Genomic DNA, 72089 nt, shown 5'->3' with positions numbered 1-72089 from the left:
TTCATATATAAAATCCCAAACACTCAGTGATCAGTCAGAAAGGAGCTCTACGTCTGACTGTTTGCCAAGAGAGGAAGAGGAAAGAAAAAAAAGTGATATGGGAACATGCACAGCAGTGTTGGTGAGGTGCTGACTGGTGCAGATTACTGGCAGAAACAAAAAATGAAGGGAGGTGACAGAGTAGGAGTTTGTGTGACCTTGAACAAGGTGGTGGTTTGACGTTTTACCTCACTCCAAACTGAAGTAGTTTCATACTTTCTCCAAATGGTGTCAAAGTCACAGTGTGATAAAAATATTTTTTTTGTTGTTTTTGTTTCTTTATTTTTTTTAAACTCCTTTTAAAACCAATAAGGAAAATGCAAAGTAAGCGTAATGGTGGCGTATGGGGTAGTGGCAGGCTGAAGAACAGGCAGCAGGAGAGCAGTTATAATGGGCAAACAAGTCCAATTGGCAAAGCAGGTCAGGGACAGACAGATGGTCAAAACACAGGCAGCAGATCATGGACAGATTTACAGAACAGGGGCTGGGACAGGATACAGGCAGACAGGTATAGTTCAGGTATAGGGAGGATGTGGAATGCAATGGCAAACAACATCCATGAAGTATAGCCTTAGTTCAGGCAGAGGACTGAAATTGTGCTTTTTGCCAAATCCAACCATATAACCATTTACCATAAATGGTAGGTTCCTTGATGTAAGTATCTCTGACTGAACTGCCAATCTGACAGAGGACTGGTGTAAGTGGGCAGGTATAAATGTTGGGTGGCTAATTAGTGGAATGGGGAATAAACTGAGGCTCTGAGATGTTACTAGTATACAATCACAGAGGGGTCAGTGGGTGCACGCTTATATTGCATGGGTAGCACCTTAAACACCATAAAAGCCTCTTTAGGCACGCAAACCAAATCTTGGCGTATTCACAAATCTGAAAGTCAGCTCCAGTTTTCTCACAGATCAGTCACAATGGGAGGCTGATGGGTTGAAGCAAGTTGTCCTGCTGGAACAGAATGTCCCCGAGGCAGAGCATCTGAGGGAGGCCTTTAAGAGGACATTCACACAGTGGGAGCTTCTGGTCAGTGACTGCTGGCACTGCAGCTGGAGATGTGGATTCATGCCATTTGAGGTTAGATGCGGGGGCTTTGCTGTTCACTTCTCTGCAGCCTTGAGCGGTCTTCAGTATGTTGGGGAAGAGGAAAAGAAAAACCAACTGAGGCATTAAGAGAAGCACAGCCTGAAGAGAAGTTAGCCACCTGGACACAAGCTGAGGCCTGATAAATCCTCGGCTGGTTCACCTCAGGGAGGATTTTCTTAAGAGGAAAGATTACAAGCAGGACCACCTCTAGAGATGTCCTCTTCTGCAAATATGTAAGAATGCATTAAAGGTCTAATCATTAATACACTGTCCTGTATGTGCTTTATGTGGAGGAGTGGACACATGTATAGAACACATGTACCAAAGCATAAATATGTGGAGGAGTTTGCCCTCTGCTCGCTACTCTTCTCCTCATCCCACTTGCTGTCAAATGCAGGAATATAAACTGGAATGAAGCTACATTATGTGAAGGTATGGAAATCTGTGCAGCTGCGTGAGGCCATTTGTTCTCTTCTTTCCCAACTCTCCAGACATCTGTGCTGCTGTACAGTGAGCATGGAAATGAGGCAGCTCCCTCTCTTCACCCGACATCCCCAGGCCCCAGGCCTGTCAGAACTGTGAGACGGGGACAGCCACCAAGTTCTCCACTACACCTCTCGCACAGCAGCTTCCATTACTACACATTCACTGATATCAATAAAACACAGAAGTTACATGTCAGTTTCAAGTGTTACATTGAACACATGCTAATGGGTTTCCCTAAGAAATATTTAAATCAAGTAGTTTCCATTTTATGACCATCTAAGTGAAGTTAATGTGACTGGTTCAGACTGCTGAAAGAGACAGCAGTAGCAGGTTGTCAGAATGATGTTTACTGCTTGCATTTCGTGCTATCAAACTTGACAGTATTTGCATGAAGACATGTTTGAGTGGACATGTTTCCAAAGCACATCCTTCATTCAAGGAATATGGGAAAATAACAGTGATAACTCTTTCTTGTTGAGGAGGCGAAAAGTGACAGCAATCACAGCCGTCACCGACCCTGGATGTTATGTTTAATATAAACAAGAATGGCATCGTTCAGTTGTTGTGAACTTCTGGTTGTCAAACCAGAAGGACGTCAGCAGGAGCCATCATCATGTTGAGCCTTAAGACAGCACCAGTCAAGACTGGGGAAGACTGCAGCTCAAATAACATGTTTTATAATTCATCTAGTGTCTGTACCCTTCACCCTGTACAGCTTAATAATACATAAATTTTTTCCCACCCCAGTTTCATCATGAAAAAACTAAAATAAACTCACAGTACCAGCACCTCAGAGCTGTCAAGTAAAAGATATGTAAATATATGTTAAGAGTGGGAATGTGGCAAGAGGGTAGCTTTCTGTCATTTTTGGTCACATCATCTATGAAACACATGAACCGACACCATTTTTCAATCAAAATCACAGGAAACAACCTGAGAAAGGCTACAGAATATCTACGGCAGAGTGAGCTCTCTTGACCAAAAAGATTATCTTTATTAATTTGACTTTTTATTTGTTGCTTTAGAAATAGCAACGAAAGTCAGTTGGTCAGTCAGTGACTTAGGACCCGACTGAAATATTTCAACAATTATTGGATGGATTGCCATGAAATTTGGTCCTGATATCCCAGAGGCACAGAGGATAAATGACCTAATGACTTTAGTGATCTCCTGGCTTTTCCTTTACTTTTCCTTTCCTATGAAATGTCTCGACAGCTGCCGTGAAACATGGAGCAGATATTCATCTTCCCTCAGGATGAATTCTAATAACTTTGGTGATTCTTTAAATTTCCCTTTGTTGCCACCCTGAGGTCAAAAGTTCAATTTATCCATTACTTTTGTTTATGACTGAGTACTTGCAAAATTAATGGCATTTCCATCACTGTCAGCTGTACTGTGTTTAGTGCTACTTAGAAATGTTTGCATGCTAACAAGCAAAACTAAGATGGTAAACATTATACCTGTGTCACCACACGAGGGTTGTATTTGTGAGCATCTTAACATGATGAAATTAGCATTTAGCACAAAGCACTCTGCCTAACTACAGCATGATTTGAGTTATGATATGTGTTTTATTCGGTTATGCCAGAACTGGAAGCATTAACAGCTTTTCATTTTACTTGCTTTAAGAGAGGGAGCCATTTGCTGCCAACTGATAAAGACAGGAAATGAAGAGACAGGTGCAGACAAACTGAAATCTCTTCTCTGTGCACACTATAATCTTGCATTTACTTGGCTGAGTGACTATTTTTTTTCTCCTACGAATGGTACTTTTCAAAACGCGAGGTGGCGTAGCAGAATGTGAAGCCAAACAGCATGCCTGAACCACATTAGCACCCAAGGTGACCACAGATTCATTTAACAGGTTCAAGCACAAAATGAGGCACTGCACTGTGATGTTATCTGCGTGAGAAAGGAAAGATTATGCAATATAAAAAGTGAAGAATGATTTTGGCCTCCCACACATATTGCCACCATGTGCAAGATTGCCCCACCAGGTCACTCCTAAGCCTAAGACAAACATTTCTTTCATGTACTGCAGCTCAGATGAACTGATATGAATTTCAGTCAGTTTGCTAAACAGCTATTGGTGGTGACAATGGTGCAGTTTAGAGTGGGACAATATTCAGTGTAAGAATTCAAATCAAGCGTGGTGTTCACTTGGCTCATGACAGTCCAACCACAACTGTCGATGCTCAGACATTGAATCAGAGAGCGGAGGTGCTGTGATGTCTCACTGTTTGAAAGCAGCTCCTCTGGTGTCAAACAAAGGTTTCACTTCATGAGCTTAGACCTGAAGACCTGAATTTGGGACCTATTTGATGATGTTTTTTTTTAAATTTAATTATTTATTTTGGAGATGTCATACTGCATAATTCCCTCTGTGCGCTGCAGATTATGTTGATTTATCATAATAGGTGACTCTGTAACTGATGGCAGTTTATTACTCTAGGCGCACTAAGAGGTTTGGGTAACTGAGCTCTCAGGACTTAATCCTCACACTCCTGTACTGACTGATTTAAGACCACTGTGCTATATCTCCAGCCTGAGGAAGAAAAACCTCAAACAAACCCTAAAGATGCATGTGAACACCTCCAGGCTGCCCATCCTGCGAATCCGCTAATCCAGTGAGATATGAGTCCACAAACATGATGACGGCTGAGATTTTCTGTTAGAAGAGAAAAAGGGACACATACTGTAGTTTTATTTCCTTTTGATTTGTGCAGCTGTCTTTGGTTCTTTGAAGTGCCAAGGTGACTTTAAAGCTGCGGTAATCAACATTTTAATTTTAGCGATGGATCAAATGATAAATGTGTAATGTGTAAGGAGTCACTCGTAGTGACAGAATTATCATCCGACTCTGCAGTCTCTCTCAGCTCTATGGAGAGTTGTGGCATCTTTCAGCTCTTTGTTTTGGTTTTATGGCCCAGTTGCTCTCTCTAACTCCAGAAGGAAAAGCTCAGCAATACAGCAGGCACCTTTGGAGTCTGTATCTGTGGTAGCTGAGCTAGCAGCTCGACTGCAAAAGGCTCTCCTTGTGTGTATCTTTGGGAAGTGCCTGTACATAACTGCAGCCGTGCAGGTTATGGTGGTTAATGTTACAGTTCATCAGCCCTTATTATGTTGTTAAGCTCTGAATCCAGCACAGTTATAGGCAAGCCCGTGTGTAGTGTACGAGGAACAGATCTCTTGCTCATGAATGACGTCTCATGTGAAGCAAGCCAGTAAGGTGACCTTGACGGAGACTATGGCAACTGCTGTTTCCGAGGTCAAGGCTGTGATTTACTTCTTCTACTGTAGATATTTCAGAGCAGCATTCAAAGAAGGTTCAGATGTAACTGGGTCACAAGTTTTCCCACTCAAAGGAGAGTGCACCACTTTATGTTACCAGCACAACCAAATTAGAGTGTCCATCTATAAATAAAACTCTCTAGACACCTGTAAAACCCATTTAAGTCTTCTGCTTTTTCTTCAGTATATATTTATCCGAAGGTAGAGACAAGCACATCAGCACTGCACCCAAATCAAAAACACCTTGAGGTAATTCCACCACACACACTGACACTCAAGATGAAGTCATTGCTCTAATAGAGGTTACCAAGTTACCTGCAAGTCAGGCACACAAGCTGAGGAGATGGTTTTCGATCCTGGAATCAGGTCTGAGGACACTTGAATTAAAAAGGACTTTACAGGGCAGGAGGTTTCCAGCCTTGGTGGATTAGCTTCACAGATGAAGCACTTACACTAATTTACACTTGAATGTGGTGATGAAAGAGGCTATTTGCTTATACAAAGCTATTTTCTAGGGGTAGTCTGCATCATAGGTGTGATTTGCATAAATTTCATGGTGAATAAGATAACAGCACTTTTAGTTTGAAAACATGAACAACAAACATGTGCAAATTGTCCCTACAGAGAAAATTTACACAGGCTGAGTGGCTGACAACATAAGTGGTTAATAAAATAAAATGAAATAAAATATTGTTAAAGGTGGCGTTGGGTGGGTTAAAACAGCACAGAGAGCAATTTAACCAACAACATAATTTAGACGATGGTCCCTAAATAAACAGCTTGTGATAAATGTGAAATATAATTAGAGGTTATCTAATAGCTTCTGGCAGACCTACTGTATACACCACCTCCAGTCTTTTTCCAGACCTCTCTTTGATCATTATTAGAGGCTTACTGTAATTGCTGCTCAGTCAACTGTTAACATTCAATTACTGATAATGATTTTAGCTGTTTCTCTCCCATCATCGCTGAAAGAGCTCGGTTGGCCGATTGGTTATTTGTCAAACTAAGAAAATGCTGAAAGGGCCATTGGTCTCCGCTAACCACAATAAATGAATGTATACCGCAGTTCAATAAAGAATACAGCTTAAAATGAGAGCTGCATGATAGCAGCCGAAATAATCTGCATGGATTTTCCTTTTTTTTTTGGACTTCACCATTTGTAACCCACGAAATCAATAAACATGTACCATGATCCACAAATATTTCACACTACATAAACATGTATTTTTTTGTTTGTGAAAAATTAAATCCACAAAAATATGGAGTGATTTTAAAAGACACATAACATACTCTGTAAGTATTTATGCATCAGTGGATCCATTTGTACGTGTATTGTATGTGAAATGGTGCATTTGTGCACTTTGTGTTTTGCTTCCTATCAGTTTGTGGTAATGTTGCATTTGCCACTTCCTTCCTGTTTGTTTGCAGATTTTTGTTCCAGTTCGTGTACTCTGAATGAGGAGGGCATTTCCATTTCCATTTGTAGGCCACTCAAGTGGGTGTCAATGCAGATTGTCTCTAACGGAGTGCAACAATAGTGTTATAACTTAGCATGAGTAGAATCATAGTAGTGTAAAAGTGATGGTGGTTTCTAGGGTAGTAATAGCAGTACTAGAGGTCACAGTAACTCGACCATGGTTTCAAAAGAGGTGACTCAATTGATCATAGTTTAATGCACATGGGGAGCAAATACTGCAGTTTTGGAAGACCAGAAGCTCTGACCACATCTAAAATCAAATAAAATTTTACAGTTTCTTGAGAGCCGATGAGTGGATGGGCTCTTATGTGAGTTCAGGGTCAGTCTTTTGATCTTGAAGTGACTCTCCGATACAGCTTACTATCGACATTCCTCAGTGGCTCCCAGCAGGGACTTAGACAGCAGAAACCATCGACCTCTTCATAAGGCTGACAAAGGCAGGAACAAGGTCACAGGGTTACTCTGCAATTGTGTGAATTCTCCTGAAAGCTGGAAGATTTTCAGAAAGATTGCTTAAAAGGAACAAGAGTCTTGGTTTTGACAAGTACAGCTGAGATGTCTGCCGTGTATCTACTGTGTATCCTGGCTCTGAGTCTGGTTAAGAATAAATATGAGGCTTGGACTTGCAAAGATATTGTCTCTCAGTGTAAAAAAAAAATGGTCAGGCAGAGTGGTAATGTGGCTTCTTAAAAACCTTCCCAATACATGACTATTCTGTTAGTCTGAATCTGATTCATTTTTTTATTTTGTTAATCTGAAAATCATCTGGGTTGTTTACAAAACTACAAAAAAACACATTTGGGGATGATATTAATCATGACTAAAAACCCTAACCAAGTACCTTTCCACTCTTAAACATAGATCCATACAACAGTTGTTTGTAAAAACAAGTGACTGAAAATCACTTTCTTAAGCAAAAGGCCAGGTGTGTTCAAGAGTTAGACAAGGTTTGAGTTTGTCTCTCACACTTTCACTTTCTGACACTTTGTGATGAATTTGCTTGTTCTTTCTTGTTCTTCAGACATGGTCTGAAGACAGGTTCTATGACCTAACTTGTTTGAAGCAGACTGAATCCTTAATTCCTGTCAAACAAAAACTGTGTTTATCTGATTTTCAAAGAAATTCAGCATGAGAACGTATGTTAAACTGCAGAGATGTTGTGCAGCATGATGTTTATCATGTGAAGCACATTGCTCTACTACTTCATATCAGTAACTGCAGCAACACACCTTCAGATCTTGTACTGTTCACACATGGGCTGTCATCAAGGCAGCGTGTCAAAACGAGCAGCTGTCAGAACAGCAACACAAGTGTGTTTTCTGTTGAACGACTGGTGCAGGAGAGAAAGATGCTGCTTGTTTGTTAGGGAGAGAAAAGTTTACTCATCACAACCTGCATCTTAACATTATTTAAACAGACTGGCTGCAGCTTCAGTTTCCCATTCAAAGCGTTCAGTAGCTTGTCTCAGCTACCCTTGCAGCTCAGACTGGGAATAAATTCACTCCGGTTTAATATTTTATCATTGCTGCAATGTTAACAATATGTTCGACAGTGTGCTGAAAGCCAGCTGTCAGTGACAGTATGTGCTGCTGGGATGGAGTAGCTTCTTGGAGTGAGAGACAGCAGACCTCTGCTCAAGTGTTATAAGCTGCATCGTGGACAGCGACAGTAAGAAGACATTGAATCTGGAGCGACTAATATTTCAGACTTTGATGAGCAAAAGCTGATATTGTGAAACATGAGTTGATCTTTTGCTTGCTTTTCCTCTAGTGTGTAAGTCATGGGAGGACTTGAAGTGATTCTTGAGGCGATGGGTAGAGTCAGTAGTATCCTCTTGTCTTCTTTTTCATTTTTTGTGAACTCGACGGGTGGTTTTACGGATAAAAGTTGACAGTTTGTTTGGAGAGTAAGTGAGAAGATCCTCGCCTTAAAGGCTGAGAAATTTCAGGGGTGATTTCACCCAAATTAGACTCTGTTCGGTCTATTACGGCTTGCAATTCGTTGATAACCTCAGCAGCTGTAGTTGGAGTGAGTATACTGTAAGGTGGGTATCAGCTGCGGAGTCAGCTATTTTGGATTGCTTTGTGAAATGAGGCTCAGCCCTATTTTGTTTCAGACTGACTATGTAAAAGAAAAAAAAGCAACTTGCCTTTCACACATTCATAAATTTGTAACTTTTGTAGGGTTTAAAACAAATTACAGGAGCCTGAATATCAGTCGGTGTAATAAACTGATTTAAATATTCTATTACATCTATTGCCCTTTTAAAATCTTGTTTCTAATTTCATTATAATAATCTACTTTGTTGTTGTCAGCTTCACCTCTGGGGCTCAGTCACACTCTTGTGATCATACTGGGGACATGAATCAGGGGCCATTATGCCTCCTGTGTTGCGCCAGCAGTGATCTCAAGCTCCCTCACGTCGTCCTGTCACCGAAGGAGGCAAGCCGTCTTCCCCGCCCTCAGCCACAGCTCAGGAGCTCTGTCACACTCCTGCTCTAGCTCTGTCCTGAGGGGACAGAGGTGCTCAAGAAGACGAAAGAGGAGGGAAGAGGAGAGGAGATAGGAGACCTCCAGGCTTCCTTTTTTCTCATACCAAGAAGGCCTCAGTAAAATAAACTTAAAGGACTGTTTGATCAACAAAGAGCTGGAAGTCGTGACATTTCCTCAAAGAAATATGTCTCATACCTGACAATATCATGGTAAAGAAAATCATGTTGTCATTTTCTTCCTAAACGATAAAAGAAAAGATTCAGATAACTGTTTTCTGACCTGCACTAACATCAGAGGAACATTGCTGTCATGGTTAAAAGGCGCAAACATTGTCTGTAGGTTGTCTCTTGGTAGAAAAAAGATAAACAACCCAACATCCATTCTAACCTAACTCCCTTTAAGATTTTGTGGCTCCAGAACAACGTTCCACTGCTTCCACCTTTGGGAAATAATATGTTGAAATAAATATGAATGCAAAACCTGAGTATTTGGTTTGGAAATCAGACTTATTATTGCATGCTAATGATTGCTGAAAATTAAAATATCAATTCAGTAGATATCTCATTAAAGTTTCTCAAGTTTTCTGACTAAGTTATTTGCATTGATTACTTTGGTTTTCTCTTGCTTTTTTTTTTAAAGTAATTTTTCAAATCACACATCTTTATGTCAATTTCTCGCACAGCAAACCTTACGTTTGGTGCAAGCTTGTCCGTAATGTCTGCAAGAGGTTCATGAGCATTGTAGTGTCTTGAGCCATGAACCATGCCAAAATGAAATACAAAAAATATTTCTCAGAAGTGAACTTAAAATAATTAAAACTGGTTTATAACATAAACCTGTGGAGTCGTTACACAATCACAAATCACTCCTGTTTTTCTATGGCAAGTAAAGTTGAGGATTTCATTGAAAGACACATTTGAAATGGGACTACAGTGAGGGGAAAAACACTGCTGTAACAAGCTGCTCCTTCTACTTTCTACTTGCGACTCCAGTGTTACTGTTCTACGGGGGCTGTAGTTTGTGGCACTTTTCATTTGTATTGCATTACAATGAAAGATATTTGTCCACCCAATTTACAAGATAAAACTGAATCTCATAGCCCTCATGAACACGGATTGGAGGTCTGTTGTGTTAGATTGAATTTGTTTGAGCAAGGTGTACACGATAAATTGGCAATTGCTGCTTTGGATTGCACACTCCCTTTTTTTTGCTTTGTTTTGATAGAGTTAGAGTCTAGTTTAAGAATAACTGTGTTTACTTTGTGTGCAGTTGAACTTTTGCTACCACCATGATTCACAAGCTGCTCCATCTGGCACAGATGCCTGCAAACACCTGCAGTCACAGTGAGTATTTATTGGTATTTGCCTATAAAGCAGTAGTTAACTTGGATTTTGTGATTTCAAAATGTGAAATATCCTGAAGCCTGTAAATGTCAATACCTGCAGTATGAGTAAATGTGGGTGGTGAGGTGGTGTAAATTGTGGTTGAACTATGGCTGCAAACAAACCTATTTACCTGAAAAGAATAATTAGCCATAGTTGCAGGGATGGGTGAAAGGCTGAAACTGATCAACAATGACAGGAATCAAAGCCTCTCCAGCTCTGCCTGCTGGCCTGATGTGCCGCCGCTGACAAGCAGAGGGTGTCATTGTTATAAATGGGCCCTGAGTGGGTAACCTTTGATCTCACTGAATTAGTGATCAGGCTTGCAGAGTGAGCGCATACCTGCCTGTGGCGGAGGACTCTGCCTCCCACAACCACTCTCACTGATAACTGGATGCATCGAGGAACGGAGGAAGAGGGTGAGAACAGAAGGTGATAAATGTGTTGGGGGGGCGGGGGGTGAAGGGAGAGGAAGGGAGGAGAGGTGTAGATAGTGAAATACACTGAATATAAGTTGGAATTAGTGCATTACAATAATAACAGCAAATAATAAGCAACACTTTCTGTACTCTCTGAGATTTAAAATAATTTCCATCTCAGCATGGAGATGGAAATTATCAGATTGCTTGAAAGACAGCCACTAAATCCAGTAATCTGTGTTGTATGACACCATATCAGAAGTTTTATTACCATCTCATGTCATGTAAAGGAGACAATCTGACGGCGAAACTGAATTAATTTAGCTGTGTTGTGATTCTCGTGGCACTAAGTTCTACCTTCGGGACTGCACTGCCGATGGCCGAGTGTTAGAAACATACTTATCCCCGACATGTGGACCATGACTGAGCTGATGTGACGTGACACTTCGAGCCTGCTCCAGGGAGCCTCAGTGAGCAGGTACAGAGATAAAGATGTAGAGTGATCTAACAAATACCAAAGATAAGAAGAAACAGTAAGAATGGGTCAACTCTATGCATGTAAGCGTGTATCGAAGGAGAAAGAAGACAGATAACACAAACAGTAAAAACTAAAGAGGGTGGCAGATGAAATAGATAAACCTCCTGATGAAACTGAGCAGTGACCTTTTCTCTTTTCCTCCGTCTGATAGTCAAATGTCAGCTGTGACATGAGGGACTGACAATTCACAGTAATGACACTTTCAGAAACACTGTTTTTGAGCCTGATCTGATCCTGCTTGATCATCATAAGATGACATTTGGGTGGTGACGAAGACATATCCTCCTCAGTAGGGGAGGATAAAACAGCCTGTCTGTTTCTGGTTTGCATTTCTTCTGTGCTTTCTTTTTACTTGCAAATCTATTATTATTGGGCCAGCCAAGGACTGGGGAAGGTTGGAGGAGGGTTGCTCCTGTACTTTATCCCCTGGCTCCCTGGGTTGGCTCAGATTGAGTTCAAGACCTTGATGCCAGCCTACAGAGCCACAGCACTAACAAATGTCAGTGTTCAGACTATGGTGAAACCATGGCCCTTGGTCCACTCAAGCATGATAGAGAAACTGCTTACACTTGCTACCTCTTCTCAAGCAGAGTAAAATAACTTCAAAGTCATGTGGCTTTTTCATGCCAGAACATGATTTGGACCTTGCAGTCTTGCACCAGCACCACAATTTTGTGGAATCTGACACGTCCTCTGTCACTAATAAAATCTGTGAATTCCTTTTCTAAAAATATAATTCTGCTTTCTGGTTTCCAAATAAAGCACCGACTGACTAATTTCGTGGCTAGCCTGTGTGGTAACCAGCCAGCTAAGAGTTTTATTTTACTGACTTTACTGCTGACAGCTGTGAAATGGAAGCTTAAATCTAAAATAATCACTAGTCCTATTTTTTCCTGCAGTATGGGACATCTGAAAGGGAAATGTAAATGTAAACATAAATGTAAATTTATGTAAATGTAATAACTCTCTAGTCACAAACAATATCTAGAGGTGCTAAGAAAAGACTGTTTGGTAAAATAGAAGCTCACTAACTGAGGCTAAATACCTCAATTTGCGTGAAGTCAGTGAGACCTTACAGCAGGTGCTGGAATACATTAAAAACAAACTGTTCATAATCAGTATGGTTGAAACTGTCATACAGTTCCAGTTCTATATGACTGCTTCAATGGTCATGTGGAATTGTATAAACAGGGATTTGCCTGTTTATACAATTTCCATGTATCTTTCCATTTCACATGTGCATGCACAGATTATTGCAAGTCCTGATCCTGATCTGACATTTAAAATTTTGTTCTTCTGCTTCCCCTACATATCTAAAAGGTAGCAATGCTTTTGTGTTCAAAAATGTTCACATTGTGACAGGCAAGAGGTTACTGGACAATTATGAGGGGCTTACTACTTTACATCTAACAGAGTGCTTATCAGTTAGCTTTAAAGATGCCAGTAGGCCAACCTTCTGTCTTTGTACAAAACCAGGCTAGCTGCTTCTCCCTGTTTCCAGTCTTTGCACTTAGCTAAGCTAATCAACTGCTGCCAACAGCTTCGTATTTGCCATGCAGACAAGAGGTGGGTATTGATTTTCTCATCTAACTCTGAGCCACAATGTGAATGTGTGAATTCCAAAAAAATGTAAGGTGGTGCAAAGTGCTGGAGTAAGTTTACAGGTTTTAAAACAACTTGGAGCAAACCTTAGGTGTGTGAAGATCATCATTGCAATAATACACTGGTAAAATGTGCAGCAATTCAAATGTTCTCACTTGTTTTCTTTTAATTTCAATTTTCATTCTATTGCTTTCAACTGCTTTTACTCTGAGGCTCTGAAGCGTAGTGCTCCCTGATGAAAAATGCTGTTTGCTGTTTCTTAATGCCATCCATCAATCTATTACTTACTGACGCATTTTATCTTTCTAAGGCTTTCACCCTCTCTCTGTCTTTCTGCTGATTGTAAGATCAGATAGAATAAACCAAAGAAGCATATGCTGATTTATTCGCCCACTCCTGCTGTTAGCTGCATGCTGAGCCCACAGCACATTACCAGAGAATGACAGTATACGGTAATTACTCATTCGCATTCATAAAATTCAAATCTCTCTCTCTCTCTATGAGTTTACATCTTATTTTGTTTGGTGTGTGTGAAAATTTGAATTCTTCTTAAAACACAAATAACATCACAGTGAAGGTCCCAACGTTTCACACTGTCTTTATCTGAACATATCGTTTAAATGCTGAAATTTTAAAACAGCTCTGCTGCCCAGATGATAAAGCCCTAGCTAGGTTTCAGAATATCAGACATGATATTATATCTCTGAACATACCCAATACCAGACCTTCATTGTCATAGTTACACACAATTAAGTGTAACGGATGGTCACAGTTTAGGTTAGGTTTAGAGAAAGATTGTGGTTTGGGATATATAAGCACTTCATTCGCCTTTGTCGTCATGGTTTCAATAATATACAGGCAGTTCCTAACTATGAGTCATAAAAAGTTGCTTTCACCAATGACCTACTAGGGGTGATTGATTTTTTGGCCTAAGATAGAAGGGGATGAGTTGCACAGCTCTCTTTACATGCATGTGTTGTTCAACTCTTTGAGTGATTATGCAGAAAGCTTGAAGTTAATATCTTTTGTGGTATTTCTGTTTCAAGTAATTGAAAATTGCAAGTAAGCACTTTGTGAGAAAATGGACAGCGTCAGCCTTTGTGCAGTCTGCTGCTACCTTGAACTCCAGGGTTCATCAACCAAGGAGGTCCTTGGGTCAGGTCAAATCATGTCAAATCTGCCCTAACTTGACCTGATTCGGCACCCTCAGACTACACACTCTTCCCCAAGATGAAGGAGCTCAGTTGCCATTTTGACAGTGATGATGATGTCATTACTGCTGTGAACCACTTTCTGGAGGTCCAATTCTCTAACTTGTACAAGAAGAGATCCATATGCTCCATGACCGCTGGACTAAGAGTGTAAATGTAGGAGGGGACTGTTTTGAAAAATAAATGTACTAGGTTTTCTAAACTTGACATCGCCTACCTACCCTACTTATCAATCTAGGGTTGGACAGTCTCCACAGACCATTTAACAGCTAAGTTACTTTTCAACCTAACCCTGAACCCAAAACAAAGCAGGAGAAACTTCAGCCTCCTCTGCATTGAACAGGGACAGAGAAACAGTGTCTGGGTGAGGGTCAGTGCTCCGCTGTGACAATCTGTCTTGTGTTTATCAAACCCCAGCTGACATCTTTAAATGTGCATATTACACCTGTCTTCATTCATCTCCCGAGCTGCAGCATCTCCCCTTGAACTTAGAGTCCAGTCACACACCGACAAGTTTCACGCTGCTATATATTTGCACACAAGCTGCACAACAAGCACAACCATCGATCCCTGAAGCGTTCCACTTTTTTTCTTCTTCTAAATCTACATCACTTGGAATCATCAGTACTAAGGTTTTCTATATATGATGCCTGGAGTGTTTGCATATTTGCTTCTGTCTGGGTTTTATTCTCATAATGGTAGCCTTATTGATTATGGGAATAGAGATTCAGGAAAGTTTTTCCACAAATCAGTTCAAACATTTGTCTCTGAATCCAAACAAAAGTTTAAGAAAACTAAGAAGTTCAGTGGTTAGTTAAGTAACGGACTATTACGAGGACGATTTGAAGACGATCAGCATCACACTGCTGTAAAGTTTCTCTGGCTTCATAACGTCCCCTTTGTTGCCCCTCAAGTAAAAATTATTGTACTCTTATTAAACTGGCCCTCAAATGAAATTTTAATCATGCAGCCTACGCACACACATACAGATTATCTAACACTGTGACTTGTTTTATTTTCCCACTGTGTCCAGTTTAACTCTTATTGCAGCCTAATATCTCATGCTGACTGTGTAATAGCACTGACACTCCTAAGAATTTGATGAGTGGAAAAAACTGAGAAAGAAAAGTGTTCCAGGCCATTAACGTTAAGATGGGGCCGGAAATTTCACCTTGATGAGATTGAATGGAAAAATGACCCTTGCTATTTACTCTTCCGATCTCCCTCAGAACCAGTCTGAGGTTATTATGAGAGAGGATATTTTTGCCAAAAGAAGACATGTTAACCAGCCTTCGCTTCCTACAAAGGCTATTAAAGGGTTAATACTTGGGTGAACCAAATGAATCCACAACTACAAATAGTCACCAACAAATGCAGTATTTACTACTGTCAGTGTTTCATTTACAGTGTCTACAGCTGTATTTTTATTATAAATTAAGATTTTTTTTAAATTTTGAAATGAAACTGTACGTTTGTTTCCATCCACAACCATGATGCAAACATTAGGACCTGGTTCACTGAGATAATGAGGTTGGTTGCGCTAATTGTCCAGTTGGGTGCCATTATCTCACAGTCTCTGGACCACAGCATTCATTCAGCTTCCCTTGTGGATATAAATGGGGGCAGCCGTGGCGCAGCAAGTTAAGAGTGCGGCTTTGGACTTTGTACCGGCCTGAGATTGGAGGGTCGAGGATCCCTCCCTTGCACTTTGGATTTTACTTTAATTAATTTGGTGACAATAACAAAAGTAAATAATATTTTCAGATTTAACCTTTAATTTTAGAAGAAACCCTGCATCTATGCAACATGTTCCTCAAAATACAGCTTTAAATGCTCACCTAAAAATAATGTGAATGATACGCTGTTGATGTCTGTCTATGTGCAATGCTGCTGACACAATGAACTGATTTTCATTACCGAGCTGTATCTAAAACAAATTCACAAACTTAAATGACGTGAAATGAAGTGAGTGAAGTGATGGTTAGGGAATTCAGCATGTCAGTGAGCATCCTGAGGCATTTGAAACAGCCTGAGCATTACCACTGATTTGTGCACTTAGTAATCCCAGGAACACACACACACACTCACACACACACACACACACACACACACACACACACACACACACACACACACACACATTTCTGTTGCTCTTTAACAGCCTGCAGTGAACATTATAGCAACTGCTGAACAATTACAATAACACCGCAGCAGGAAAAGCGCAGTGTGGTTTTGCATGGATTCCACAAATATGCCAAAACTCATTAAAGCATTTTTATCTCACAGGGAAGAGGTGAAGTGAAAATTAAGAAACACTATTAGCTGTATTAATTTGAACTCGCACTCAGTCAGAGGTTGTGAGGTGGGTCTGCTAATGAAAACACGAGGGCAAGCCTTTTTAATTTGGCTAATCTCGTTTTGCTGACATGAACATTTGTACAGGCTGTTAATACAACCTTAACTAAAGTGAAAAACACAAGGATGAAAAGAGAATTCATAAAAAAAAAGCCTACATGCTGACCGTATACTGTATTAAACCCAACTCTGCCTTTCATATTATTTTGTAACCAACAGATTTTCTCCACTCGGTGTGGACTTTTGCCTTGTAATATCATCTTATCTCGTGTGTAAACGATAAGAAGTACTTTTTCAGAGTTAATCAGATGTTTTGGCGGCAGGGACATCCCCGGGGGAGATTATTGACTTTTCCAGCTACAGTAAGTGGTGAAACACTTAGAGTGCACTGAACTCTGAGCAGAGGATGATTCATTTAAGAGGGAGTTAGAGTACAATAAGGTTCAAGGCAATGCTGATACAGTAGTGAATCCTCATTTATGTTCCTTTATACCAAAATGACAAACAGTAAAATAATATTTATTCTGACAAGTGGAAACACTGATTTATTGACTCCTATATATAAAATGACTGCCTGGGTAGGTGGTTCAATCCCCAGCATAAAAAGCTATGACAAATCAAATATACAGAGAGTGATCCACTGAGGTGACCCATAACAGGAGCAGCTGAAAGACAACAGCAACAACTATATATAAAATGGTTGGGATCAAGTAAAATAATTGTCTTTGTACTTTTACATACAGTGCATCAATCAGGTGTAACGTAACACTGCTTTGTTAAGGGGAGATTAGCGTAGCCATTCTCAACACTGATTATCATAATAAACATATTATAAAGTGTCTACAGCTGCAGAAACAGCTGTCATTTGTTGAGATGTACAGTAGTTCAGCTCTGATCTGCTGCTTAGTGAAACTATATTGTTTTCATGACCCAACATGTCATCCCACATCGGTTTCCTGATTACTAATACATATTAAAACCGGGAACAGGGAACACTGCTGTGAAATACAACGGTCGCTGCTGACTAATAATTAGGAAGGTGAATGAGGAAAATGGTTTAGTTAGGCTACAGCATGTTTCAGTGGAGAGAGCATTTGATTGCATTTAGATGAGCATGTTTGGAGTAAGAGGCATGATACTGAAAACAAAGTCATGAGTAAATGTCCCTCACTTTTTGTGTTTTTTGTGAACTTTTGTCTTATTTACTTTTTGGAACTGACAGTTTTGACCAAATAAATGAAACATCATATATGCAAAGACTGATTTCTTTGTAAAATGAATTTTAAATGTTCTTGACATTTGCCTTCCTGGAAACCCTGAGAGGTCTGTGACATTTGCATATCAACCACAGTAACACTTCTCCCACAAGTTCTCAAAAATCCCTCCAACCCAACTGACTGAATACACTGACTGGACAGATGGACACACAGACTAAACAGCCGCTAATTCAGACTCATTTGTATGTTTGAAGAGGCACAACACACCAACAGCAGAATGTTTACTGAGAGCTTATTTTTTCTCTAAATGTCTAGTACCCACAGCTCAGCCCAATGCTGTTTACTGACATAATGAGCAGCTGTTGACAAAGGCCTCAGCTGACACACAAACACAAATGCAGACACACCAGCAGCCAGCAAGGTAAACAGCCAAAATCGCCATTACAGCACATCCAGGACACTGAACATGAACAACTAAGCTGCAACCAAGTGTTCACACTTATTATTAAAGATGCATTTTCAGAAATCACATTCATCCAGTCGCCCTTTTCCTCACAAAATACAAAGTGTCATGTCACCTGTCAGTTTGTTTCTACTTTATATCCTGTCCAGTTTGTGGTGGTGGCAACACAGGTGATGCATGTTGAGCGGCCAACCTGCACTTCTGATTATGTTCTTCCGTCTGAGGTGTTGGGAGGCAACGTGTGTGACCAACACATTTACACTTGAATGCAAAATGTCTCAGCCTGCTTGTGGAGCTGCTTAGAGATCCTCAAATGCACTGTGTCTTTTCCAGTGAATCCCTTCATGCAGTTTAACAGTACTGAAGGAATATCTGATCACCCGAAACGCATAATGCATACATTTGTCCATCTTTCCATTCTTGCACAGCACATGTTTTAAAATACATACCAAATGCAGATTTACCATCAAAATGCTTAGTAATTTTTTTTTTTAAATAATGGATGCTTGCTTTCAGACAGAGGTAGAAAAAGCACAGTTTTCATTTCTAGCTGACAAACATTGATTTTAACAACTAAAATGATGACGAATCTGGTAGAATTTATCAGCTAACTGGACAATTAAGCTAATGTTAGTATAAACACTTGGTTGAAAATGCTTCAGAGTTCAGTGTTTACAGTATATTAGTTTTAAACACCTGTAAAAGGGGGTCTTAAAAGTGCACAAGGACGTTTTAACTTTTAAAGCAATGTTTTTTTTAACAAATGTAAGTTACAACTGGATGGTCACTGTTTGAGGGGAGAGGAGCTGAGTAAACAATTAATAAAGGGTTGGAGTCACTTGTTCTATCCACAGAACAATTTATTTTTCCTGATGCCATTTAAAAAGGACTTCAATTTAAGTGTTGAAATGACAGAATGTACAGAAAAATGTTAACTCTTTGTATACTGTACCAGATGATGTTGAAGCTTTGTGCTTCTATCACTGAGAAGGGTTCAGGAAGCAACTCTATGTTTGCTCAGAGACTGGGAAGAAAAAAAATCGTGTGCAGTGAATTCACAGCAGACAATCCCTGCAGCTCTCTGGCTCACAGTCCCTCACATGGTTTTCAGCTCAGCCCTGCAACATATTCCATGAGGATGGATCTCAACAAGAACTCCCGGCCGCGCTAACGTCCAATTCCTTGTCTAGTCAGCATTTAACGGCCGGGCTGCTTGGTGGGATTTGAACTGACAGACCTTGGGTGAGGAGTTCCTTGAGCTTTCAGTGGCACCTGGTGTAAGAATTAATGAGCTGATCCTGTTTCCATTATTTCCACTGCAAAACACAACTGTAAGGAGCAGTAGCCACACTTGACTTAATGTTGAAGAGCGGTGTGTGTGAACGCAGGTGTGCATACGTATGGGCATGCGACTGAGTGGACTCCCCAGCACTAACTGCAGCAGACAGGTGAGTCATGTGGAAACAACGCTGTCCTGGGGCAAACTGAGGTGGGAAGGAACCTACTGGGATTTAGAGTCATGCATAACTTAGAGAGGAAACCTTCTAGCCCACACAAGTGTTTATCTATGTCTGCTGTGTGACAATAAAACATAATATCTATGCAGTTTTCTGCTACTTTAATTTCCACAGTAGGTTCTACAATTCAGACAAGTTGAATTTGTATAAAACTTCCAGGACCTGAGGGACCTGCACCCATTTCCTTTAGCGTTGTAGGTGTTCTTCAAATCAGAGAGAATTAGGCCAAATAATCCAACTCTGGCTCTCGCCCAGGTCTATATAAAAATATGGTCTTCATTACTTTAGAGGAGATAAGTTAATGGGATGCTGTTACAGTTATTTATAATCCATCTGGCGAAAGAAAACTCATTAGTGGCTTGCCATTAGAAACAGATCCCACTATGCATGCCTGAGGTCACAGAGAGCTCCAACTCCATTTACTGTAGATGTATTGATGTCGGGACACTAAACACTGTTTGCCTCTCACTGCTCTGATTGCATTCATCAGGGTAGAAGTGTTTAGGGAATCTGGGATCACGCAGGTTATTTTTTATTATTTTCAAAAATAATGATCATTGATCTTGCAGACCACCACTGAGATGCTGAAAGAACGTTGCTGCTGTGCCTGTTCAAGACGATAAAGTCTACATTTATGCCTATGCATGTGCAAGTGTAGGTAGTTGTGAAGGAGATACAACTGATGCACAGCAGTATGATATTCTGACATTTCCATCTAGCTGTAAAATTCAGTGATGTTATATGTACAAAAATAATTTCATATAATTTTCTTTTTCAATTTACACTCAGCTTCAACATGAGTGTTCATATTATGTTTCTCTTCAGTTGTTCTGTCTTGTTTTTAATGTTATGTATTGAAGCTGAATACATTTTTTTCCATTGTGCAGAATAACATTTCTTACTATTATACTTAATAACGTATAATCAGGTTAGATCCCACATTTTAAACCTCCTGATAGGTCTGATGTGACCTGAGGTTTATGCGCTGACCAAATATATTACAGTGTATAATTATAACTCACATATACATGTGATTTAGTGGAGTACAAGACTATAGGATAATATAATGACTATTCATTGCCTGGAGTTAAAGGCTCTGCTTAATTAACCTGGGTGATTAGATCTTTAGTCAGGGTAAAGCTGGACTGAGCTACACGCACTGTCAACAAAACCAAAGCAAAAATAAAAGCTGTCCTGCCATAACAGCTGAAAACAGGTGACTGAAGGAGATGTCAGTCAACCACATTTTGTACACGCCTCCACTTTCTTGAAAAGAGGCCTAAATAACACCTGTATGACAGGACAGTGGGTGTGTAGGGCCTTTAAATTTATTATCAATTAATTATTCATTTCCCTTGGGTGTTGAAATTTACACATACAAGTTGACTCTTACGAGCTTATCACACTACACAGCTGTCACTGTGTGTATGTGCTTTATTTGGTTACTGCACTTTGTCTTGACAGTAGTTTTGAGAGTAGCTGTGCATCCTGTCTGTTTGTTTTGGTTGAAATGGCCGCCTCTTGGTATTACACATACCGTGAATCCAATCTTTTCACCATTGCCATAAAAATATCTCTCTGTCCGTAAATCACTGCTGGCTTTTCTAATCAGGACATTATCCTGTAAGTGACTCTGTCTGTGTGTCTGCATCATGGCTTGCATTCTCAAGTGTTCCTCATCCTGCCATACTGGTTTCCTCATTGCTTGGTTATGCCTCTGTAGCACTACATCTGAGAATGCACTCAGCCCTGACTCCTGACCGCATTCTCAAACATTTCTCATTTTGTTTCTCGCATTTTGTAGAAATGAGAATAGAAATATTTTGAATTTCACAACAGAATATGCAACTTAATTCTCTTATATTAAAAAAAGACTGTAAACTATTTTATATGTATTACAAATAAGTGAAATACAGCACAGTACAAGACTAAGATAAAAATGCAAATGAAAAGTTTGCAGAGATATACCCGTGTACATAAATGTTGATTAGTACTATATGAGTGTAAACCAGCTCTGAAAGGGTTTAGAGCTTCTTGTGGTCATACGTACACGGAGAACGTGTTGTTTGACACCATGCTGTGCATTAATATTTTATGTCCATGCAGGCAGGCATGTATCAAGAGGTATCATTAACATTACTATCACATCAACCCCAAGGCCATGATTTAAACAACTGCTGAAGTAAAAGAAGCCTGAAAAGACACAAGGGATCCGTCGTCATATTTCACTGCAGGCCTGGAAATCTTCACCTTCACGTCTGAATCTGTAAAATTAGACCTATAGGAAATACAAACTGACAGTTTGGATAGGAAATATAACCTCTGTAAGACACCAAGGCTTCCTGGCATGATTTCAGACATTTAAATTGATACTGACTACACAGATGTTTGAACAAGAAGAAAATGGTTCCAGTCAATAAAACAGTATTGTCGTTCTCAGAGCTTATTAGTACAAACAATGTTACTACTAATTACTATAACTGATAAGTTATAGCATCTAAGATATATGTCAAAAAGTCTGAAATAACCCTATTAGAGGTAGGTGTAGCAATGTGTGACAAGCTGTCACTCAGCCTGCAGCTGAATCAGTCGCAGGATGTGACTCATTTAGACACTGACACTTGTGCTTTTCAGTACATTTGATAGCAGCAGTGAAGTACAAGTCTGAGCGTGTGACATGTACAGTAAGTATGAGTGTGTGTTTACTGGTGTACTGATACACTGAGATGATAAAGAGGAAAATGGGTTTGATTGTTGAAGGCTCCCAAGATGCCACAATTGTTAAATATTCAAACTGTCAACTCAGGTCTCTGATGTCAAAGTCGGTCACTGTGCAGTTATAATTCTTGCATCACGATTATAATAATCATATTATTATCATGTCATTCCACCCTGACTGGTGTGAATATTTTCAGTGTTGTGTTCCTATCTCTTCTTTCTGACAGTATCCCCTCTGTTTAGCATGATTTTGCCTTTTTATTCTCATCGCTTTGGCCTTTCAACTTCACCAGCGTTGCAGATTTTTTTTTCACGGTGAACAATCAGGAAATAAAACACAGCCTCTGCAGCCAAATTGCCTTTGGGTTATTTTTTACATAAAAAGCAAACTCTGTTTGCTGTTGTGTAATGTTGTGATCTAGTGAGCAGGAAACTTGTATGCTGGAAGCATCAGAGACATTCCCATTATGTATCCTGAGAAAATTAAAATTCATAATTGATGAGTTCTGAAAAGTTCTTGCATTGTGGGAAAACACAGACTTCACATTTGACAAAAACATGGTGACATTAATATTCTGAGAAGAATCAAGTGGGAACTTCTCTCTGCAGAATGAGCTCCTTCAAGCCCTGACTGAAGCAAAGTGAACTCAGAGGCTGACACGCTGCCATCAGTCTGATATCTGTTGTTGTAGTTGCACCAGAGGGTGTGTTGTTGTCTATACTTTGTACAAAGGCTGTGTGTTCATGAAGTCAGTAAAAAGTTGTTGCTTTGGTGGCATCAGTATTACTTTATAAAGCTGGTGCTATTCTATAGTTTTCTTCATTGTCAGCAAATCCAACAAAAACCTAACCAACAATGTGTTAGTCCATGTCTTAATACTTTCTGACTTCCCTACCCTGTCTGTGACCCAAATGCTTCATACTGAAGTGTAAATCTTACAAAAAAGAAAAAAAAAAGTCACTGATAATGAGAATGGCTTCATTTAAAAACACAGTGATGAAGTAATGAACACATAAACATCTGAATTCTATATCTATATATACAACAACCCCTAACTTCCTCCTTCGTTCCTGTCATTATTACTGGGGTCATTAAAATCAGTCTTGAGAACACTGATGTCCTCAGCAGTCTACCTGTTAAAGAAAGTATGATATCTTGCATGAGAAGTTGACCTTTTGACACTGGGGTGACACAAATAGAAACAAAGTTGAGTGTCTAAAATGAACAGGAGCCATTCTCTGGGGACACAGCCGGATAATGAATTCAGAAATCTTCCTCTCATTATGTCTGTGAGACAGAAATTCAGAACACTATACTGGTCCTTGTAAATCTCAAATGTTTGTAAAATAAGCCTCTGTGTTTTTAAAACCTGTACTAGTATGTACCTATATGTTAGCAGCTTGCCCTGAGGGACCTGCTTTTGCCTTGTGGATATGATAATAATACAGTAATGCATTTATTCTGTGCTTTACAAACAGGGAGAGGCCGTAAGTTTGATCTTTTAAGTGTTTAAATTGGAGAGGCAATAAAGATATCTGGTTCCTTCTTGGTAAATGTCCCGGAGACTATAATGTGCACACTCATCCTGCTCACTCTGTCAAATAAAGATATGACAGGATTTATTTGAGTCTCTCTGTTACCACATAGTGCTACTGTAAGAGCGCACAAGTCACTGAGAGGTAGAGTAGGATCTGTTGTTTTCAGAGAAAAGTCGGGTCAAAAATATAGTGAGATGTTTACGGTAGTCAGACCGTGGGTGGTTAGCTGTGTGTGATATTTGGCTGCTATTTTTGGTGATTTTTCGTTAGCATTCTTCGTGTGCTGAAAACATTTCTTTTTCATAAACAAGAATTTATTTACAATTTTATTTTCTGTACTTCTTGTGCACCAATTCAAACAGAGGAGAATTAGTGAATGAAATTGAAGATCTATTGAAAAGCCAGTGTAATTTTTGTCTCTTTTGCAACATTGTTAGTGCACACTCTGGTTTTACTAAACTGGACACAGAAAAACCCACCAACCCACTCAGCCTTGTCAAAAGAAGTTATGCAGGATGCCCCCAGTTGCCTCCGGGTTAAGGCACCGACCATGAACTGCAGCATCCCCTGTTTGCGCAAGGGCTCTAGATCCTTCTTTGAATGTTGTCCCCAGTCTCTGTCTCCCATCCCGTTGCCTGTAATTTCTCTACTGTCAGCTTGATGTTAAATATCACATTTGAATGAGGTAATCCAAATAGGTTTTATTCATGTTGTTAGCCTTTTAGAAATTATCTTAAGACTTGTTGATGATCCTAGAAAATTATTACACTGAATGAAAACTATTTTATTTGTCAGAAATATGCTTATGTAACCATATAATGTCAAACATAGTTTGACATAAAAAAAAAAAAAATCATTTGAAGTTTGAGGGCTGGCCCATCACAGATTGTCCCTGTTACCTGGCTGCTGTAAAAAATATACATTTTTTAAACTGCGTTATCATGTCAGCGACGTTACACCTACATTACATACTCTGTTTGATTCTGGCAGGCACCTGGAGGTATCATGATGTTATTGTGTTATAGGTTTATCTGATCATAAATGAAGCACAACACAATCAGTCTGTCACTTAAGTGATGCACGAATTTTATCATCCTGTCCCACATATAGATAAACTCTTTAATGGCTTTGGATGGGCGTCTAAAGGTGCATCAACCTACATGTCTCACTCTGTAAGTCTCATTGGCTGACCTGTCCATTCAGGACAGGAAAATCTTCGTTCAAACTTCACATGGTGTTTGCTCCTCTCTTGGGGATAAAAATAAGGGGGGGAAAAAAAATCAATGTCTTGTTAATTAACCATTAGCTGAAATGTATAAGAACATTTCACCACTGTCAGAAAAACAAACTTTTGACCCTCCATTTAGAAAGAAGTATTTCAAAGGGTTGAAACACACAGTGATTCTTCCCTGTATTTCATTCCCATGTGTTTTCTCCATTTCCCCAGGACGGAGATGATGGGATCAAAGACAAAACTGTCCATTTAAAGCTCAGCGGTTTTTATTTCCACTTAAACTGCCCATAAATTGTGTGTATACACGTGTGTATGCATGTCCTGTTTCTTCATTGACATATTTTCTACACTTGAAGAGCCTGCTAATTAGCTTTCAAGGAGCTGGTATTGATTCAATTAAAGATAAAATATACAGGAGATGGGAGAGAAACAGGAGCACAAAGTATTTAATGAACTAACAAGGACACTCTTTCTGTGAATTAGTACGGCTCTTGTAAAATAATTTTAAGCTCTTTATTCTTACTTAAAAGCAGAGCTTTTCAGAGAAGCCTCCAGAGATTGATTCTCTGATATCCAAAGAAAACTGAGAACTGTGATGATGTAGTCAGGAGGGAGGTGATGCTGGGATTGCTGAATTGTACATTTGTTTAAAATGTATTCAGGGGAAACAGGAGAAATAGTGTTTATTGCAAAATAAGTTGAATACTGTGCTCTCTATGAGCAATGGGATTATTTAAAGGATAATTCACACCACTGCTGTGTCAGCTGAAATGTACACTTTTCTACATTAATCTGCTTGAATCAGTGACATAACTTTGGCATAAAACTCAGACTACTCCAACAACCTGAGCAGAGTTAGTATTTCCATCTCACTGAGACACTTTCGTTATAACATTGCTTTCTTTACCTGTACATCAGTTGTTGTTTTTTTATGGTTTTACAGTGCAGCATACATAATCTCAAACAGAGGCTGCTGCTAATTTGTAGTCATGTTGCATTGCAACAGAGAGCATGTGTTACTGACACATGCATTTTTCGTGTCAAACGAGTGAAAATCGAGTGTATTCTGCGTCAGCATCACAGCACACTGCATATCAGTGCTGTATTAAAGAGTAATGTGTGTGGATAAGGCTTTAGAAATAATGAAATTTTGATGAAACCAACCAGCTACTCTCAAACTCAGTAAGGCTGGGGCTGAGGATTCAGACAAACGCAGTGTATTATTCTGAGCACACTGATGGACATTATGCTGCAGGAGAGGTTAGAGAAGTTTCTTTGGACATTTTCAAACTTTTTTGTGTGTTTAATTCACTCACAGTATGTATGAGCAGGGAGGGTGTGGGGGCTGGTCCCGACAAAAACCCTCCCATAAACGCAGATTTTTGACTGCAACTTGTTGGCGTCTCTCTAATCTCCCCGGAGCAGAGTGGGTCGCATCAGCACTGGGAAGCCCCCCTCATCGTTACCCCGGGGGTTTAATTGTTTCTGAGGAAAACCAACAAAGAGCTGGGTGTTGGTGCATCAGATGGAGCTTCGCGGGCACAACACTTTTCAGACTTTTCACACATTCTGGTGATTGAACTCTGGAGAGAACCGACTGTTTTTTTTTTTTTTTTGTTTTTTTTGTTTTTTTTTTTTAGATAAGAGTAAATTATTAGGAGTCGCTCAAGTTTGCGGGACAACTGAGAATACCGGCTCTGAATGCTGCCAGCAGGACCGAGTTAACTGTGTTTACTGACACACTCGCTTCACCTTTTAGGTGAGATGTGAAGTAATCTCAGCACGCACGTAGGGTAGTAACATCCAGCAAGCTGTCCGCTGGTACCCTGTGAATGTAACCAGTCTGCATTTCGTTTGTTTGTACTGGACGCGCGTAAAGGAAGGACACCGCTGCCTGCCGGGATTCCCTGACTGGTTTTGTGCTGCACTATTATCAAAGAAAAGGAGAAAGAAAAAAAATCACCAAAAGAGCAATTAAAAAAAATGGTAAGTTTAATAATCTTTCCTTTTTTATAACCTTTGTCTCTGCACTTATTCGTTACCATTACGCACGGATCTGCAAGCGCAGATAACACTAGGTGAGCCTACATTCGAACTGACACTCTTGGCTACATACGAAGCCAAGAGTGAAGTACAAATCTTTTTACTTGCAAAAGGAGAAAGACTGAGACAAATATTGTGGGTAAACACATCTGAGAAAGATCAAACCGTTCCGCAGAAAAGCTGAAATAATCCCACGCACACGGGATGCAACAGAATACGATAAGGTCACTTGTGATTTCCACTGGCACCATGGGTAGTATTTTAGTGACTCCATAAGAGATGAAGATGTCACAAAGGCTATGATAAGGTCACCAGCTGTTAAGCACCAGAGACATAAGATGGAGTCCATATGGGGAAATAACAAGAGGTTTATGGGGGTTTAAGGGTTTTGACATGAGAGACAATGAGGAAAAAAAATAAGCCCACATGGACAAACCCTGCATGAAGCCCTGGTGTTGCAAACTGATGTGCAGGGTGAGGAAGGATGGAGGTTTTATTAATAAGGTCATTATATGTTTTAAAATGTGATAACAAGCACCCATTTCAGTTCATCTAGGACATTTACTACAGTAAAACTTTACAAACCTGCACTTTAGCTGTTCCTGTTAAGCTCCAACATCTTTAACTATGACAGTCACTTTTGTGAAAATGATGGTGTATGAAGGTTATAGGGGCTTTTTTTCTGACTCGTCTTGTTATAGTTCTTTGAACCTGAGTTCACATCTTATGGGTTAGTCTGTTAGCAGGTGAGCAGTTTATAATGTGATTAAGATTCTTTAATTTCAAAATAAGGCTTAAACATATGACTGGGGACAGATCCTAGTCTGCCGCTGTATGGTATAGTGCTTCAGAGAGAAGCCACTGGCTGTTTGACCACGATACTGACATTATATTGAAGGCGTTTACCTCCAACTCAGCATGATTGTGGTGTATGCTGCTGAATTCCTTACACAAATGTGGGGCAGGAGAGTGGAATTACATGGTGATATCGGTTATAGGTCAACCCATAGGGCATTAAAAAAACATGTATATTATAGTAGCTTGATCTTATGCTGAATGAGAACCTATGCAAATGATTTTCATAGCATCCTCATCTTAAACTCAGTTATTTATGGACCACAACTGCAACAATCTTCATAACATATAAAAACCTTCTCAGTTTGATCATTTTCACTTTGAGGACAAAATAAAAATATGTGAACATCATGAAAAAAGATGCTTCTTTTGCCATTAGTAGCTGCTGGTGAGGAGGAGAGGTGAGCAGCCCAAGCATTAAGTCCATTTCAAGCTGGGAAATAAATAAATAAATAAATAAATGGACCTGTCCTCTGTGCTCTCAAGCTTTTCAGAAACCCACCTCAGGCTCTCTTCACAGAGCGCATGTTGCATTTTTGCTTTAAGTACCTGACTGATGTGAGTGATACTCTCAAAATGAAAGAGAATCACCATCACGGGGCTCTGATGAAAAGTATTTCTAGGCACACAATGTCCCTCCATTTCGCTGGGAGACTCACACACGTGGAGTTTCCTCTCTCGCTCTCACACTGACACCCTTTTCTCCCCCATCCTCTCACACTTAAGGAGACCTGATACACACACACTCAGAGATACACACACACACAGACACATACCCACGCACATGCACATTAACTATCACAGTGTGACTGAAGACAGAAAACTGAAACGACAACCCATTAAAATGACAGAAGCTCCTATTAATACTACGCCATCCCTGCTTCCTTCTTAATAATGAAAATAATGACAAAAACTGGAAATAACTAATCTTGGATTATGATATAGTTGAATATGTAATTTTCTTACACAATGATGGAGGAGTTTTCTCACCTCATCTGGGGCAATGCGAGCGAGCGTATCACTAAGAGGATTCATTTGTAGCTCATTAGACAAAGTGTAAAATTCCAGTTTAATAATTAATGTAGGAACAGGCAATTAATGCTTGGTGGTTTCTAGAGGGCACCACATGTGCATACAAGAACAGCTCTCTCTAATATCTTTTTACATGTAAAGAATATAAGAATTTGAAAAAAAAAGTCACCATCTATCCCTCACTTGCCTGGAGTTATATTATTCTTTTTTTTTTTTATCTGTAGAAAATCGAGCTGAAGCTGAAATGCAGCCCTCCCTGCTAGCAATCACTCCTCTCGTTCAGGGACAAGTGAAGTGATGCGGGGAGTGAGGGATGATGAGATGAGTGAAACAGAAGGAGAATAAAACCTTACAACAATATCATCACTTTTGAACTCATCTGAACAAACACAGCAACAAACACATACTGACAGTGAATATAAATACATTACACCTGGAGTAATTAGCAATTATTTGCTAGCTTAATTAGCTAGCTAGCTAAAGTTAACAAAATCTGTCAGCGACATTTTAATTTCAGACAGCAAAATCAGCTATAAATGGGAAGCCTGCTTTTATCTACCACTGAAATCAAGATGTATCAAGAAATTACAAAGAATTTTAAGAAGTTAATCTGCTGCATTTATCAGTAACTGCTTCATGTGCCATTCGTGACTGGAAATGACTGACGTGACTGAGGGGGGCAAGGCTGATTTACACCATAGATATAACAGTCAGCACAGAGGCTGGTAGTGAGACACATACAGTACTGTAGCTTACATTCCTCACAGCTTTTTCATTGTAATTCACTGGCAGCATGTGAATAGCACTTTGTGTAAAGCATTGCATGTTTGCTTCAGTCTGGCAATGCATGACAGGAGTTTAATGTAACTCGAGACTCGGAGGTAACGGACTTGTTGAAACTGAGAAAACAAGAAGCAGATGCTTGTAGTTGAGTTACAGCTTCGTTCCACAATTTTAGCATTTTGTCACACCTTAACATAAACCGTGCAGCTCCAAAACAGGCTACCGCTTTTTCACAATCTACCAAAAGACAGAATACATCAAACACAAAAGAAAACACCTGAGGTGATTTAATGTAGTGTCATCATTACATTGTTTGTCCTGCAGACTGACTCTACTGTTTACAGTACTGTGTAACACGTGAGTTAGCCGAGTAGCAGAATTACAGCTGAACAGATGGTGAGGCAGCTTACCATTCAGCTGTAAAACACTCTGCCTGAGTACGTCTTTGGTGCAACTCTTTGAAGTATTGGGGAAAGCTATAATCATGTGGTGACTGTTTCACTACCAAGGATATGTGAATTTTAGAATAATAACTGGGATATACTAAGAGTGCAAGGAGGAAGATGAGATGAACACTGACACCATACTCATTAATTGGCCCGCCTGCTGACATGAGAGAGAGCTAACTTCTGTCAGCCAAACCAGACTTCCTAAACCCGGTGAGAAGCAGTCAGACAGTGTGACAGCAGGTCTCAAAGCAGTATTACTAACAATTCCCACTACTACTATAACTAAAACCAATGTGTTAATATGCCTCAGCTGTTATAATACACAAGGCAAACAGATAAACTTGGCAAGCCATGGTCTGTGTCTTCCAATGAAAGCAAGATCAAGGAAACAAGCCAACATAAAGTAAACATGCAAAGAGGTTCGTAAGCTGGAGCATCAAAGGCCAAAATGGATCGGTACTGGAAGACCAAAAGGAAATAATCATCAAATAACACCAATTCATCAACAGCTGATAGATCTGAAAGTATCCAGGAACCAGGCGTAATCACATCAGATGTCCACCAAGAAGCCAGAAACACACCAAAGACCTGATGTGATCTGCAAAGAAACTAAGAATCTAATGAACCCATAACAGCAGTACAAATGAAAAAGTTACTGATATCAGGCTTCCACCTTCCACCCTGACTTCCTAACATAAAGTATAACAATACTGATCATGAAATTCTTCCACAAGTGGAACAGGACTGAACAGATACTGGCCAACAACTACAACTAAATATTAAAATCATTCATCAAAAAGTCATATCTCATATCAAGATCAAGTCAAGACCCCACTGCTGTCCTCCAAAGGGCTCAACTCTTCAATCAGAGCATCAGTAAAAAATGGACCGATAGTGGACTAACGGTAGCTTTGAGTGGAGCTACCGTCAGTCTCCATCTCTATATAAATTTAAACTGTGAGCCAAGAATGGCCCAGAAATCTGTTCAGTGACCCACCCTATCAGGATTAGCACAGCAAAAACAGTGGGAATGGAGATATGTGAATGGTAGCACAGGAAGTATGTGAGTGTCAGATATTGGATGGTATAGTGAGTCGTCCAAGCGAAACTGCTGATATCAAGATACTGGTTTCCATCACAATGGGAGTTTCAGACAAATCCAACTCTAAGCCTCAAGCCCAGAAACACTAGTGACAACATTCAGGGTTTCCTGCAGAGTGACTCTGCTAATGTCAGAAGAAATCATTACATTTTTGTGAACTGTATTTATAAAGATTTACAACTTGTCTGCAAAGGATGCACAGTGCGAGCAGCATGTTGGAAGAGCAGCAGCAGCTTCAGGGCTCTGGCAATGCTCAGAGCCCAATACACAATCACTGCTGTTACGCTCATAACTTTGGGTCACAGATGAGTGCGAAAGCACATGTAAAACGCATCTCTGTACCGTCCAACATGCTTGAGACAGACAGCTGAAAAATAACAGATAGCTGAAACGGTTTCTGTGTAGACACAACATGAGGGAAAACACAACACAGGAAAGGCCATGTATTAAATTAGTGACACGATTGTCTAAACCATCATCTGGTAATTACATCAAGGGGAAAATGAAATTAGGTGTGTAAGGATCTGTCGGATTCGGCATCGCCCGTGATTGATAGCACTATGTCGTATGTTCATTTCACAGAAATTAATCAGAGCATCACACAGCAATGTTGGGGAAAAAAAAAGACAATGTTCTGAGATTTTACAGTTTTGGGCAAGGTTGAGAAAAATAGCCTAGTCATTCACAATCGGATGCTAATACGTGAGAATAAAACATCTGAAGTTAGCTTGAAAACATTTTACCCAACAGAGTCTGAGTTTTAAATTTAAAGTTCTTCAAGTATGAGTGAGCTACTTCCTTTTGGAAACTCTAGAATTGCACAGAATAGAAGATCTCCGGCAAGAAAAGTGACTTCGACTTTGAGATGCATTGTTAAAGTTCTCAATTTGAGTTTTATAGGCACAAGTTTCAAATAATGAAAATGCCCAAGAGGGGAGTTAAATGGAAGTCACAATAGCACAGCTGGTTCTATACTAGAAGGAGACATTTGCAAATGTATGTGATTGAGCACACAAATGCACACACTGCTTTATATATACACTAGTTCAGCCACTCCAGTCACCGTTTCATGGTGTGCTTCACTTCTGTCATCAAATCCTCTTGTCACTCTTAACGCTGCTGAGGTTTTTCTTTACACTGGAATTAAAACAATCCAGAAAACTGAGACTGTATCAGTGGTAATGCCGTTGGATTTACAGCCAGGATTATTCACAAGGGATTGGTCTTAGTGTGAGAAAGCAGTTTATCACTCACAAAATAACATTGCTCTGCCAGTCTCTCACTCTCGCTCTCTCTACACCATTGTTTCAGCAGAGAGCAAAATCTGCTATATTGTACTGTCTCCGAGAAATGTTAATCGTGTTTTGTTTTTATTCATTATGATTTTAACCTCAAAGATCTTTGTGGGTTTTTTTTTTCTTTTTCTATCTGATTTAGTTTCTGGTTTAATTTCGCTTCCCTTTTTCTTTCCTCGCTCACCTTTAATTACCTTTGCTCTCCTTATCTTCTACTCTCATTTTCCCATTGCCTTATTTCTCTGTCTCTGACTGATCTACGGTCAGTCTACCCATATAAGCAGAGCTGAATCCTAAGACTGGGCCCTCCAGATGAAACTCGTAATTAGAGATCATGACAATGTGTCACTTGCCATGGAGATGACAGCAGGAGTCGAAGGAGAATCCATACAAGCCTGTCCTCCCCACTCTCACAGCAGCAGCTCTGCCACTCAGGCCATTAGTGGTCAATGTTTCAAGATTGACTACTTGTTGAAAGATGCCTGTTTCCATTACTTGAAAGCTATTGAGGAGGGTAGCTGTCTCACATAGCTGTCTCACATAATCCAAGACATAGTAATTTGCTGACTGAGAGGCTGGAGGGAGAAATGTTGGAGAAGTGGAAAATATCACAACACTATAAAGACAAATACAGGGTTTTTGGAAGCTTGACTTGACTTTGTAGTGCACAATTTACTGTATCTACAGGATGAGGACCTTTAAATGCTCTCATTTAAAAGTTAAGAAAATACCATTTGTACAACTACACTGTAGTTCTAAAGTTAATAGCTGTTGTTCTAGCTTACAAATGTTCAGTAAGTATATGTGTTTTGTCTGTGCTGATACAGTTAATGGTTGTGGGTAATCCTTACTTATATACTACAAAATATAGTGATACTGTGACACAAGTAGACTTGGATTTTGAAATGGTTGAACATGGTGCCCTCACACAGGCCAAGACCAAACTAGAAGACAATGGATCTCATGGAAGAAGCACTTGTACAAACAGATTTATTCTTAAGTAGCACATATGAGTAATTTAAGATAATTTGTGGCATTCACCAGTTTCTTTGAACGTAAATTGAAGAAAGATGTTTTTAGCATCTAACTTATTGTTAGGGTGGTAGCTGCCTGTGTCCTGCTGGGTAATCATTTCCTCTTTATTTCTGTCACAGTACGGTGCTGAAAACTTGAATTAAAACACACCTGGTCTACTCTACGCCTTCATCCTGTCCTAGTGAGGTTCAGAGGAGGTTTAAAGTTTGCTTAATTGGTGGCTTTCTCTTTAATCATGGTGTTTAGATGTGGACACCTGTGTGTTTATAGACTTTGGAAAGGTTGAGTGACTGCTTTTGATATTTGATATCATTTGACTGAGCTGAGCCGACATGAGTGGAGATGGATACGACTGAAAGATCTTCGGAATTTATTAGGACTTTCATCATGGCTCTCTCTCTAACACATTAGCATATAACTGTGAGATTTCAGTAAATTTAAGTCAGTACTTTGTAGAGAGAGTTGTTAGTAGCACGTCTAAGCTTATGATAAGAACTGTCACAGGTTGCAGTTTTTAATAAAATCAACTATGCTATTAAATCTTTTCCCAGAAAAATACTGCAATTTTTTTTAAAAACTTATTTTCATGTAGGAAGGAAGGTTATTTGTATAGCATTATTTAAACCAAAGGTTGTCTCAAAATTATCATATATGGCACAGAAATACATGAGGAATTATTTTAAATCACATTAGAGGAAGGGGAAGAAAGAGGAATGAAAATACAATGAAGTAATGGACAAGTAATTCATTTCCGGGGTAGTAACAATGTATAAAGAACAGAAAACTTTAGGTAATAAAAAAAGGGTGATGATGTGTGTCCCAACAGTTAACTTAGTCAATCATAGTTGGCCACTTGTATTCTTCACTTTAAGCCCTTCTTGAAAACAGCAATGGATGTTAGTGTCTCTGTATGTTTATGGTGCATATAACCACAGAAGTTTGTGTCCTTGGTGGAAACAGTACAGTCTGATTAGATATTGTGCTCTAGCTGAACAAGATCTTATCATCGTGAGATCACTCTGCTCTGGTATATCTGGAGGACAGTCCCTTACAGCTGCAGCTCAGCTTTCTCAGAACATGCACAGGGCTGCAGGGCTCAGTACTCAACCATTTCTCCTGTTAAAGCCCACTGCCTATGTATTACTGAGTTTGAACTTGAAACTCAGGCTAACTTTATGATACTTTAAGAGGGGACACATTTTCCACATAAAGGTCAGTTCTCTAGCCATGGGGAGTACTACTCTACTGCTGGCCTATGGAAACAGTTGTATAGTGTTTTCTGTGGTTGTAAAGGGAGTTTTGGTTCATCTGAGAAAATACCTCTTGAACATGTTCTTGTGTTTTTTGGGTTAAGGGAGAAATTTATAACAGAAAGCCAGGGTGTGAAGTTCAGAAGTGGCATTTACCTGACAGGGAGGGTGTAACCAAAACATTCTGTTGGCAGCATCATGGGAAATGTAAGATTAATCATTATTGCAGCTTTACCCATACAGTCCCCAAGCTCTAATGCAATGTGACTCTGAATCACTGGAGTACCCTTTTAACCCCTATCATTACCCTGTCAAGACAGGATTATCATTTGACTACCTTGGTCAGTTATTTATTATTTTATTGATTATATAAAGAAGTATTCTTTAAGATTGAGTTTGGATTTAAGGCAGACTGAAATTCCTATGTTTACAGAGGGTACAGTACAGGTTCCCTGATATATTCATTCTGTATTCTGTCTTATGTATTCTATACTGTATGTTTGTATTTTGTTAGTTTTAGTAATGTGCTATGTTACTTATTGCTGTCTATGTTCTTTGTATCATCACTTTCTGTCAATATGGGAAAACTAAACCTCTAATAGGCTTTCATGTTGTCCTCTTCAGAGCTCTCATCAAACATCCGTTGTTGCTTCCTGGATGGATCATTGTTTCCCAACCTGAATCACTGCCCCTTCACTTTTATGACTCATACACACACTCAAACACAGAAGATGAAGATAAAAGCACTCCTGTTTGTCATCAAACGCTGATATGAATGCATCGAATTTAGATTTATGGATATTGCTGGTCAAGCTACATCCCACTCACTGTCCCCACCATGGCATCCACAACCTGCTCTTTTCTCTTGTGTTTGACTGAATTTTGTGGTGGAATCTCACCACTAAAGCGTACTTTTATTTAATTTTATTTTAGCCACTGGCCAAAGAAAAACATTACCATTTTTTGTTTTTATCCCTGCGCAATATTACTTTAGTGAACAGGTATTTCTGTGAGGGATGGTAACTTTATTTAATGTCACTGACACCTACACCATATTTAGACAGAGCTTGTATTTGACATCTTTGAGGTTACAGCAACAACTTTCATTGTTTTGATGATATTTATGACAGCATTTATGCTGCTATAGCCATTACATATATTTACACTCATCAGTTACCTCTCTATACAGTAGTTTGCATTGTCAGTGCAATAATGTGTTAATGTTACCCAGTACCCATGAGTAGAAAACCACCCGAGACAAGGGGCTGTTTTGGTCCAGTAACCCAGTGGTCCAGTGACGTTAAAATAACACACTGAGCCAAAACCACTGGTACTGGGTCTGCATATAATCCAGGAGAGTAAAACAGCATGTCCCAGGCATTATGAGGAGGAAACATAATTGTATTTATAAAGAATCCAAGAAAAAGTATCAGTTCTAAGAGTATTTCCTGTTCTCAGTGATCGATAAACATCTCATTGACCGAGCAACATTCAAACGTTCAGTGTGGATTGATTAAATCGCGTGCAGATAGAGCACACTTTCGTTTTTGTGTACCATGAGAATATCAGTTATAACACCAGTCAGCACAGGCTTTATGTAATGCATCATCCTTATGAGTTTACTGTAGGAGATGGACTTGACATTGTGAAGACTCAGACACACAGGGCTATACTAAAGACTGTCTCCGATCAACATCACTGACGTCCCTCAGGACAGCCTGTTCTCATCAGTCTTCACTCTGTGTCCTCATACAAAAATGTTTAGATTGGCTGGAGACCAGCAGCTGTGATGATGTCTAAAACATAATGTTCGAAATTATGACAAATGTGCAATGAGCAACATGAAGTGGTTTATTTGAAGTGGTATGTTTTAGGCAAATGCCCCTGATTTCCGCAGTTTAAACTGATAATTTCTTCAGTCATGTAAGCAGGATTAATAAGGGGAGCTCTAACACTTGGAGTTTTATTTCTTGTATGAAGCTGTGGCCTGAAACCATTAAATCTGCCACAACTTTATTATTATTAATAATAAATTATTTATTTATTTAGGGGGAGGGGGAGAGAGAAGGGCAGCCCAGAGCTGAGAATCAAATTATGTTGCAATTATCTGGCATGCACCCCAACCATCAGCCCACCAGGGCTTCACCGCAACCAGTTTTGTGAAAATTTGCAGTGTAATTTACATTTACTTTGTGTTATTCTGCAACAATTAGCGCTGATTAAGAATTACAAGTCATTGGGAAAATTTGTGAAATCACAACTGTGAAACACTTAGAGTAGGTAATTAGCTTAGAAATGATCTATAAATGCTCAGTATGATGTTTTATTTTAGAAATGAGTGGTAGTCTGGGATTTAAGTCTAAAATTGGAATCATCTTATGTGAAAAATGGTAGCAATTTTATGGCATGTCAGCAAATTGCTAATTTATTTAAAATATAAAGAAATAAATAGATTTGGGGAAAAAAACACAGAGGCAGGTTGATTTTGTGTGAACTTCTGTGATCCTGCACAAGATCACACACTGAAGGAAAGACTACCTTGAATTTATCTTTTGTTTTGTTGATACATATTTAGCACTAACAGTGTTCTAATCGCAAGCTCATTTATCATCACCCCAGATTTAAACCAGATCCCCATTTGTCCTGACTCTTTCTCTCTGTCTCCTCTCTTCTCCTAACACGCATAGATTTGCACATAGCTGGCTGTAACATCTCTGTATCAGCTCATCGCAGGCCCACTCTCAATACAGAGCCTCTCAGGTGTCCTAGATTTGCACTGGATCTGTTCCACTTTCTAAGGGTCATGTACATACAGTGAGGAGTGTATTACTTTGGAATAGTGTGGAAAAAAAAACATTGGTGGGAAGGTAGTCTCTGCAGTAGGAGGCTTTGATGTGTTAATAAAGTTGTTGAAAACTGCATTTTAACAAATTTTAACATCCTGCTGTGTAACCTGATAAAATTTTTATAAATCTTGGGACTTTCATTAACATAGAAATCTTCATTTTTTTGCTAAGACACTAAATTGCCCCTTTTTCAGCAATCTGTTCCCTTTCTATCGGCTTACACAAGAGCTGAGATTATCCCTCCCAGCCTCTATAATGAGTCCTGAGGTTTGCACCCAGACGTTTGAACAGACCACTATCACCGGTTAACTTCAGTCCCTTACTCTGACGTTCATTTCTTCGCACAGGAATCAGTCACCATAAATCAACACAAACCTGTGAAGCCTCTTCGCATGCCAGTTCCTGTGAGGATTAATTGTTTGGTATTTTACATTTGTCTGTGCATGTGTGTGTGTGTGTGTGTAGGTGGTTGGTCGTAGGGTGGTGCAAATGGTGCATGTGTGTGTGATTGTACATGTGCAAGCTTACGCACACATGTAGCCCACACAGCCTGAGAAAAACACCTACGCTCCACGCTCCCAGGCACCTGCAAACAACTGAGATATGATAAACCCTCGAGCCCTCGAGAAATAATGTGATTTTATTTTATATTTCCTGAGTTGCAGCGCGACATGCCAGCGTGTTGCACTTCATACAGTACATGCGAGTCATTATTCTGCATAGCTGTGCTGCTGTTTCTGCTGGTGAATATGGTTTTATAGGCACATGCCCCATCTCCACACTTTCTGTTTTGAATGTATACACTTTTTGTTTTAGGCTTTACTTAACTTGCTTAACACATATTACTTCTGAAGTCATGTTGACTCTTGAAAAATTCCTTCCAATTTATATTTTATAGTTTCATTTTCAATCACATGATGCAGCCCGGCTATCTATAGTTCAGTGTTTACATGGCACTAAGCAAACTGCATTGTAAAAATTTACATCTATTGCTAAATCAAACAACTGCATCCTGGTCTACAAAATAGGCCAAAGTCATTGGGAGTGCATGCTCGGCTATGAGACAGTTAAAAGGCTTCATCTACCTGCACCAACTTAACAATCTGTTAAGGAGTATATTTTCTGTAAAAAGATTATAGATTTAATACTTTTAACACAAAAAACTAAGTTGGAAATACATTTGCAGCCCTGAGTAGTGTCTGCAGGTATTCATTTCAGGTTGCATACTGCCCCAGCAATGTTGTGTATGCAGCCTGTATGTGAATGTAGGGCAATGACTGGCGACTCAGATGAGTATATCAACATATTTGTAAAGTCAGATCTTCTCTAATCTGAACTATGGCACGAGGACAGTAAGTAGACAATGTTCAGGGGCTGTAGTACAAATACCAACCTGGGGGACAAAAATAGGATTTTGAAATCCCCCAGTGGAAATTATGCCCTTGTTGGAAGGTGAACCGATTACAAAATGACTCACAGCATGATTCTGTACAAAGCTGTAACTTAACAGATCCCCTGATTCCTGCTTTGTCTAAACACTCTTCCATTTGCCCCATCCTCTCTCTCCATTGATGTAAACTTCCACCACCACCCCCAACCACACACACACCACACAGACCACACACATACATGCACAAACACACACGCACACACACACACATACAGTACATCCTTGCTCACCTACCGTTTAGTGCATGCTTGAGTAAACACCAGACATGAACTGACAGCGGAGGTAGTGATGGCTCTACCTCCTCTGAGCTAAATCAATTAGCCTATCTCCAGTGGGGCTCTGAGCTGTTTGCAGGCCTGCTGGGTTCAGAGGGTATTACTGTTTCACCCGGCCCAACAAACAGGCTGCTGCACGCGCTGCAGCATCTGTGTGGATTTGGCCCAAGCCTGTAAGGAATGAATTGGATTTGTAGTGAATGGGGTGTTATGCAATGGAGCTGGCCGGATCTAAATTGTATCGCTCCCGCTCTCTTCTTCAGACCCACGAGAACACTTTTTTTAACTTTTTGTGTGTTGTGTGTGTCTTACTTTGTTGTACCCAGTTTTTTCCCCCTTGTTTTAAGGAGGAGAAATTCACTCTGGGCTGAGCCATGCCTTGCTGTATTAGATCTTCAATTTCAAAGCCAGATGTGGAGGCTAATATATTTCACACAAACAGTATACAGTCCAATTTAGTCAAGGCCTGTTCTTGATTGAAAATCTTTTCCTCTCATCCATTCATTATGAACCTCATTATCTCATTGTGCTGTAAACCAGACCCTTAGGAGATAAGCCTTGTCCTTGACTTGTTTGATGAGTAAACAGATAAGATATTCAGCCATCTATCAAACACGCTACTGTATACATCTGTGTGTGTGTGTGTGTACCAGAAACATATCGCAGTGTAGCTGTTCACAACAGGGACAGGCGAATGAATTAGTCGATGCTGTCCAAGACAGTCCTCTTACTTAACTCACCGTATGGTGCGTTCAGTATTTCAACACTATGACTGAGCGATTTTACCAGACACATATCAGTTCTTATCGGCCTCTTCTGCACTGATGCAAGGAAGCGTGACTGTAAGGTAGTCATGCTGTGTCGTGTCTATCCCATCAGTAGTTACAGTTATTGTTCATAACATTTGCTCATGATGTTTTGTGCTTGCAAAACAAATATATTCATAGCCAGAGCAAAGTGTTAAAGCGCACGCCACCGATTCCACACACAAAGTTCAGTGTACTCATCAGGTGGAGTACTGTAACAACTTTTTCTAAAGTCTGAGAAAATAACCCTGATGTCATGAGGTTTATCTCAGCTTTGGGTTGGAATCCTGCATCCAACAACCTGGGGATGTGGAGCTTAAAAGATGACACAAGTATTTAGGAGGTAGGGAGGGTCGAACAAACTATGCTACGAAGTTGCAGTATGAGAAATGAAGGATCTGGAGTTTTGGGGGGACATAGAATTTAAAAGTCAGAACATCTCCGCATTTGCTGCTTCAGTTTTGACCATTCTTATTAGCTGACTTAATGGCCTTTAAGTCAGATCGTAACAAATTTTTATAAAAATTGTTTTTGTTCATTTTTAGGCTGCTAGAATCAGAGTACTGTAGTACTGAGTTTTGACCAGCTGGTCAACAAGTTCAAACGTGAACCTGGGATGGACGTGACATGCTATTACTTGCTTCATAAGAACCAATAGAATGTGAGATCTTAAGCTTTAGCCAGGCCAGAGCCTGCACCATGACATTCAAGTGGTCGAGAGGGTTGTTGACTACTGCCCTCCACCAAAGACCTGTACATATTGTTTAACAGCAAAGAAAAGGGCATAGCGTACTGATCATACCCACCCAGGCAAACACACGCTCCACACCACATCCACACAATGTCACGCACACAAATGCTGGCCTAACTGAGCCCTGCTGAGCTGCACTGCAGCTTCTATGAATTATAATGGTGTTACAAAACCTGTTTCTAATCCCTCTTGTGCACACCTCAGTCACTTTGGCATGCCATTTCAAAAGTAATTTTATTTAAAAAATGTTTAAATTTAAATCATTTACCATTTGTCAAAATGTTGATTAAGGCATTATGTCTGTCAGGTCTTGGCAGTGTTTGCTGTGTGGGTTGTGATACAATATCAAGTGGTTTCAGTTGTCATAACTCTCCCTTTCGGCTGCAGTGAGTTCACTGAATGTCTTGATTAATGCATTTTTTTTTGTTTCCCTTGAATCATAAGTGGCTAGAGTTCATGCTACTGCTTTTAAATAATAAATTAAAGCAAACCTTATCTATAGATGGAACACTGGAGGGAGAGAATGCCTTCCGTGGTGATTAACAGTGACTTGAAGTCCTCATCCTCACTAGACCATAATACCACATATCTATATTTCAGTTTCTGTCTCTTTCATTGTACTTGAAAGTAAGTCATCTTTCTGTCCTGTGATAATTTTCTGTTACTTTTACCTGGAGGCAACATGTCCGGTTTTTCTTTGTACCACTGAGTGCCAGTTTCCAAGCATCTTTAACAGCAAGTTTCATCTGGTTTATATGTCACAAAACCAAAAGTCTATCTGGGACTATATCAGTGAGAAAAGAAAACTTGCTGTTGTGAATGACTTTTGCTTTAAATCATCATCAGCATTGGTCTTTTGTCTATTTTTGAATGTTTAACATGAATCCAAATATCATCCAGAGAAAGCAATAGCAAAGAAAACCAGTCTTGATAACTTTGGTTAAAGTGTCTTTATATTTGGCTCTCCTGGAGAGTTCAATGCCAGTCTGACAGCAAATGTAATAAATCAGCACAATGGCAGAGGGTGTGTGGGTGTTAAGTCCGTGTACCAAGTCGTAATGCTCCATTTACAGGTTGAGGTTGAGTTTACAGGTTGCTCGTGTGCATTTATTGCCCCTAATGTGTAGGCTTTGTCATGTAGGTGGTTTGTTATATGGGGGAGGGGATGGTGGTTAAATTGAATATAACTAATCTATATTCCTATTTTTCTCTCTCACTTGTTCCTCCCAGGATGAAACTGCTGCAGAAGAAGCTGCATGAAAGTCAAACAAATTCCTTTTATCTGTGTGGACACTACAGCTGAAGGTTTATCCGACAGATGACGGTGTGAAGAGGAAAAGCTAACACATGAGCATTTAACTCTGGGAGCCTGGAAAAAGCTTTGCTGATCATGACATTTTAGTGCAAATTTCTATACAGCTGCCAAAATCACATGGATATCCAACTAATTATCTACAAGGAGACGGGATAACGCGAATATTTCCTCCTCGGGTTTAGACGTCCGAAATGTAACTGTAATGTTCTGGCTTTCCAATATCATCAAAGACAATTTCAGTTTCAATATAAACCTCAATTTAGAAGGCTTCACGTGGACTTCAGAATAGATAAGAGAGACAACAAGCAAACCTGTGTATCTGTCATCATCATCTTCCTACATGCAGCTCCCCGCTTAGCTTTATTGAAAAGGAGGAGCCCATTAAAGCATTTGATAGATAGGAAGGTTTGGTCTGAAGGTGTTGTTGCCGGCTGGCTGCTGGTTGGAGATGAGATAAGAGCTCTGGGAAGAGAGAAAAGAAGTGGCTGTCTGACGGGAGCTGAATACAAATTAGGATTCATCTCTCCTGCTACTACACCAGTGAGGCCAGTCGATGTGAGAGAAGTGAAATGGACAAATTAGTCAGCTTCAACCACAGGAGCGTTAGTTGTCAACTGTGAACTGTGCGCCAAAGGTTGATATGATACCACATTAAAATACACAGGGAAGGAGTTAGGGAAAGGAAGATAAAAGACAACCTTTTGTACTTTCTACAGCCAAAACCAATAGTGCCATGCCTTATTTAGAGCCATGCCTGAACTGATCTGTGTACAGTTTTAGATTATAGTAATGAGGCTGCGCTAAACCTTCTAGAAGCAGGGTTTTAAAAGAAGCAGATTGGAGATGGAGCTGAATGATAGCTTACTGGACTACTTCACCAGCAACTTTACAGAGATTACTAACACCACTACCGCTCCACCCTGGAGCGAGGCCACGCTACTCGGCCTACAGGTCTCCCTGTCTGCGCTGTTAGCTATCATCACTTTGGCTACCGTGCTTTCAAATGCTTTCGTCGTCGCCACCATCTTTCTGACTAGGAAGCTCCACACGCCTGCCAACTTCCTAATTGGCTCCCTGGCCGTCACAGACCTGCTGGTGTCTATTTTAGTCATGCCAATTAGCATCGTCTACACCGTCAGCAAGACCTGGTCGCTGGGGCAGATTGTTTGTGACATCTGGTTGTCGTCTGATATCACCTTCTGCACGGCCTCCATCTTGCACCTCTGTGTGATCGCACTGGACCGCTACTGGGCCATCACAGACGCTCTGGAGTACTCAAAACGGCGCACCATGCGCCGGGCGGGGATCATGGTTGGGGTGGTGTGGGTGATCTCCATATCGATTTCGATGCCTCCACTTTTCTGGCGGCAGGCCAAAGCCCACGAGGAGCTAACAGAGTGTGTGGTGAATACAGATCAGATCTCTTATACCCTATACTCCACCTTTGGCGCCTTCTATGTTCCCACAGTGCTTCTCATTATCCTCTATGGACGGATCTATGTTGCTGCTCGCTCTCGCATCTTTAAGACGCCGTCGTCCTCGGGGAAACGTTTCACCACAGCGCAGCTCATCCAGACCTCTGCAGGCTCCTCTCTCTGTTCTCTTAATTCTCCCTCCAACCAGGAAGCACACCTACACTCTGGCAACGCGGGAGGTGGTGGAGGAGGAGGAGGGGGAGGATCGCCTCTGTTCATGAATAGTGTGAAAGTGAAGCTGGCAGACAACGTGCTGGAGAGGAAACGTCTGTGTGCTGCTCGGGAGAGGAAAGCAACCAAGACTTTGGGCATCATCCTGGGCGCGTTCATCATCTGCTGGCTCCCATTTTTTGTTGGTACGCTTGTCATGGCCATATGTAAAGAATGCTGGTTCGATCCAGTGCTTTTTGATATATTTACCTGGCTAGGATACCTGAACTCCCTCATCAATCCTGTAATCTACACCGTATTCAACGATGAGTTCAAACAGGCTTTCCAAAAACTCATCAAATTCAGACGATGCTCCTGAAAAACCTTACAGTGGATTAAAACTGTCTCCAAGGAAAATAGGGAGTGAAAGAGAAAAAGAAAAAAACGTGATAAAAAGTGATAATAATGATAACAAAAGTACTGTACACTTAAATGTTCCATCTTGTAAACACATTCTAAGTGTGTTATGTTTTTGTTTTTTGTTTTTTTTACATCAAACAGCTCTGTGCCATAGCTCTTTAGATACCTACAGTATATCCATCCTATAGACTTATGCATGCATGCTTAAAAAGATAAAAATCTTTACCACAGAGAATTGTGGAACTCATCTTAAAAAGATAAATAAAGGGGATTTGAAGACTATTTCATGTCACAGGGACATTCCTGCTATTTCTTGAACAAAAGCAAATATTTTAAACAAACAAGGACTAGTGTAACTGTATGGAAAGAGTAAACTCAGAGCGACTGGATTCAATCCAGCGGAAATGAAAAGCCATGAAACATATGTTCACTTAATCTTTGTGTCATACTGTATGCTGCTGCGCTCATATAATGTTTCTGTGGTACAGTAAAGAACTTATAAAGATGAAAAACTCTAGAGATTCAGTAAAAATGTCCCCCGTGTCAATACTTTTGAAAGTACTTAGTGTGTGTGTGTGTCTGTATGAGTGTGTGAAGGTACTGTAATATATGCATGTTTGAGGAGGAGAGGATTGTCAAGTGTTTGACATTTATACATGCTACTCTCCACTGAGGCTTGTCTCTTCATTAGAGAGACTGAAATGGAAACAGCATTTCCACCCTGCCTCTGAATATTAAGCACCCTGTGCCATAGCAACAAATAAACCCTTCCAAAAAAATCTTATGAAATTATATGCTCAAGCAAAAAAGGACGCGGTGAGGGCAAATGACCAGAGTACTGAGAGCAAATTGAGAGTTATTAATTTTGAGGATTGAATTTATTTATTTATTTGTGTTCTTACTGTTAATATCTGTTTTACTGTTATGAGAAAAATTGGCAGATGCAACATACTTGCATTAAAACTGATTCCCTAATGTCAATATGGTGATGATCACAAAAATGACTTGGATAAGGCTTGGATTTTTTTGGAAGAACTTACAGGATTAAAAATGCACTGACGTCTGTGAGGGATGGAACACAAAACATTTCAAATGAATCACATGATCAAAGTACAAATTAATAGATAGAGCTACTGTTAATAAAAAAATATTACCCTGCAAATGTGATAAAGACATTAAAGATTTGTCAATAAACAAGCTACAGATACATTAGCTGTCACGCTGCAGTTATCGTGTAGTGGTCAATGTGGTCAGTCGCTGGCCTTATCTATGACGGCTGTTGACGCTCCTCTTCCAAAAACCTGTAACTAAATGTCATTTGTTGCTACTTTACAGCTTTTCTACTGTTCTCGATGTGAGAAAAGAGCACATGTCAAGTGTTTAATTCTCATACCAGTGCAAACCAAAATAACTGGCAGAATTGTAATCCAAAAGAAAACAAGCCTGCTGTGCTATTATGGATTCACTATGAAAGATAAATAACATAAGTTTTTGAAAATAAATGTTTGCATGGAAAGTTAGGAGATGCAGTATACTGTGTGCTTGGTATCAGTTCAAGTGACTCACTCCACAGATGCACATCGGACCAGAGTCAACCATCTCTATCTCCTGATCAACAACACAGAGTGACCTAATGGACCCCCATCTCTCTCAGCCATTAATTCTTCATGTCCATCTCTCAGAGAGGCTGCTGTATATATACATCTCCGTGATATCATAACCTGCAGTGCACTAGCTCTCTCTCCAGTTGTCTGAAAATGACTGGCTGGAGTGGACAATCTTTGAGATGCAAGCGCAATCATGCTGGACCTAGACTACTTTCAGTCCACAGGAAAGAGACCAGCTAAGCCACTTACACTAAATTTATTATTAATGTGGAACTTATTTGTTTACATTACTAAGGAGAGCTGCAGTTGAACCACTGGCCCACTATGCAGGAGTCTGACTCTCAGAAGACATTGTTACCATTATAGATATCAAATATGTGGTTAATTGGTTTTAACTGTGCTGGCAGCCGGCACAAATCTTTGATCAAGGCTTATATATCTCAACAACTACTGGATGAATTTCCATGAAACTGAATGTAATTCATGTATCCTAATAACTGCGGTGATCCTTTGGTGATTTTGTCTCATCAACTATTGGCTGGATTGCCACTTCATATGTCCCCCTCAGGATGAATCAGAAAAACTTTGGTGATCACTTAACTTTTCATCCAGTGCCATCATCAAATCGTTTCACTTTGCCCATTACTTTGGGTATTTGTGACCAAATACCTGCAAAATTCATGACATTCCCATCAGCCTGAAAAGAAATGGAGGAGCTGCTCGTCAAGAGATCTTGGAAAGGAAAAAAAAAGTCTTAAATGCTAGGAAAACACTTGAAAATCTATTTGTGAAGTTTAATTGACATGGTAAAGCATGTTGACATATTTTAATTTGTATGTAGTACTGTATAGTTTATTAGCTTTAGTCTCATTTTGTATCACTTGCATTCAGGAAAAGTTATCTCCATATTGGTTTAATAGTAATGAGAACTGTATGTGCTTTTAATATCATTTTCTACATTCATTTGTCTGAGAAAATGAAATCAGCCTTCGGTCAGAGTTGTCACTCAGCTGCACACTGACTGCAAAGTAGGACTGAAGTAAAAAGGGTAAAGACAAAATGCATTCATATTTTTCCTTTTAACATACCAGCCACAGCTTTAAATAAATAATCAATTGTCATTAAAGCTAATGGCTAATGTAGCCTTCATAGTGTCAAGTTAATTACACGGCGAATATACCAACCTCTGCGAAGAGAGGCCACATTACCCTTGTGGTGCAACAAAATGAATGTGATCTCTTTTAACAGTGTTAGACAAATAAAACCTAATTATTCAGGATACAGCATTAAAGATACCACAATTAGCCCACCAGCTATTGATTTATGCCCTTGGGAATCACCGAGGCATACAGTCTTAATTAATCAGTATGAAGAAAAGAAATTGAAACAAATTACAATTAAGGAATAGGTATCTGTGCAATGTCCTAAGATAACACAATAGAGGAATCCTGACAGCTGAGCTGGTGCAGCAAATGCCACACAATCGCTACGTTTCGGGTTTAAATCAGGTTGCACGTGTCTCTCTCCACTGTGAACTATCAGATAAAGGCTAAAATGCCAAAAAATGATATGCTTAAAAAAGGAAAGGGGGCCAAAAGTAGTCATGTCAGTCTGGATCAGTGTGGATAAGAGATGGCTTCAGATAATGTTAGGCTATCTTGTGCAGTGAAACCAAAAGGCCAGGGTGCACTTAACCTCATGGGATGGGGACTATCACTTCTCGGCTCGTGTAAGGAGTAAAGCTGAAAGGGAGCGCAGAGGAAAACAGCTGAAGGAGGGGAAGTGAATGGAAAGAGAGTGACAGCCCTGCAAACAAACAAAATTAGACCCCTGAGACAAAGTCCAGCAGTGTGACACTGTCAGCCAAGTCAAGCCAAAGGCTAATAAGGTGCCACTTTAACACACACATCACATTACTTAGCTGGCTAAAAGTATCAGGTCCAACAGATATATCAACACAATATTGACTGCTTTTCTATAAAAATGTCCATGGGATTTCTTTCTGTGCTGCTGAATGCAACCGAAGTAGCCTTATCCCAAACTACCGGGTATAATTGGCACAGTTTGTTTATTCATAGCGCTACTGCAGCCTCGCTTGACTGACAAACAGCCGCATCTAGATTTGTTGTGGTGGTAGTTAAAAAGTCAGCAGACACCACCTTTATCCACGATTTTTCCATGTGTGTATGGTGTCGAAACAAAAAGGCCTCCTCACATTAATTCTCAGATGGTTTCGGTGTTTTACTGGTTCAGTTTTCTACAGTTTACTTTAATGAAGGGAACCGTGACTTGTTTTAATGATGGGGCCAAATAGAAATATTGACCTGAAGGCACTGGATGAAAAAACAGGGGATTGCCAAAGTTTACAGAATCCATACAAATTTCACAGCATTTTCATTCAGTAGTTATCAAGACATTTTACTGAAAACTACAAATGTCGACATCAAGCTGGAACAGTAGGCTGAGTAGGCTTCGACTTCACTGAACCATAAATGTCTGTATAAGATTTAATGGAAATCAGTCCACTTGCTTAGATATTTCAGTCTAGTGGATGTGCAACCAAGAGACTTTACCAATCATCAAGCTAGCCTTTTTTTTTTTTGGCTCTTTAAACTATTTCTTTACTAAGAATGTCCTGTAGGAGACAGTCAAGTGCTTTCTCTTACTTTCTCTGTCTGGGAAAAGACTTGCAGTAGGATAGAAATAAAATACAGTACATAAATTATGTAGTCATTCTCAATATGAGATGGAGTGCTGTCCACAGCTGGCTCACATTTTGATTTGCAGTGGCAGTCTAACATGCCTCCCTCCACCAACGCACATGCACTGTCACTTAGGCTGCACTCTGTCCATGGATCTTAAACACATGCATATTCAGCGTAGTCTATGTGCTTCCCGTGTATATACATCCACAGACACTCACAGAGACGCTTTTACTAACTCAACATACATGATCGCAAACATGGGACATAAATGATTTAAAAGGCTCAATGAATATTTTACGTTTTGTATCTTATGCAAAACAGTCGATTCAAATCATACGTACTGTTAAAGGTACGTATGTAACATTCAGAAAACCATTGTTATTTAAGACACTGTTGTCCATTAAGTGAACTGTATGCTGCTGCTCACACTCCAAGGTGGGTGCAAACATGCATCGTTGGCATTGACCAAAACAGTGACGTGACTGAATGTGCTTGACAGACATCATGTTGACAGATGAAGTAACTAAAGTTACACTGTTATTGAGATTACTGACTATATTTGATCCTCCAGCTCAGGCACAGAGCTAAAATGAAGTGACTACAGTTACAGTATTTTTTAAAAATACAATTACAAAGCATAATTTCACTATCCACTTGCTAGCAAGCACAGTATAGGCTAGTGGCATTGAACTAATCCATTCTCACTGCATAATACACTGACTGCATTTATATATGTCAGTATTAACTGAAATCAGTCCACAGGCTAGTGATAGGCAACCGAGAAAGTCAGGGAAGGTCTCATTCTTTTACATTATAATCTGTTCACACGTTGGAAATAAAGAAGCGGTTAATATATGTTAATTGGTTCACATTTTTGCATATAATTCCTTTAAGGCACAAAGGAAGCAGCATAGAGCGCTAATGGAATGGAAAACTGCTGGTTCCTATTAAATTGCAATGGAATTAATCATAGTGATCAAAACCAAAACTACTGCAAAGACAAATTGTTCTTTCATACAGACACAGGGAGATGATGAGTGAGACTCACTGAAGAATAAATAAAACTGCCCGCGCAACAGAATCAGAAATAATCAATCACCAGTGAATTGAATGCATCTCCCAAACTAACATGCAAACTGTGATACTTGTGATCTGAGATTCACCATTACTAAAACGAGCCAGTAGCAAGATCAGTGTCACCTGTGTATACTCAATGTGCTTTGTGTAGTACTATTCAAAATACAAATGAATAAGTAATGCTGAGATTGTTTCAAAGATTGCTTTGTTCTTCTCTCCCTCCCATGTGTGTACATACACAGCCAGCATTTTTTTTTCCACACAAACCAAGAATTCATGTTTTATGTATGGAACCAGAGCAGCAGGAGTCCATTAAAACATTTGGTTAAAACATGTATGAGCTTCAGACACATTTCTGTAGACCTCTGTCATGTACGAGTTCCGTTTTCTTAAGGGGTCATGGTCTGTCTCAACATCCACAGCTGGAAGGTGCGATGTACATCACAAGGTCATCGCTACTGCTAATTCACCAGCCACCTTTATGCCAGCTATGCAACTTACAACCCTGACTGAGGCTTGAGAGGATGATGGGGCAGGATATTGCGAGAAGGAGTTAAAATCAGGCAGTACGGGGGAAAGCATTTGCTGATTCCACAAGAAGCTGCGGATTGGACTGAAGGTTAACCAAGCAAGAAAGTGGACTCAGAGGCAGCAGTGCTGTGCAGCAGGAGCAGTGTGGTTGGCAGACAGAATGACTAAAAACATGCTCTTGGGGGAGATTTGCAACTGTGAATCAGTGTACAAAATGCATACTCAACCACCTCTCTCTCTCTCTGTCTTTCCAGTTATCGATGAGCAATGCAGAACGCGCTCTTGCCAGATTTTTATGAAACCCAACAACTAAACATATTGATTTAAACTGAGTGCTGTATTTGGTTTAAGGCTCTCAACAATTTCTGTGAAATTCGCTGGTTTTCTTTGCCACATCTGTCATCTTTCGCACTATTTTTCTTGTCTCAGCTACTCCTTCCTAAGTCAGTATCAGTCCATAAATAGAGTAGTAGTGATTTAATTTTCTTTTGCTGAATTTCTTGAAATTCTGTTCAAAATTTCTGTTACATTTGGATGGAAGCCCACCTAAGAGAAGCCCACCGTGGAGCTTCAGGTCCTGGTTTTGGAAATCAGCAAACAAAGTTATCAGCTTGTGTATACTTGTATTAGATCCACAACAAATGGAAAATCTTAATAGCTGTATAATGTATTGGACATATTTCAGCCTACAGCAGGTGATGTTACGTTGTCTGTGCAACAGAAGATGATACTCTACAGTGACCTGTGTAAAGACCCTGAAGCAGAAGTTGAAGTTGCTTTATCATCTTACAGACTTCTGCATTTAAGTTGCACTGCATAATGTCAGCCTTGTAGCTTTACACTGCCATGACACAATTAGCCTTTGATATTCTTGCCTTTGGGCAACAGTGAGGTGCTGGACAGGAAAAGGTCAGGCTATTAAAGGTCCCTATAACATTTTGGTCACAGAAGCTTCAGCAATTAGCAAACACATGGCATGTAAAGCCTTTCATAAGGAAATGGAGGGTCACTATGGAAGAGCAGATTAACCTTATAAATCCCTTTTGTATATACCTGCCTGTTTACTCAGTAAGAGCAGGTGGATTAGTTTGAAAAAAAAAATGCAAGAGTGATGTCAGCTACCATAACAACAGAGAGAGACACTAAAACTGAATACACTTTTCTACGTGCACACACTTACTCACACTTGCATGCACAGACCGAGAACATAAGCCGCATGCATGGGTCACAGATACAGACACACAAAGACAGATTGTTGGATACACACAAGCAGAAATGCCTGCCATAACAATTCCACAGTGACGGTGTGTACCGCTCACAACAATGTTAATCACACTGAGGAGCTCCTGGCAGAGAAAATGTAAGGTTTTAAGGTGAGAGGAGAAGAGAGAGAAGCCGAAGTGGGGGGAGGGTGAAGGAAAGACACACATAAACACAGACTAACAGACACACACACAGCCCAGAGGTTGTCTGTTGCAGTCAGTGATCTATCTGCTTCAGAGCAGATGAACCAAAGTTGAACCCTAATGGAATGAGCCATGGCAATCATCTTTATTTAATGAAATATTCCTGGCTGAAATTATTTAAAGCAGAAAAGAAAGAGTGTGGATCCAGAATTTGGACATGACACAAACAGAATAATATTCGAAATAATTTTTCATTATTTTCTGTGTTTTTTGTTTTTAACTATGACCCCTATCGCAAACTGGCAGCATTAGTCCTGTCTATTATTTAAAAAACATTTTGCACACAGTGAGGGTCAATGCCAAATACAGTAATAATAATAACAACAGTAGCCACACTGAAATGCTATTGGACTGGATAGCCTTTAATTTACTGCTCACAGACCAGCTGTAAAACGCACACATCCGAGACCACAACTAAACAAGTACGTAGACACCTTAATGTTTTCTTGTAACTAGGAGCTATAATAAGGAGACATCAGCCTAATAATCCCCATCTCATAACAACAAGAATAGATTCTGACATAAGGAGAACATAATTCATTACTCATTCAGAGTTAATTTATTAAAAAAGCCAGATCCTTTCTCACTAAATCAAAAGACGTCTGTACAATGACAAGCTATCCTGATACAACACAGTCATGATATAAAAGATATAAATCTCCTATTAAAACCTGGCAACCTTTTTAAAAAAGTACACATATCGGTAGAATCCCCATTTAATAGGAATAACATTAATAATAATATATTAAACTTCAAGTGGCTTCAAAGGCTGCGTCATTTCCAGCTCAAATTCAATGACAATAGGACGTGAGCCATCAGTGGTGGGCTGCAACTGCACTGCTGAGTGGACAACCCAACCACAGCGATCCTCCTACGCTGTCCAGTGACAGCTCCAATAAATACTTCATAGCTCCAGCTCCTTAAGCAAACTCTCTTCCAGGGATAAAAAAAAATGTCTTGTTTTTCAGACCTACACTGCAGCATTTTGAAATTCACAACACCTACAGAAGATTTTGTTTCTTTTATCACACATACATGTATTTTAACAGTGGACAGAGTACCAGAGTAGCCAGAGTAGCTATCATTCAGTAAGGCACTGTATGGTAAGGAGCACTGTGCTAATTACACTTTGTATGAAACAAGGTTTAACAGCCATGCTAGTGAGGCTGTGAGGAAAAGTCAGGTATTCATCCTCTGAACATCTGTACAAAATTTTGTGTCAATCCATCGAGAAGATGTTGAGACATTTCACAGGATAAGAGAAAACTTTGACCCACTGGTGTTGCTATATAAATATCACGGGATCACAAAAATCATTATAGTTAAGCCTCTGGGGACCATGAATGTCTGACAAAATGTTATGGCAAGCCATCAAATAGTTGTCAGTATGGGATATGTCAGTCTGGATCAAAGTGGGAGACCAATGGACAGATTGACATTGCCATCCCCAGAGCCGTGTCGCTACTGTAGCTGAGTTTTTTCACTGGCGCACACAATCTACACAGACAATATAAATGACTGTATTCAGTATGAGAACACATCTGTTATTATTCCAGCAAATGTTCTTTTTCTGCCAACATAGCCTCCACAAACAACTTTTAGGACAGAAATATTCTAAGCAATCCTGAAAATCTGGTTTTCCCTTCCAGCCAAGTTGTGCACACACACACTCTGAGAAAAACACACACGAGCGGGCAGCCATCACAACATTGCTCTACCTAAAGGGCACCAGAAATCTGCAATTTCTCACCGCCTAACTTTGCCAGAAAAATAATTTCATTCCAATTTCCTATCTTTGTAAAGTGCTGCCATACAACCAGAGATAAAAAAGGTTAAGTCATTTCCACACTTGTTATGATGCCTGCAAAGTAACAGTGGGACTAATTAGTGTGGAATGGCAAAACGAAAAGTCTGGTTTTCTGCACATTTTGGAATAACCCATTAAAGGCTAATTATGTGAATCTGTATCTGGCAGGAATCGCATTTTACATTTCTGAATCTGTGCCTTGAGCTGAGATGCAGAGCCCAAAAAAATTCAATGCAGAAATTTCAAGCATGAATTAACAAAACCCTCATTAGAAATCTACCACTCCCACATATGCAGTAACATACAATTGTCCACTCAAAAAGCAGCTTATTTACAGGCAGATGATTGATGAATGAAAAAACTGCTTCATATGCCCCTGTTGATGGTTTATTGTACTTAATCCTCAAAGCAACCAATACACACAGAATCATCTTTTCCATCACTCTGAGGGCCTAATGTCGAAATTTAAATTTCTACGTCTTCAGGGTGATTTTGAACTTCAGGTCTGATGATGGAGCCTCTCCAGACATGAAGCGGCATTTCTTTTTCTGTGGTGGTCGAGTACATTTATAGGTCAAATTGGATGGTATCTGATTTGAGACACGAGTGCAGCCTTTTATCAACGTGGAAAAGCTGGCCTTTCCGTCAACCTCTGTCTCAGTCTCCAGCCGCCTGTATTCTCCAGATTAGCTCGGGCAGCTGGCTCGTTTTCTGACCCTGCTGGTGAGTAACTCACCAGCAGAGAAGAACTGAGCGGAGGCCGAGAGCGAATGTAGAGGATAGAGTGAAGAGGAGATAGGATGAAGAAATGTGAATAGGACAGAGCGAGAGAAGAGACGCTCTGAGATAGTCAGAGGTGCGTAAAAGAAGAGGCAGAACGACTGCTGACTGACAGGACAGAGCCACATTTCATTTCAGAAGCATTTCATTTCATTTATTTCAGTAGGACTTTATCTCTAATGAAATGTGGTGATGAAAGAAAGGTAGAAACACCAGAAAACCTTCATAAAATCCACTATTGCCTCAGAGTAAAGTTTGAATATCCCAACACTTTTTCAGCTGTCAAAATATTTTTAAAATTTACAAATGTATCATAAGTAAAATATAAGACTCTTGCTGACAAAACTTTTTCTTTTTAATTTTTATAGTTTCCAACAATTTCAGATTTTGATGTGTAAACTTGTCTGAGTTTCCCTTTAAAAACCCTTAAGATGTCAGTATGCTTCAAACAAAGGGCTTGTCAGATGGTTGAATAGCATCCGAGCCCCGTCCCCTGACACATCTCCAATGTAACTTTCCAAAACCAACAATCTGACAAGTAAAATCGCTTCACACAGCAACTGACCAGGTGTGCGGAGATGAGAAAGTTGTCAGGGTTTCAACTTTTCTCCCAAACTATTTTTTTTTTATTCTTCGCACAGCTGCTTCTGTCACTTCTCATGTGTACAAATTAGTGCAACACTATGAATACCTTCAAGGCAAGATTATCTTTTCCCTGTCTATGACAGCAAGCTTCTCACTCCACCTTTGAGTGTTGCCTTTGCATGGAATAAAAAAATAAAAATCCATATCATACTTGGACCACATTTTGGCACAATATACGTCTGGGTTCTTGGCCTGAGTTTGGCCTATATACAGCTTGACTGTCAAATTCTCCTTCCACATCTGCCAGCTGCTGTCTGCTGTGTTGTCAAAGCTCACTAAAAAATTAGCCGGTGTTTTCTCCCATTCATGTAAGACAAAATTCCAGTCAGTAAACAAGCAGCAACAAATACGCGTGGGACTTAAAAACTGAATTGTCTTTAGGGTGTCAACTAATCAATCACAGCCACTGTTGCTGAAAAGCAATGACACATTTTTTATGTGACACTGGTGATATTCTTTTTCTTTTGCAATCTGAATTTATAGAATATTATATTTGAAACCTAAATAAAAAAATCCCAAACCCAAATAGAAGGCAGCTTGGCTTTGTTTGCAGCTAAATATGTAAAGCCTCTCCTTCAGCCTTCCTTCTCTTTCTCTTCCTCCCTTTACCTCTCCTGTTCATGTACTGACAGCTGCAGCTGTGACAGGCCTTTTCATTCCCTCTTCCTACTTTTTTTATGATAGATAAAGGGAGGAAAAGACCAAAAAAAAGAAAAGAAAAGAAAGGTCTGACCCACAGGGGATTCAGTTGCATTGTTTGGCATGTCCCCCACAGTGTTAGAAGAGCTTGCAGATTTCATGCCGGCTGATAAGAGTGATCCCTTCTCTTGCAGCAGTGACAGAAGAAATAAATCTGCTCCAGGAACCTAGAGGTTCCCTCAGCCTGACTCTTTCATTACAAGCAAAGGCTGACAAATCAGTGTTAGAGCAAACATCGCAGTGATATGACAGCTGTAGATGCTGTCGGGGCTCAGTCCCTTCCACCAGAGTGAGCAAGTCATGAACAGACGACGACAGGTACTACATGAGGTAACTTACAGAGAGGAGAGTTTACTCTAGCCCTGTATAAAATGCACTGTACGGTAATTGGGCCTTGTTGAAGGAACGATGTTACGGTTGAGGGAATGTTTGTGGGTTCATGTGTTCATCATGTGTCTGTCTGTGCATGATTGTGTGGGTGAGGAGAAGCTTTCATAAAAACACAAGACACGTTCTCTATCTTGTATATAAATAGTCATCAAGACTAGATATAGAGAGCTTAACATTTAAATTCCACTCAAAAGTCATTTCAGATACCAACAACTTGACTCAAGTTGTCTTGCAAACTACATTTCATCAAGCTAAGCTAATCGACTGCTGGCTGCAGCTTCACATTGATCGGGCAGTTTTGAGATTTATTATATATTATTGATTTTCTCATCCCAGTGGTTACTTCAAAAAGTAGAGCAGAGATACCTACTGTCTTTAATTAGTCAACACTGTGATTACCAAATAGAACAACTCAACGGCTATTTAGTGATTACGAAACTGCCACAAAACATCCTTATGTGGAGATGATCCAAGTGCATGTGTTTGTGTGTTTGTGTTTTTCCTCTTGTCATATGTATATTTAAAGCCTGTTTATGTTTTGGTGTGTGCATAAGTATGTCTCACAGGTGGGTATGATGACAGTTCCTCTTGATGTTTCATATCCACCTGACAGATAACAGAGCTCCTACAGGCACACTTCATCTCTGTAATCTCTGACATACCTTTGTCTTGAGCCTTTACAGACAAAAAGCAATAGATATCTTTGATAAAATCATATTATCACTTCAATCCCAGCTGAGGGCTCAAGGAAAGAAGCAGAAATCTCAGGTTTCCTCACAAAGACTTAGCTGAGCAACAATGATGCAACCAAAGTATACTCTTTCACTCCTGTTTCACAGCTTAACATAAAATTGTGAGTGTCATAAAATGTGCTGTAGCTGTATTTGCATTGCATGTTTGTGCTTTTTGAGATGAAACGGATGAAAAAAACTTGAAGACTTTTCCTAAAAGCCCAGCCCTTCTGACCTGCCACAACCCTGACTACACTCTGCGAGAGATGCTGTTTGTGCACTGATGAATCTAAGTTGAAAGCTTAAGATATGAGCAGAAGTGGTTGTCACACAAAACTTTTTCATTAGATGAATATGTTTCTTATTCTCTAACTAGACCTGAATTTTTGTTATCACAGAAAATGAACTATAATTAAATTGCCCCTTACCTTAAATGGCTTCATCCTACCTGTGCAGTGCCATTTCATGGTTTGAATTCAAACAACAAATGTAGGAATGTCTTGAATAATTAGACTTTATGATGATTTTCTATCTTTGGTTTGAAGCTCAAAATAAAGTCCTACTTTGATTCGGTGTCATGGATTTCGTAAGCATAACCAGACCTTCAAAAATACATCTAAGACCTTGTAGCCCACACACCTTGTGAATGCTGGTCAATGAGTCTCGCTAACTTTTCCTAGTGCTGAAATAAATGAGGGAGACTGGCGCCAAAGGGAATGTACGATCTGATTCTGAAAAGGCCTGCAATTGCTACAGCCAGTCAGAGGTGAGCGTGCTGGTATGAGTCTCAGTGTAACAAATCATCCAGTCAATAGACTTTGATTTAAGAGCGGTATGGTCGGCATAATTGTTCTTGATGAAGTTCTGGATTAGAAGTGACTGGTCTGCCATCAACAGTAATGACGTATAATGGATGGAAGATTAAAAAACAAACACAGGAGCTTACATTTATATTCTCTCCCTTAACTTGTAGCACTGTGCAGGGATCCACCTAAAATGAAGAAAGACAAAAATGCTGTATGTAACCCATCTGAAAATGAAATGTCTTTGTTGTCTTTTTATGAAACATAAAGAACAATATAAATTTAAGTTGTATCAACTAGCATTTTGTATACTTCTTAAATGATCATAATTTAGAATATTGGTCTGTGTTCAAGTAATACAAAAAATACTGTTGACACTGCATTAAAAGATCTGTTAATAAATTTGAGTGTGAAAACACATCCTGTCGTTTGATTGTGCTGTTAGTATTAGTGCCAACGTTTCAAATTTAAGCTTTAGAAAGAACTCCAAGAACTCCAAGAACTCCTTTTTTTTTTAAGCTAAATGTGCTTAGATGCACAGTCAGCCTCTATTTTTTCAGGTTGACTGATAAAAGGTGCCTGAAAGTACAACATCTCTGTAGAAGGAAGAAATCAGTCTGCAGCACAAATGCAGAGGGGGAGAGCCCAGGGAAAAGCTATGTGGGGAGTACTCCAACACCCCAGGGAAAGTAAAAGAGGTTGAAGCTGGTGCAGCACGAACTGTGGGCTGCAGAACACGAGGTGAGATCCAGTGGAGCTGGCATGAAACAGCAAGGTGACTGCACAAAGTAGCTACAGGCAAAAAGACTATAAGGTCACCTTGGAGAAACTGGGAAGTTGAATCCCAGAGCATGATGTTCCTGAAGAAGGCAGTACATGATGTTCTTCCTAGCCCATCAGACATGCCATCTGCTGGGGCAAGGTGAGGGCACAGGGATGCTATCTCTGTACCCAGAGCAAGAGCGCTCCATCATGCTAAACATAACCATGCCAGCATGCAATAGTTGCTAATGTGCATGTTAACATGGCAGCATGTTGGTAACAATTATAACCTTTCCTCTTGCCCCAGCCTACATTTTTGCTTCAGCAGTTGTACGGGTGGCAAATACCTTTACATTTAATAACTGTATTTTTTTAAATATTTAAAAAATAATTTTAATATAATCTGCTGATGAAGATTGATTGATATTTGATATGATATAAACCTCCAAAACAGCTACTAAATAGATGATGAGACCAGATTGTTTTGTCAACTGCTGTTTCCAAGGGCAAAAATAAACAAATAACTAAACTTCTAAGCCAAAATGAATAAAAAAAGTCCTTCAAGTGCTAAGAAAAAAAGGGGAATTTGGACATCTATTCAACAATAACTGAGGAAGCTCCATCTGCTGCTGAATATCATGTGGCATGATTGAAAGCTCCACAACGGCTACTAAACTGGCCTTGTGGGGGAAAAAAGAGCCAAATTGTTCAGAATCCAAGGATCCAAGAATAGTAAAACTTAGTTTCAGCTACGACTCCTTGTATAGTGTGTATCCAGATTTAATCAAGAAACTTAAGCTAAATACTATCAGAGTGGACACCTCGTATTCACGTGTTTGTACAGCCTGAACATGTGAATTAATTCATTAGTCTTTGTCATGAGCTGCTGGACCAGAGGAAATTTCGACCTGTTGGTAGCACTTTATTTAAAAGTCATGGATCACCAAAGTTGTTCACATTCATCGTCCTTGAAAGCGTGGCATGTTCTCTAAACCAATCTGCCACCCAGGAAAACAGACCGCTGGGTGCATTTATGTGTTATCACTGAGGATCTTGCACCTGTGATATAGCACGGTGATTACAGTCAACCAAGCCATCTTTACCCTTGCACCCCCCCCCCCCCCCCCCCCCCAATTCTCCTTTGTTCTCTCTGGCAATTTTCTTCCATTACAACAAGCTGTCCACTTCTCTCTCCCTTTACCCCTTTCTAGTTCTCTCTCCTGGAAAAGTAAACAAGCTCTTGTTGAGCAGCCCCACTCATTAGCCCCATTCGCTGGACAGCTTTCTCATAAAAAAAAAAAAAGCTGGTGTTATGGCAACTCACACTTCACTGACTGTGCTGCACAGAACTGGTATAAAATAGGTTCAATGGTTGTGCAAAGGTTAAAGAATTCAAAGCAGCTAATTCTTGCAGAAAGCTAAAAACCCAAGGTAATGAAGAGTCAGGAAAAGAGAAAATATTTATTTGAGAGAGAGAATTGCTCTCAGCCTGAAGTCAAGCTACGGGGCAGATTTATGTGAAAACATATTTGATTCATTTATTGAAGGATGGCAGAAAAACAAATCTTCCCTCACATCACTGATATTCTGCCTGTAGTTCATTTATTGCATTTCTTTGTAAAGAAATGACATATTGTGCTGTCACATGCACAATCATGCGTCCACACTGCTGTGTACATACACGTGCACGCACAGTGTTGTTGCATTCACTGCCGCTGCAGAGACAGGAAATGAAGGGAGCCGTATCGCAGCAGTAATAACACCGTGTTGATGATGAGGCTATGACCGTGGACAGAGGCAGAGATGGAAACACAGTGATTCAGAGAACAGAACGCTCTCACAACCTAATCAATACACACCGGTGTGCTGCATCGACAGCTAGAATAGAAAACAATCCTACTCCGTTTGTAGCCCACACATGCATTCATTGCTCATGTCAGTCTATGCTGTCTTCTCCAATCAGTCAGGACAAAATATGAAAACAAGTATCCTGTTCCACAAGGACAGGCATGCAGTAGTCTAAACTTTTTTTTAAGTAGGAACTTCATCGATTTTTCAACCTAGAGGTGGAGTTGAAGAAATTTGAAAAGAAGCATAATCTCATAAAGGATCTTTGAGGGTTTCTGGTTTTGTTTAAATTACATTATCATTGTGTGGTAATCTAATCTGACAGTTTTCTACAAGCTCCTGAACACAAACACTCAAAAGGAAGAGTTTTTCGCTAATGGAAGATTCATTGATTTCCTTGTGTACTTGTTCCTTAAAGGAAAATGAAGAACAGTAAAAATAAATGTTACACAAAACTCAAAAGAATACAATACTGCCACCATATGGACATACATACATATTACAACAACTATTCATGGGAAGAGGAGCACCCAAGAAAAACCTGAAAAAGACAATCACATCTCATTGTTGTGTTCTCCAGGCAATAGCTGAAGATGGCTCAGCTAAAGGGGAAAAATAAACGGGATCACATTTAACTAAATTAAATATGGATTTGAAGGTTTTATTTCATCTTTAGTCTTGCATTTTACCCTTTTTAAGCTATCTGTCAACAATAAACTTTTGCCCAGTGAGATTTATCCGGCCCTGTACATATATCGACTAACATGAATGTCAGAAATACTTAACAGACAAGTGTAAAGGCAAGTGTGAAAAGGAGGATGTAAGTCAGTACACCTCATGTAAAATCTAAGCTGGTGTATAGTTTAGAAACTGTTGAATTACAACTTAAGACAGTGGAAGCTCTGAGACCTCTGAGGAACCTGTTGACACAGTAAGGCCCTGAACCAGGGCCAAACTATGGATTCAACCCGTCTCCTTTACCGCTACAACTCTACCTCCTCTTTTCCAGGTACAACACTGCCCTCCTGCGGCAGTAACCAAATATTACAACCGGCACAGGACACACGTCTCTCGCTCGGGCTGCAGGATACAACGAGTACCAGAAAGTGCGGCGACGGCAGCAGTAAGTTGGACGCTGACAGCGAACATACTCGGTATTTTCTTTAATTATGAACAGTATCTTTTCGGATTTGTGGTGTGAGGCCACCGCGGAAATAGGATGATACCTCGCTGTGGCACAGTCACATGGTGTTTGGATGGTCAGTCGTGAAAGCCACATCAGTGTGTACAGTCAGGCGTGTTAACCAGCCATCTACTGTCAGTGTGTGACCACAGCCTCACCGCGACCTGCTGACACTGGGGTTCCCGTCTCAGTATGCCTCACAAGAGCAAAAAAGAGAAGGTAAAGCTCAGCTTTTGTTAGTGTAACCATTAAAGTGGTATTTAATAAATGTTATCGTGGGCTTTAGTAACTCTTATTTTATCATTAACTTATTGATTTCTCATTGTTTTAGGAATCATCCAAATCCGGAAGATCTAAAAAATCTGGAGGTAAAAATGGACCTCCAGATGACCAAGAAGTAAGTGGTTTGGAAGTTTTCACTGTCCACAGAGGACTTGCATTGGCTAATTTATAAAAATGTCATATGAATGCAGTAATGTTGCTATGATTGTATGATTATTGTATATACCATGGGACACCACAACACATACCCCGAAGCAATATCAAGTCAGGAACAAGTTAAGTTAAAAACAAAAAGTTAACTTTTTTCAAGTATTAACTAGTATTTGTTATTATAGGGATGATATAGAGATGTTCATTGGGGCACAGGCTCTTTTTTTTTTTTTTTTTTTACCATCGTGCATTTTAGTAAATTGGTTTATTTTGTCTTGTTTGGTTTTTATTTTTGGTGTTAATTGGTGTCATGAAGAGCAAACAGCGTTAATAGCCTGACTACTAGAAGTTTACTGGAAATGTCTTTTTTTGCCTTTGGGGTCAAACTCTTCACTGTGATGTTAAAAAATGACTGATTGTAGCTCAAACACACACACACATTAAATTATATAACTTGTACATGCAAGGGTATTACATAGGTTTGAACTACTTCTCAATTTTAACAACCGCTTTTACGCATGATCTCTATAACCAATTGTTAACAAGTTCCCCAGTAACTCACAAATCATCCATTTGTTTTTAGGTTTAATGACCTTTTGTTCTCATGAAATGCAGGCAAAGTTTCTCATGTGACATCACAGCATGATCTTATGACTTTATTTTCTCTGAAAATACTTGCATTCGATCCCCCGCTCACCCCATCGTGCCTCGTTTGGCCTCTGAGCATAGTACTAGGCTTTGTAGCAGCTATTTTTGTCCTTATCATTTCTGACGTACATCATTGATGCTGAGTGTAGCACATTGAGATTGGAAGAGACCTGATTGATTGACTGCTGGACCTGCTGTTTGTTCCCATTGACCGCTTTTATCAGCTCCATCTGTGCTCAATTATTCTGTCCACTGAGGCCCATCACAAACTCCGTCAACAGATGCAGTACAGTACACCACCGGCTTTGATCAGGTTGCCTCACTGAGAATCACCTGATCTGATTCGGAAAGGAACTTGACCCTTAACCACAACACCCTCACCCCCTCTCCTCCCTTCTCCTATCGTCTCAAAACAGTGATACTTGAGTAAAATGATTCCTGTGTCATTTCCTTTGCAGTAGGAACTACCTTGCCGTTCCCTGCTCCAGTAACAGCAGCCCTATGCAACTCTTTTCTGCAGGGCTCCAATAAGAAAGTGCCACCCGCAACTCAGCTGATGAGGGTAAAACAGCCAGGGTCGCACTCGGCCATGAAGAGGGAGAAGAGGCTCAGCACTTCCTCTTTCCCTCTCAGTGCTAACAGAGAACTACAGAAACTACCTGCACTAGCAGGTACGCCTCCTTCTGTATCCAGTATCTGTATAAGGAGCTATCACTCTTTTCTCCATGCTTTCTTCAAATGCTGCTCCTCTATTTTCCTCCTCTGTAATAACACATATACATAGATATGCTTTTACTCTCCTCTTGGAAAATGCAAGATAACCTTTACGATTGCATGTTTGGCCTATATGGATGAAGGGAATCATATTAACAATTCATAGCCTTGGTGGATCCTCATAACCGCCTTTTTAACCTTGAGGTCTTTGCTCACTACATAATTTATAGCTAAGCAGACTGCCCAACTGCTTTATCTGTAATGCAAATGATGTGCAATCAGCTGCATCTCCAGCCGTACCTGGGAGAAACAGATATTACCCCCGGAGGGCTCCCTCATGTAAGACAACTCTGACTCACACTGCATGGATAGGAAACCAGAAGACAGCAGAATCTGGGCCATCCAATAATAACTCAAAACATAAGCCCAAATCAACTGTAAACCCTGATTTGGAGCAGGAGGCATCGCAGAGTCCTGTAAAACACTTCAACCTGTATTGCACTTGTGACTATGTCATTAATGTTAAATAATACATCCTGACCTAGCAGTTTGAAAAGCTGTGATGGGAGATTTGGACTTGTGTTAAAGTTACTTTAATGATCGCCAATCAGCGAATTAACCAAATTATCATAGCGAGGCAAGTTGGCGCCACTGTCAGTGTTTTAATTTACTGTATTGATTTAATCTATTAGTACATATCACATTGATGCCGATTCAAAGGCAAGACAGTGAGGTTGAGGTTTGCATCAATCTTTCATGGCTTCTTTGTTTACACACAGCATTACAGACAGGATCTGGCCTAAGTGGTTTCCTGTAAACTATACCCAGCTATGCTTTGTTCTCATACCTGGATGAGCTGGGTGACACTGCGGACAAACAATAGCGGTGGACAGCCCAGAGGATCTGCAAGTTTGATGGGGATATGGCCACAATGTGTCACAATTTTTATTTTAACATTTAAAAACGCTTTATTTTTGTGTGTTTTGAGAAGAACATGAGCGGGAAGAGAGCGTAGAGGGATAAGAAAATCATCTCCCTGACCCTTCAGTCGATGGTAGTGACCTGGAGAAATGTGCACAAATTACAAATTACACTCCTGACAGTTCATGGACTGCTCTGTGATTTTAGACTTCAGAGGTCAGATGCAGTCAAGATAACTACTTGCTCAGTCACCCGCTTACAATGGATGATATGTAGTTTTATGTAGAGTGTTGCAGTTAAGTCTCTGAATTCCTTTCTAATTTATTTTTTTACTTGGAAAAGCAGACACTAATACTCCAGACTTATCCCCCATACGTCTGACATATTTGAGCTAACCCTGAAAGATTAGTGATTAATCAGTTTGCAGATGCACAGAGATTTAACCAGCAACTATTTTGATTATTGTGAATAATTGTTAAAAATAATCTGTCAAGCAAAAATGCCAAATATTATATAATTTCTACCTCTCCTTTAATGGGCATTTTTCATTATTTTCTGACACTTTATAGACCAAACAATTAATTGATTACTGGAAAAAAGTAATTGGCAGACTGATCAATGACAAAAATAATCGTTCACCGGAAAGATCTTTAATGGGAACTTTTTGCATCGCAGTGCCTGGACTAGAGAAATCTTTTATTTTGTATGATTCTTTTTTTTTAAACAGGTTATAGTACAACTGCAGTTCATCAAAATACAACTACATAGAAAACTACTAAAAATATGATAAAATATCATATCTTAATGACTAAAACTTGAAGACCAGAGTCAATGTACAGACAGAATACAAGAGATGTTAGGGCAATATTTGTAAATGGATTTTGTTTGTAGCTGCAAGGGAATGCATTTCTGTGCAGTGTCTCAGAAGGGCCATTCAGTGCCACAGGCTTTCAAGTTATTTTTTTGTTCTATCCGTGTGTGTTTGTGTGTATGAGAGAGAGAGAGGGAGGGGAAACATGGCCCTGTGTGACAGTATCAGATGAAAAGTCATAAATATTTTTCATCAGGGAGCAAATTTAGCTCACTAAATGACTTTTTTGTCTTTAATAAAGTGATCACAGAATCTCATCGGTCACTTGCTGGTGTGGACCAAACTTTAACAGTGGGGCCACGCTGCATTTCTGCAGAAGAAGAGTACACAGTATGTTGTTCCAAATGTTAGTGAAACATTTAGCAATGAGCTTGTGTTACAGAAGTCTCTTAAAGACGTCAGTGCCTGTGCTGCCATCTTCTGGTTGAAAATGGAAGTGGTGCAGTGCCTTTGACTTTCTCAGTCAGCTACTATACCACTGTATTAGGGCTATATATATTTTTAATATATATAAAAATATAAAAAAATATATATATAGCCAGGCAGAATAAAGTTTTTCTTACTCAGCCTGTCCTGCTAGTAAGTGGCAGTTTTCTGCAAATACCTGTGTCTGTTGTCATGGCTGTGGAATGTAATGGCAGAGAGTGAGAACTGCTTAGTTATACACTTGGCCTTCCTCCCCTCTCTACACTAAAGGAAAGAGAAAAAAAGAGTGTACAAAACTAACCTTAAGTCCAAAATAATCTTACTACTAGACCTGCAGATGCAGAAATTACCCACCAAGAAGAAATTTTACCTGTCAGAATAATTCAGACATATTTTTATATATCCTAAAAATGTTGCTATGTTGTGCACCAGGAGATTTGTTTAATTTAATCAAGGCATTCATTTAGATCTCAAAATTTTACCAGGGTGTGGTGTTTACTGATACCTTCAGATGCAGGACTACTGTGACATACTGTACATCACAGCCTCTTCGGTCTTTGGTTATAATTAATTGTCTGAATGTGTCCATTGCTGGAAAACAGCGGAGTCCCTTTGTTATTAAAAGACTGTGAAAGGGCTGTGAAAATGGTGTAGTGAGTCTCATTGTGATGAAAACTCTGGTCGACCTTGTGGCATGAATGTGGTTTCACTCAGTGTGTCCTGTGATAAATCACATGAAACGAAGGAAAGCTACTTCATTATGTAAAGATGAAATGCAGATTATTCATTTGTCTCCTTGGAGTGTTGGATTCATGTCAGGGTCATGATATCCTAAATGAATACTCACTAAAACTTTAAATATACATAACCTATTTAATTTAAAGTGTAATATGTTTAATTTTTTTATTTATTTATTTATTTTAAAAACAAAGAGGTGGAGTCACTAGATAAACTCTGAGACAGGCTGTGAATGCTATGTGGAGCTGCAGCAGTTTCCTGTGTTGTGTGCCCATGCGTTTAATATTCTATCCTCTCGCTTTCATTTCCTGTTTACAGCTAATTTTGCTAAGCACATGTACGTCACTCAGAGTAACATAATGCAGTAAATTCTGCCTTTGCCCCGAATAGTGTGTGACTCATAAAATCCTCTCACTAAATACATTACGTGGAGCCTGCGAAGATGGTTGATCATAGTTTCATTTTGTTCTTATTGAGGGAAACAAAGCATGTATTATATGTCTTTTTAAACTGCTTTACAGGACTCGATCTAATCATATATTTGATTTCAAGTTATTGTTTATATTCAGCATTACACTACACTATCGATTGACATGGTCTTTCATCTGGTGTAGAGAATAATCGCACCACATTTTTCACTGCATTTCTTTGGCTTTTCTTGCTGGAGAGCACCCAATAGTCCCCAATAGTCCTGTCTCCAGCCCCCTCATGTGGTTTCTTCTGGTCTCCTTCTGTTCATCATTGAATCCAAGGATTTCTGACCCTCTCTCTCATTCCTTTGATAAAAAAAACCAATCAGAGATGACAGGAGGAAACAATGAAAGACTTTGAAGATTCAGCCAGGGCCTCTCTCTCTCTCTAAGCCCACTCTGAGTAAGTTATTTCCAAATGCCTATCCTAAGTCAGATTATGCTGAAAACCCTGCTAATGGCTAAACTGTGGAAAAGACTTAAGTCAATCTAATCTAAGATCTGTAGCAGGGTCTGCCTTGCAGAGCGTCACCAGAGACCAGTGAGTGAGGAGGAGGAGGAGCCGGACCAAAAAATTCCAATGAATGTCCCGCCCCTTTTGCATCCTCTCAGCCAATCACCCTACCTCTCTGCCAGCACCCTTTGCCCTCATTGCTCCAGAACAGCCTGAGCTCAGCCAATCAGCTGGTTCCCTCACTGCTTACATCACTAACTAGCCAGTTCCCTCCAGCAGCAGAGAGCTTCATTTTCTGATCTGCTTTTGTGCTAAAATGGAGGCTGGCCTCTCGCCCTGAGTGGATCGCCTTCCTGGTTGAGGTTTAGATGTTGACATGCAATAAATCTGGAGACAGGATGGTTGTGGATGCACCTAATTCCAATGGGCCTTTTCAGCCGGTGGCTCTTATGCACTTCAGAGGTACGTAAAGACAAATTATTCTTCCTGTATTGTCCAAGGGAATTAAGGAGAGAGAGAGAGAGAGAGAGAGAGCGAGAGAGCTGTGTGTTGCTGTGCTCCTGTTCCCTTCCACTGGTTATGGCTTGGTTAGTCAGCATTCAGACGTTTGAGATAGGATGTTTGGATCTGTGTTTTGGAAAACAGCTGTGTTGTGTTTGAAAATGAACTGGGGAGCTGTTGTTTGGAAGGCTTGTGTGCATAGCTGTGAGACACGGGAGCTACATAAAAATCTGGTTTTACTAGCTAGCTGCTCTCTCTGCCCATCCCCCCGCCAAGCTAGTGATGTCAAAGGAAGTGAGGTCATAGCCAAGGGAAGGGTCTTCTTAGTTTTTCATGTGTTTGATTGTAATTGTGAGTTTTGTTTAGTTGTGTGTGCTGTTATTAATCTCAGCCCTTAAAGAAAAGCTTAAGAGGAATCAGATAGTCTGTTCTCTTCACCTCCCTCTCAGCTGCTCTACCCGGCCCAGCATTTTTGTCACACTCCAGTTCATCTGGGCACAAATTGGTCATAGTGTGTAGGCTGTAGACAGCCACTGCTCTGCAGCAGGCAGCAGCCCCCCTCTCCATCTCCCCACCCTTTTCCCTTGGTGCCCTTCTGTGTGGGACATGTTTAGGCACCTTTGAGACGTTTTTTTTTTTTTCTTTCTTTAAACGAGACACAAGAAATTAAATCTGAAAGTGAATCTTCAGTGCAGATCTTTGTCAACAAAGCACTGCTGTGTGTATGACCCAGCCATCTTTGTCACAGCAGAGCAGTAATGTTTTAGGATTACAGCACGGGGCTCGGCCTCTTAATATGTGTACAATGCACTCAGTCATGTTTGAAAGGCCCAGCCTGTTACCACTGTACTCGGGTGCAGCCCAGCGTTAGATGAAGCCTCGGGCAATTATTGATTACACTCTATTAAACCACAGAGGCGACTGCCATGAATGACAACTCAGTGCTGGGGAACAATCAGACTCTCTGCTTCTCTCTCTGTCTCTCATTGTGTGTCTTTGTCATCATAACCCTGTTAAGACCAAATGTCCCCTAATGCAGATCTTTCCAGATTGACTCTACATTCATGAATGTGACACATGAATGTGTCTTAATTTAATGTTTGAGTGACCACTTAAGAGCGAGTTTCACTTCACTTCTTGCATTTGCTTTTGTAGATGGGGAAACTGAAAATACTACTACTAAACCAAAAATTTGCACATGGGTGTTTGCAGGATAGTGGTGTCACACCCGAGGTATAGACTTGAAAAACCGTCATCCATGTTTGTTTAGTTCAGACAAATTAAGTGTGTTTGGGATATTTTTTTTCAGAACACATTACAAAAAATTACTAGGTGGCCTTTCAGTGTTAGGAGTGCTAGGAATGGATTTGCATTTACACTGCCTATTTTGACACATGAACTGCCTGTGAATGAGGCACCACATCCCAACATTTCCTCAGTATGTGATGGATGCATTCATGCCTGTATTTAGAGCCACCTTCATGCTATCAGGAATTCTTAGTCAGCTTCTTTGCGATGGGGGACATCATTTTAATAACAAGCACAGCAAAGCATGTCTCACCATTATTGGTCAAAAGGAAGCCTCCAAATTGCAGCTATGAGTGTGTTTCAAATCTGGCAGTGATGCCCACCTTTAACTATTTCCAAACAACAAATGGTGCCATAACCTGGTAAGTGTACTCGACTGCACATTTGCTGAATGCATTCTCAGGTGTTGCTTGCAATGCAGCCACAAGTTTTAATGAATGAATGTTGCCAAACTAGTTGCTTATCTGCCTCCAAAACTGTAACACACTGTCCCTCAACATGTCTACAGTAGTATAATTGCAATCAGTCAGTGTTTACATTGATCATAACATGCTGTCAATAACAGACTGCCAAACCAGTTCTGGCTACAGACCAGCAGCTGTTCATTTGACCTATTTAAAGAAAAGTAGACTTTGTTGTTCCAATGTGACTCCAGTTATTTATTATCTTTGTTTTGAACAGGGCGGCATTGATAAATCTTTCTCTGTTCTCTATAAGACATGATACTTGTGTGTCTGTGTATGCGCATGCTTGTTCTCCTAAGGCTTCTGTTAGTTACATTAATAGAAGTCACATTGTGCTTAACATCAATTTTGGGATCACAACACTGGGCCTTTATCTGTTACACAACAAGCCACTGGGTATTTTAGGAGTGTACAGAAACTTTATAACACAGGCAGACAGACTTATGTAATAGGAGCAATGCAAGTCTGACACAGTCAGGGGTGCAAGGCATGGCAACACATTCCAGTCCAGCCTCAAGTCCCAGTGCAACCAGTACAAATTACAAAATATGTTACAACACAGAGCACATAACCAGAGGGATGGTGCACTAAAAGACAACAAACAAATAAATGAACACTGGTTTAATCTCTCATACTGTGACCGTTCTGAAATGTGCTATGTCCTTTGGAAAACAATCCTAGGCTGATTTTGACCGCATAATAATATCGATAAATGCCTTGGATGAACCTCTCTCTCTTATGTGTTTTTAATCAGGAGTACTGGCACTCATAGTGTTTTCCTGTTGTGACAGTGACAGCCCCATTGGCCGTCGGATCTTTATGGAAATGGCCAATAATGGCAGCTCACACACTTACCCTCTCTCCTCTGGAATTCCCAACCTCTCTCTGTCATCAAGATAAATTGGCCGACTTGAAACTAACACTGCAGAAGTGTGGTGTGTGTGTGTGTATTTGTGTGTCCAAGCCAAGTCTCCATTATGTCTGAATAGGATATCTCTCTTCTTACCTAGAATCTGCGTGTTTGCAAGAATGTCAAGCACCTGTGTGTGTGTGTATCCTCTTCTACACTGTGCTATGGCCTTTGTCACTCTTTGAGTATGTTCACTGAAATTAGGTCATGAGAAAATAGGTTTAGCTGCCTATTATTTCCTTCCAAGTGTGTGTACCAAGTTTTTCCTGCAGTGCTTTCCTTCTTACTGCACACCTGCACGACTGAATTGGCAGAAAATTTTATGCCGTTCTGTTCATTTGCCCAGTACTTTCAGTCTAATTTAAACAAGATGGAAGGAAGCAACATAACACAAAAGTAATTACGTTATATAAGAATAATATGGTTTTATACATTTCTGCATCCATATAGCATGTTTGCACAGCTCTGGTTGCCCTTATTTTTCATCCCTTCTCTTCATTTGAACCCTGTGCCAAATTCATAAGTCATAATTTGTCTCCCAACCTAATTTGCTTATCTCAGTAATTGGAAGCATTTTCCCCACAGGTTACAGTACAGTCACGGAAGACAAATGGGATTCATCTATTTGCTTTTTCCCTTTTGATGTATATAGCATGTACAGACGGGTGACAGATTAAAGGACAAACCGACATAAAGTGTCTTAGTAAGGTGCTGTGCCACCAGAACATGTGGTGGCACAGGCACAGAACTTAAGTGTGCCTTAGCATTGATTTTCCAAGTCTCTGGACTCTACTTGAGGGATGGAACAACGTTCTTTCAAAAGATATTCCCTCATTTGGTGTAGCGATTATGCTAGTGGAGAGCAGGATTGTTATCCTGCCAGAGATCAGTCCCATCAGGACATAAATGTTTCATCATACGATTGATTTGCAGTGACCCTTCACTCTAGGGAGACAAATGGAGCCAAGCCATGCCAGCAAAGTGTCCCCCACAGCATAACAGAGCCACCAGATCCCCTCACTGCCAGGGTCAAGCAGTCAGGCCTGTACAGTTCTCTTGGTGTGGAGAATAGGGTGAAAAATGACTCATATGAGCATATAATTTTTTTCCACGTGTCTGTAGACCAGTGTCTAAGGTTTTAACACCACTGAACTCACTGAACTTAAATGTGTATTCATCTTTGTAATGAGGGGCTTATGCACTGCAGCACTGCTATAGTATGTCTCTATGTAATTGTTGACTGTTCTCGGTGGCACGGTCTGATCACGTCCTGCATTGACATTCTCAGTCACCTGAGAACGTATCACACTAAGGCATGAATATCACAGTCATCCAATGTGCACTGCTGACCACAACATATGATTCTATTTACTGATGTCTTTCCCATAGATCAAAATGTGGATGTCACTTTAGTCACTGTTCCTATTGAAACACGAGCGAGTTGATCAGTCTTTGTGAAGCTCCTGCCATCCGTGCCTCAACGATGAACCCTCTTTCAAAGTCTCTTAGGTCTTTTCCTCTTGCCACCTTCATAGAAAATCAGAATCAACCGGGGCTGCTCAGCACTTTTACACATTCCACAGAGCACGATTGTATGCTAATTGCTTAATTGTACCACATAGTGCACCTGTGTGGAAGCATCTGCATTTGTCTTCACTCTTTTATTGAGGTTTTTCCTTTTAATTTGTCACCAGTCTGTATATATCTGATCTAATTCAGCTCATCCATGGCGTCAGCATCCTCGTCATGTGCAGACAGCTTCCGAGCCTCAGTGCCACCCTTTACTGATC

At 40.0% G+C, this 72089-nt stretch overlaps 2 protein-coding genes across 5 annotated transcripts in view; both read left to right on the top strand.

Annotated features, from left to right (window-relative positions):
- The first annotated feature begins 26740 nt into the window (after positions 1–26740).
- htr1d (5-hydroxytryptamine (serotonin) receptor 1D, G protein-coupled) lies at positions 26741–45805 on the top strand. Its single transcript, XM_041061537.1, has 3 exons — positions 26741–26835; positions 26956–27062; positions 42279–45805. The coding sequence occupies exon 3, from the start codon at positions 43207–43209 to the stop codon at positions 44365–44367; it is 1161 nt and encodes a 386-aa protein (XP_040917471.1). The 5' UTR covers positions 26741–26835; positions 26956–27062; positions 42279–43206; the 3' UTR covers positions 44368–45805.
- Positions 45806–61550: 15745 nt separating this feature from the next.
- Positions 61551–72089, top strand: part of ppp2r5ca (protein phosphatase 2, regulatory subunit B', gamma a) — a 21058-nt gene continuing 10519 nt past the window's right edge. For 3 of the 4 annotated variants that reach the window (XM_041060255.1, XM_041060254.1, XM_041060256.1), the window contains exon 1: positions 67401–67578. In XM_041060255.1, the coding sequence (XP_040916189.1) occupies positions 67485–67578 (94 nt within the window). In that variant the 5' untranslated portion in view covers positions 67401–67484. Of the gene's footprint in view, positions 61662–61773; positions 61840–63042; positions 63194–67400; positions 67579–72089 lie in introns of those variants that run through there. The other variant, XM_041060257.1, reaches the window with a different exon arrangement.

This window comes from Toxotes jaculatrix, chromosome 17 (assembly GCF_017976425.1).
Source record: "Toxotes jaculatrix isolate fToxJac2 chromosome 17, fToxJac2.pri, whole genome shotgun sequence".
NCBI classification, from domain to species: domain Eukaryota; kingdom Metazoa; phylum Chordata; class Actinopteri; family Toxotidae; genus Toxotes; species Toxotes jaculatrix.
The sequence above is the reverse complement of the archived record's forward strand: the minus strand, read 5'-3'. Positions and strand labels throughout refer to the sequence as shown.

Coding starts and splice junctions, on each gene's coding strand:
- htr1d (XM_041061537.1), top strand. CDS start 43,207: ATGGAGCTGAATGATAGCTTACTGGACTACTTCACCAGCAACTTTACA.